We start from the raw sequence: 72,089 nt of genomic DNA, 5'->3' as shown, positions 1-72,089 counted from the left end.
TCGCTACGTGTGATTTGATCTATACATTTAGTAAACCCATATTCGGCTAAAAGGTCTTCATACAAGATCACATATCTATCCCTTGGTTTAATCAAGTTAATATTCAAGTCACCGCATATTATCACTTTAGAATTAGGAGGTAGTTTACTTAGTAAATTACGAAATTCGTGAATAAACTGTATAACTTTGTCTTGTTTGTTTATTCTTGGCGGTCTGTATACAGAAATTAAATAAATTTGTTCGTTTTTGTATTTGAAAGAGATAGAAACACACTCCGCGGATCGCATCTCGGTAGGTATCGACAGCTCGGTAGCCTGAGCCGCGAGCCCCTCCCGCGCGTACACCAGTACCCCTCCCCCGGTTCGCCCGGTGCGAGTGAAACTATTTATTGTGTACCCATCAACTTTATATAAATCTAAACAATCGAAGCTTATATTTGGTTCTGTAATTACTATTACATCAATATATTGTAAATTGTTATTTAAACTAACAAGTAATTCGTTGAAATTTTTCTTAAGGGATCTTATATTAATATGAATTAAACAGAGATCATTTTTGCTACTGAACGTTGATGTCCAGCTGGATACGTTATCAACATATACTGGGGGAACTTGACTGTCTGTTATGGTTTCAATGTTGTCTAGGAACGAGAATGTTGTAAGTAATGTTATCAGTTATACATCACATAAATATCTAACTACCTAGTTACCTATTTGTGGTTGAGCAATTCGCGAATATCACCTTCCGATCTGACCCACATCGATTTACCACCTTCTTCCTTTTTCACCAGTATTCTGCCGTTTACTACCCAGATGTACTTATAAATATCCTTTAGTTGGTTCTTGGTGTTCCATAGCAATTCTCGAGTGGTTTTAGTGAGATCTTCGTTAACATAGATCTTATTTTTCTGCGATCCTGATGTAATGTTGCTGCTGTTTATTTTAATAAGCTTACGTCGATTTGCTAGCCAAGAATTCCGATTTTCGATACCCGTACTTTTAAATCCCACAACTATCGCGGCTGGCTTGGCGTTTGTTTTGTTCCGTTGTTGGCGTCGGCTGGCCCATTCGATGTTGTCGCAGTTCACCTCGAGTGCATCTCCGAGTTTTTTAACTACCTCCATTATATTTTCATCCGGAATTTGCTCGATTCCTACTATTTCGAGATTGTGTTTACGTGTTGATTGTTCGAATTCATGCACTTTTTGTTCAAGCGCGGTGTTACATTTTTCTAAGTACACGCATTTATTATTAACACTTTCAAGGGTTTTTTCGAGTTTACAAATCTTCTTCTTCGATACCTCGTGTTCAGCCAAGATAGTGTCATACTTCTCAGAGAGGACCGCCATGCTAGCAATGATGGAATTTAGTTGCTTTTTAAATCCTGGAAGCGAATTGACTTTATTCTGTATATCTCTTAGGATTTTTTCGAACCCTTGTCCCTCAGTTTCCTGCACCTCTTCCTCCTCCGATTCTTCCCCCTCACAGTTATTACAAAAAATTCTTGTTCTGCCAGATTTCATGTCTGCTGCCAACCCTTTTACACAGCTCCTGTGAAACGTCCCTTGGCATGTTCCTTGGCACAAAAAATGAGATCCATTACTCGCCAGTTTCTTCTTGCACTTTTGACACTGCATATTCGAGTCGATAATAAGAATAGGTATTACTATTACGTTAGGACTTATTATTACGTTGACACGCGCGTCCGCAATTATTGACCACAAAATTTTAGGCCCACATTCAGGCGTAGAGCTAACTGAGATATGCTTCAATAATTTATGGCCAACCTGTTAGTAGACAAGTAAATGGTTGAGAGACAACCCTTCCCTACCACATAGTCTTCCGCTGGGCAATTCGTTGAACCAGTCATCTAGTTTTTAGTGTTTAATGAAGGTAGTGGTACGTAAACTGGCCACCCTCACCAGAAAATCCTGTAAAATATGAAATGAAACAAGAATAGAGTTCACTAACTAGTTGTTGGCAGGCGCGGGACGATCGATGCCACCTGCAGGGCCGGGGGCTGGGCGGTCCCCCCCCCGCCCGCCCCTCAGCCCACGCCGCTCGCCCTGCGCCCTTCGCTCCTGTGTTCCGAATATTTCCAAACCTTTTGGCCGTTATTTGATTTATGTAAGGCTCGTTGTGATATACACGGTGATTTTTTAGTCGTCTTACAAAAGCAGCCCAGTTCATGTATTCGACGTAAAATATCCCTAGGCGCGTTTTTTTTTATCATCAACTAATATAATAAGTACGAAAAAAAATTAAACGAGAAATCAGAAATATAATCTTAAAAATGATAAAAACGCCGCCGCCCGCGCCCCTCACCATTGTTACAAGGCCCGGACTGCGCTCGCAACAGAGCTGTTTCTAAAAAACTAAGAATTGCTTCATAATATTGAATAAAAATTGCATTTTAAATTTGTTCAAATCTCATAATACCTATTTTTTTATCATGAACGTGTTCTAGTCATTGGATACATGAACTGGGCTGCTTTTGTAAGACGACTAAAAAATCACGGTGTATAAGTTGTAGCGATTTACCTAATGCCATAATAGCTCCTGACACAAAATGTAAAATAATACCTAAATAATTAAAATGTGACACAAGAATATTGTAAAGAAATAAATTAAAAATGAAGTGGTTCTTTTTCGGGATTTCTTTCCTCCAGTTGTCATATATTTTATCCTGGGCTTTGATTCGTTTCACGATTGTCAGATTATGATCAGGAATAGGTCAGGAGTCTAAGAAGCCGCGAGCTTCAATATTAGGTATGTCATATCTCCAAGTGATCTGGAGAGAAATGATCAAGTCAGGCCGACACACAGAGACAGACAGAGACAGCACTAACTCGGACTAGACAGGCAGGACCGGAACGACCACAGCTTAGTTGTAGATGTACATATCACTAGCTAGCAGCTCCGCGCTACGCTCGGACCCTATGATCGGGATAACATCCAAGTAAAAAGGAAAGGCCTAAGCTTAACGTAGTCTCCTCCATCGTCTTTTCGTATCGCCTGCCAATCTTATACCTACCTTAGCTAGCTTGCCGTCGCCGTTACTTATTATACGACACGTATGTGTGCTTCTCTATCACAAGAGGAACCGACCCATCCATACTACATAATATTATAAATGTAAAGTACATTTAGGTCGGTTAATTTCTTTGAAAATTTAAAGACGATTGTTGTGCACTTAACAGTATATCAACTAGAAACTCTATAAGAAAACATTAAAGTGTTCTGTCAGGACTATCTGTTTAATAGATGTCTCTTTATAGTAGCAAAACCTTACCAGGTATACCTGGTGTTTGATTATTATATAGAAATAACTATGAAATATTCGCGTTACAACTTTTGGAAAGTGGCCATTTCACGAGGTTTACTTTGTCAACATATTTCCTTTATTTCTGTCATAGCAATTAAAGGTAGGGCAAAAGTAATTAATTACTTTCAGGAGCCAATTAATTTCACTTACCTATAAAAAACTGAATTTCTATAAATTTGAACGAATCGTGGTGAGATGACAAGACGCCTACTTAACCTTAAAGTCTTTAATATTTAAATAACTTTAATCCGTGACTGCATTCATCAATGAATCTTAAGACAATTTTCATTAGTAGACGCAACAAAATTTTATAAAAAATATTGTATGCGAGTTCCCCATTGTTCTTTCTGTTAGTGTCGTGTAATGATTGCACATGCTTACAATTTAGCTATGTAATATATTATGACGATTGACAGGAATGTCGGTCATTGGCAAATTGAGTTTAACAGATTTATTTAATCGGAAAGTAATAAAAATTACATGCAATGTTGCAAGATAAACCGATTTAAATTCGAAATCGATTTCAATGTTCTTGGCTGAGAAGATAGCACTAGGCCTGTCGGGTCAGCTCTTAAATACATAACAAACTGCTCGCGCCATCCACAACCAATCCGTTGTTGCCGTAACTAATATGGGTTTATATAATGTTTTGTTTTGTGATCACACTTACTACTCTCATAAAATACTGAAAAACTAATTACAAGTATATTGCGTATGGTTTTAATTAATGTCCCCAGTACACCGATTAAAGTTCGCCAGTTCTGCAGCCGAATGCAAGCGGCCTACACTATATTCACATAACGTTTACAATAGAATTGCATAGTATATTGAGTATTGTAATGTTAGAGATACTCGCTGGTGCACCATGTTGTTAGTGTTGTTACCGATAATGCTGTGTTAGTGTCGACGATCACTCAGTTTACGTACTTTTTCTAACGCTTCTTGGTCAATTTTACGACCTCTCAAGCTACTCTTCAAACATTTGAGGCGGGTAATTACTGTGTTTACTTCGGATTTAATTTCCGACTATTTGTAGGTAACAGCGTTGTTCCTAAGGACGTTCAAGAGAACTTCATCAGTCTGCGCGATCGCGACTTCGTGGGCGAGGACAAGCGGCTGCGCGCGGCGCTGAGCCGGCGCCTGGTGCTGATACAGAGCGGGGACAACAGCTCCGAGCTGCTGCGGCCCGACTCCATCGGGGACAGGTTCGAGCGCTACAGCAACGTCGAGACGGACCTACAGCTGGACCCAGATTATCTTGAGCTTATTCATACCAGGAAAATACCTAATAATCTAAGGTGAAGTTATTATATTATGCATTCCTTTTAAAGTAAATTGTATCACTTGTAATTTGAGTTAAATTTTATTGGACATCAGATTCAACGTGAGTATGGATTATGCGGAGCTGTTTAACTTCAGGCTAGACCCTGACGGCGCGTTTCTAGCCTCGTATGGCGGCGACACGACAAACCTGACCGACGTCCTCGCTGACTTAAGTAGGTTAAGCAACCTGACAGGCGCTGGGCTTATCGACTCCTACAACTTCAGCGGCCTCGGAGACCATCTGCCTGGCGCGCTCGCCGGCAACGGTTCCCACAACCTCACTGCTGGGCGCCGAGCTGAACCTAGCTACTGGACGCATTCAGAAATAGACTCGAATCTACATGTATTAGAAATTATGAAGCAAAATATTTACATGATTCAGGAACGACTGAGGGATCTCGAACCCATCATTAAAAAAAACGAGGAAGACGTTAGATTCCGAATAGCGTACGTCTTCAACACGATTGACGAGTGGTTGAAAGATATAAGAACCATTTACTATGCAATGTCCAGGGTCCGCTATTACAAGTGGCGCGTGAAGAAGCACCTTCTGTACTACGAGCACGTCCTGAGAAAGAACATAGACATCACGTACAGCGTGGAGCTCGTCATCCACATGCACGTCAACTTCATGGCCAGGATGAACGAGATCGTTCCGGCCGAGCAGCGCAAGGCCCTCAAGGAGATGAACAAACAGAAGGACGCCATGGCAAAACTCAATCAGAGCACCATAGACATGATTAAGAGGAACCAATCCGGTCAGAAACCTGGGCGACGGACACTCACCAGACTGCCGCAGTCATAGTGTTTCTCGCAGGATACTTATCTACTGTAGATTGAAATGTTGAAAAACTAGGACACTTTTTATCGATTTGTCCTCATAATTTTGCGTTATGTAAAATAAACTATCTACCGCGCTAAAAAGCCATTTTAATTTTTTGTTCAAAATTTATATTTTACAAACGGCAATACATTTTTGTACATAATATGACATATTATATATGTTATGGACCAAGTGATAAATTGAGCAGTATACATAGTGTCCGGTCATTTTGAAAAATGCCCAATATGAGAGTGCAATTTGATAAAAATTATTCAAATAATCAAATTGACCGGGCACTATACCTACTGCACATCACCTTGTAAGCAAAGAAATACAAACATATTTAATTACTATTGTTTTATGGGTAGCAATAAAACGAGTGACTGTAAATTACAATTTCAAGTGTCAAAATAAATATTAAGTGAGCGATTTACTGTAAATGACGAGAAATCAACAGAACAGTATGGAAATCGAAATACGAGTCTTTTTTTTTCGTAAGAGATCGCAGTTTTAACCTAACCTAACCTAGTATTAAAATATTATAGGTTTTAGATTACATTTTAATATTAGGTTATTTTACTTAAATAATCAGACTCATTATTTGGAATAATTACGAAGGACTTCTACCTTAAAAATCCACTAGTTATGAAGAAATTTAAATACAAAAGTATTTAAAACTTGAGGAAAGTCATATTAAAAATATAGCATAAATACAATTAAATTTAAAACAAAACTTTCACTACATGTCTTTGTTTTATAGAAATGACTTATTTTTATAAAACATAAAATAAACTACAGTTTAATATCAGACTTGAATTTTAATTATATTACATATTTTTTATGTTATTACATTGAAAATACCTACAGGTATTGTTGTCTTCAAATTAATAAATCTTAAAATTATTTAATTGTTACATATATGTTTTATTTCAAACGTTTTTAGGGTTCCGTACCTCAAAAGGAAAAAACGGAACCCTTATAGGATCACTTTGTTGTCCGTCTGTCCGTCCGTCTGTCCGTCCGTCCGTCCGTCCGTCTGTCAAGACCCTTTTTCTCGGGAACGCGTGGAGGTATGAAGCTGAAATTTATATCAATTACTCAGGTCTACTGTCCCTTGAAGCTGTGAAAAAAACAAACTTCTAAGGCAACGCAATCAAAAGATACAGCCGTTTATGCCGCAAATTTTCGACACTTGCAAGGGAATCAAAACCTACAGGGTGCTTCCCGTGAACTCAGAATCTTGAAATTTGGTACGAAGCAACGTCTTATACCATAGATAAAGGAAAAATTACAAAAACCATAAATTTTTAGTTACATCACATAATAATTTTTTTTTTAATAATTTTAAACTTACTACCTATTTCCTCATAAACGCGTAGAGGTATTAAATTGAAATTCATACCAAATACTCAGGTCTATAATACCTTTAAGCTGTAACAAAATCAAACTTCTATGTCAACGCAATCAAAAGAAACAGCAATTTAAGCTGCATATTTTGAAACTCGCAAGGTTTCGCAAGGGAATCAAAACCTAAAGGGTACTTCCAGTCGACCTAGAATCTTGAAATTTGGCACGAAGCAACGTTTTATAGCACACATAAAGGAAAAATTCCGAAAACCTTAAATTTTTAGTTACATCACATAATAAATTTTTTTTTAATAATTTTAAACTTACTACCTATTTCCTCATAAACGCGTAGAGGTATTAAATTGAAATTCATACCAAATACTCAGGTCTATAATACCTTTAAGCTGTAACAAAATCAAACTTCTATGTCAACGCAATCAAAAGAAACAGCAATTTAAGCTGCATATTTTGAAACGCGCGAGTACTCGCAAGGGAATCAAAACCTAAAGGGTACTTCCAGTCGACCTAGAATCTTGAAATTTGGCATGAAGCAACGTTTTACAATCGAGTCATATATATTTATATGACTCGATTGTCGTAATGAACGAACTTTGTAAACCTTGCAGGTTTGTACGGAACCCTCGGTGCGCGAGTCCGACTCGCACTTGGCCGGTTTTTTAAACCACTGTACCTTTTTCTTGCGGTGTGTCCAGTTGGTGAGAATATAAAAGTGATTTAATTTAACTTACACTATCTGGACACGCTAGAAAACGTGGCGTGTCCAGATGACGAAAGAATTAATTATATTAATTTTGAGTTTCACCAACTGATCACACGTGTGTCCAGCGTCGCGTGTCCAGTTGACGAATAACCCGATGGAGCTAGACACTGTTCATATGCTCGGGCAATCTAAATGATGCCCACATTAATCACCTGGTCCATAACATATACCTACATTCATATTAGACACTTACGGCTACTACCCAGAGACACATGATACAAACTGTAAATCTGTACTGTGTAAAGTCAATACCGTTTAATGTAAATAAGTTAATGTCTAGTGTAAAAACATGTTTAATCTCCGAGGCACACATTGTTCAGGAACACCAGCTGTCCGCCGGCCGCCCCGGCTGCAGAGTGCAGTGCACTACACTGTTACTTGCTTATTCGTAGTCCTTGCTGACGTCCACCTTGGACTCTGACTGCTCATTCTCCCACTCCTCTTCGACTCTTAAAAGTGTGTCTAGTACTTGTCTCTTGACGGAAGATTGATATTTGCGAGGTAAGCGCTTCGTACTTTGGCAGACGCTAGCGAAGAAAAGATCGAGCGAGTCATGGTCGGGGCCGGGCTGGTTGCCGAGCTGGTTGCCGGGCTGGTTGCCGAGCTGGTTGCCGAGCTGGTTGCCCGGGTCCCACACCTCGTGCTCCCGCTCATCGTCCGAGGCCGCTTCTGTCTCGTCTATCTTAATGTTCTCCTTAATCTGCCTTTGATTCCTGAAAACATACGTATAAAGTCAAACGAAAGTAAAACATTGTCCCAACATGTATACGTTGTACACTACCTAATGTGCGTGTATGTATGTTTGGATATTTTGTTAAGAACATATCATTAGAGCAGTTTCAGTGCCGTCATGTTAACTTCATTATAGTGCAGGCGGGATATGGGTGACCACGTTCATTAGGAGTGCGTTTTCTTGATGCATCAAGATACGTAAGGCATGTTACCTCCTGATGGTCATGTAGGGCAGCACGAAGGCCATGCGGCTCTGGAAGCGCCACTTCTTGCAGGGCAGCCCTGACTTGGTGGTGGCGCCGGTGTTGCTGCGCTTCAAGGCTTGCCGCATCGAGTCGCGCAGGATCTTCCACTCGCGCTTCAACACCTCGCCTTGGGAACAACACGAGCACAAAATCTTGAAATCCGGATATAACCGCTCAGAAACAAATATTATTTTATTATTAGTTGTTAGAACTTTTCCTATTGTCTGCATGCGACGGTAATACAACGGCCAGAAGACGGCGTGGTCTCACTAATAAGGTTCCGCCTTTATGCTGTAGATACATCAGCATAACCTCACAAATGCAATAATATTTCTGTATTTTGTGCGTCAGTGCACCTCAAACTTGCCCGGTTTTCCTCAGTCATTCAATTGAGGTCTCAAGTCTAAAACTACGAATTATTAAAGTTTAACCCTAAGATTAATTCATTTTAACGATATTTCATTCTACTATAAATAATATTTTTTTAAATTTAATTTGAAAATCCTAGTTCCACCAAATGCTATCCAATGTTTCTTTTTATATTTTTGTGTCGGAGTAGTATCTATCTACATCCAATTTGTTTACTTTTATTACTTGATTTGTACTTCATAAAAGGCTATATTTAAAACTACTGAACGAAACGTGATGAAATTGTTATTTCGCGACAAATAAATAATAATAAAAATATATTATATATATCACTACATATTATAAAACAGAAGCGCTTTCCTGTCCCTATTTCCCCTTCACTACTTAAATCTTTGAAACTACTTGACAGATTTTGATACGGTTTTTTTTAATAGATAAAGTGATTCATGAGGAGGGTTTTTAAGTATAATCTGTGCATAATTTCGGACAGGAATATAGTGAATTTTAGAGATTTTAATGTATTTACTATTTTTTACGCTTTCATTGCAAACGCTGACTTATCCGCAAGATACTTCAAAATAATGTTCTACAATATTGTACGCCATAAAAAGATCTACAAAAAAGTCCGTGAAGGCATAGCTCTATTTTTTAAGGTTCGCTCACAATAACCACTTTTTTGTTGTAATTTTATTTAATGCTTTCATTGCAAACGCTGGGTTAACCATAAAAACTACTTCAAAATAATGTTCTACAATATTGTTCACCATAAAAAGATCTACAAAAAAGTCTCCGACAGCATATGTCTAACTTTTAAGGTTGACTCACCATAACCATTTTTCGGGCTGATGATTTTATTCCAAAACAAAACTTTTGCGAAGCTGTTTTTGTTGAGATGGTACTAAAATACGACAACTACGACAAATATTCAGTTTTCGCTATCAAACGTTTATTCCAAAGTTTTTTTTATTACGATGCAGCGATGGTATGAATTCTTATAAAAATAAAGAACGTCAAAGAAATCAGTAGGTACTGCTCCCGAGCGAAGCCGGGGTGGGTCGCTAGTGCTACAACTACGAGGAGACTGCGTGTCGATATATTTATTCAAGAAGAAATAAAGAAAATTAAATCAGATATAAATAGCAGGAGTAACGTACAGTAACTGGGTGTGTATATTGTACTCGGCGAAATTGGTTAAATAAAGTTAAATTAGATAAAGCTTAACAAAAAGCTTTTAAATCGTAGACATGAATACAAATAATTTTATTTCATTTAATCAAATTACTACCGAGATTGATTGATTTTAAATATTTCAGAAGATAAATACTATCTACAATCACACCCAAGTATTAGAAAAAGAGATATAATATTAGTAAGATGGCGCCTCGAGCCCGCTCAAGGCACGGGCTCCGCTCATATCATACTTTTTTTAGATTACTAAAATTAAAAAAAAGAGACGCGTGACGAAATTTTTTTCTTTAACTCCTATATAGAAGTTTCAATTCCATAATTGGTTTAATTACTTTCAAAGATTTAATGTTTTATTTACCTATAGCAATACTTGCTACGCTACTACTACCGTGCCTTTGATACCAAAACAGGCTTGTAACACCAACGTACGGCTGAAGATGTATGACATACGTACACGATATGACAGCATCGTGTGTGTGTACGTACTGTTGGCGCCGAGGCGGTCGGAGATCTCGAGCCAGCAGCGGTCGCGCACGTCGATGTCGCGGTGGTGCTCGTGCTGCGTGTCGTACAGCACCGGGTACTTCTTCACCTCGTCGATCAGCCGCTCGCGGTAGTTCCGGGAGTTCATCGCGCGACTATTATTCACTGGCCCGAGCGATAAAGCAGCCGCGGCCACTCGAAGCGACGCCGAAGCTATACTGCGAGAGAGAAAGCGATAGGCACGCGAGTGTAGGCGACGTTGCCGCTCTGCTGCGGTTAGGCGGCGACATCGCTGATCGCGCTCGGTGTGCGCCGGCCGCGGCCCGCCTCCTACACCTCACGTCACACTGCTCGCTATGGGCGCCCACTTAACTGCGTAAATACTAAGTTTTATTATTTACCGGACTACTAAGAGTACGAGATTTACGAGAGGACGATTCTCAAAGTGATTGCTTTTTTAGAGATGGGCCGATAATTATGTTGCGATTATCAACTGTTATAGGCTACACACTATTTAATAATTATGTTAAATTTGTCAGAACTATGGACACCAGCTAAATGTATAAATAAATAGTAAAATCAAATTTTGACTGTCCTGTTGGTTTAGTCGTTAGGTCATCATAGGTCGTCGGATCGATTCCCACCCAGGACAAATGTTTGTGTTTATCAGTTATCTAGTACTCATAATACAAGCTAACATGCTTTGCTTTGTTTGAAACTAGATGGTCTTGTTTGAAAGTTGTGTAATATTAATATTATTTCCTTTATTTAAATATATACATACTGATTACATTCAAATAATAGTGTCCAACTGGCAAAGGAGACAGGGTACAAGCTGCCGGTTAAGAGAAACTTTTAAAGAAATTAATATTCTAATTCTGCCGTCGGATTATATTATGCAGAATATAAAGTTCGTTCGGAAAAACTTGCATAATTTTAGTATAAATATTGATTTCCATATTTTAAAAACGAAAATTTTAAATAAACTTGTAGTTCCAAGATTTACCAGTTGACCATTTAGCTAGTTTAAGAAGACCGTTAAATAGTATTCTGATTAATAAAGCTTCCTGTTAAATGTGTATTATCTGTGTAGCTGAGCAGTGAGCAGCTGTCATGTGCTTGGCAGTGGATGGGACCAGATTGCCCAGAATCGTTTCGGAACGCGTTTCAAATAATAGTTGAAGAATATTTTCACGTTCCGTTTGATACCATCTCTTATATACGCCTCACCAATCAATCCATATCCATCACATTCAACTGTAGGTAACTCATTAGACTGTGTAATCGAGACGTCTTGTCGGAGACATTGAGTGAATCATAACAAAACGTATTACTTGTCTTCAGTCGTGACGTTTCGCGAAAATATTGTTTATGATAATATATACTCTTTGATATGTGTTCTTTCTTTAAACCTGAGATAGGCCAATTGCGATGACAGCCATAGATATATGAAAATTTAAAAACCCCCGACCCCGACCCAAATTGAAAACATGAAGAGAACTAGTCAACACAAATTCAATGAGCCCAAACTCGATGAGTTTACTAAAAGGTAGACCAGGGTTACGTCTCCTACCTTCGAGCCCTAACAGCAGACCAGCTCAGTGGTTCCAGAAGACATTAGTATTTCAAATATCAGATCCCATTTATAAAATCGGATCACCCGTTTGGCAGCTACGATGCCACAGACAGACACATACACACCCACACATACACGTCAAACTTATAACACCCCTTCGTTTTTGCGTCGCGGGTTAAAAAGGAGAAGATTAAGTCTTTTAGTGGTTTACTATGTTTAAGTTACACACATTATGGCTAAAATCGTAAGTATTTCATAAAAACTCTCATTGGTCGTGTTTTTTTGTTCGGTCTTCTGTTAGATGATACAGCCTATATCATAACTGCCGAATCTCCTTGCACTTGGTAACATTTGATTGTTACAATAAAACTGTGGAAAGTGGATGCAGCGAAGGGTGTAAAGATGGGTAGGTAAGTGTTATTTCAGTAGGTATGTAGGCAGGTTATTTTTATTCTGTTTTCTTCTTAAAGTGTGGATTGTAAGACTTTCTGCATTTAAATAAAATAATTACTCATTTACTTTCAGCGGTTTGCGATTTTTGAAATGGCAAAATATTTGCAAGAAACTGCAAGCAAATGCAAATATGCAGTCGACGTGTAGAATGTGACAACATTATACTCCGTAAGCGGCCCAATGTTTTGTTTTCTATAACCCGAAAAACAATAATAAATGACTATATCATAGCCTGTATCGAGGATTTTTTACCGATTTTTTACTGTGGTATGGAACTATGGACCCCTTCATGCGCGGGTCCAACCTGAACTTGGTTGGTTATTATTACACAATAAGACATTATAAATTATATTATATATTTTTGCAGATAATTTTAATTATTAAGAGTCTTATTGCCTACAATTATGCAGCAAAGAATAACCAAGGCTGGGCCACTATCAAATCTTTTTCCAAGAAATCAGACTGCTCCTGCTGCATCTGTTGAGTCACTAGCTACCTCTACAATACAACCTGATAAACCCCAAGACTTTGGGGTAAGTTAACGGTGCAGGAATTCAAGTACAGTAAAAAGAAAACTATCACTTATTACCAGATAGAGGTGTGAGTTAAACCTACAGAAATACACAATACTTATTATTATTTGAATATTTGTCTAATATATTTTCGGTCAATAACCAAGAGTTGCCCAATTCTCGGGTGACATTATCATTGAAAATTCGCGATCCGCCAAACTAGACAAAGAGGCTGAGTGCAAACAAACAGCTTCACAGAGAATAAACTTTAAAAGTTGTATTTTTTATCTTATTTTTTAGAATTTTGATCTTTTAGATATTTGTGAAAAAACAAATATCTTTTGCTCGCATCAAGCTCTTGCCATTTAAGATTTAATACTAATAAAAATATATTTAGTACTTTATAGTGGTGTATATTTTGTAGCTTGCTTTACTTTAGAACTTCTCTTAAATGTTAAAAGTTAAAACTGCTAATATGGAAGAAAAAAAAACAGCATATAGTTGTTCCGCCATAACCATCTGAATCATTTTCACGGAACGTGGTATATCCGGAGATTCTGAATTTGGGACGTGATGTTAACCACGTTTCAGAAATAGCAAAACTGAACAAAGATTTAAGTTATGATTTATATATGTCCTGTTTTGTTCCACATTTTCCATCGTATCTTCGCTCCTACTAGTCGCAATGTGATGGTAGGTATATAGCCTAAAACCTTCCTCGATGAATGGTCTATTGTCAATTTGAACAAGTAGTTCCTGAGATTAGCGCATTCAAACAAACAAACAAACAAACTCTTCCACTTTATATATTATTAAGTATAGGTAGATAATTATGCAACGCGAAAGTTAAAATATATATATATGTATGGGGGAACCGAGTCGCCATTACGATAACGAGCTAGAGGGGCATGAGGTTTTGGGCGAAGGAATGTAGTAAAACAGCTTATTTTGATGATTTTATTAATCTATCCAATAAATATTTTTTTTATATTACTTTTATGTGGGTTTTCGTTTCCAAAAAGATTACAAAAAATAATATTTTGTCCATATTTTAGTTACCCTCATGTTCCTTAACGATTAAAGAAAATTTTCTTGTAAAATGCTCTAATGCCTCAAAACCGAAGAAAAATACTCTTTCGTGAAACAGGGATTCAGGAATAAAAAAAACAAAGCCATCAACAAAAATCTGTCATTTTTCGAGTATTTTGTTCAGTTTATGGTTCACTTCAATCGAACTGAAGTCAAAATGACGTCCAATTTTTCCATTCCTCTTTTTATATTCATAGTTCTGTTACACTTTATAAATAGTACCTTATTGTCAAGGTACAGAAATCCGAATGAATATTTATCACCTTCGGATACTCAATTTGTTCAGCAATTGCCTGATGACATGTTTGAAAACCTGGTTATGGAGAGACCAGACCTGAAGAGAGTTCTGACGTCTGCCCGAAGGGCCAAGGTGCGGCACCCGGTGTTGGAGCCAGAGGAGAGCCAGCCCAACTTCCGCGAGCTGTACCCCGATGAGGACGAGGAAGAGGAAGATGAGGCGCCCGCTTTCATACCCGCGCCCACGTCCAGCGCTGACTCCACCCGCCCGCCGGACTACACGGACGACATGGACGATGCGGACGATGCGGACGACGAGGACCACAACCCTGGACAGGAAGAGGGGCTCGACACTGAGCATACCGAACACAACTCTACGAGACTCTTACCTTTTATAGTGAATCCGGCGCAAAACAAGTCGCGCCGTTTTTTTACTGATTGGTTCGATACCTCAGGAGGCAAGAACAGCGCCCCGTGGAGGGCGTCTTGTTATTTATGTAATAAGTATGACCAGAATATACCTTTAGCACCTGTTTGTCATAGAATGTTCAATTCAGACGATTGGCGGTATAGAACCATGGCGAGGTTTTATCGGGCTAATTGCTACTATCACAAAACTCTTCAAGAATTTGAAATCAGTAAGTTTGAATGGCGTGGCTACAAGTACTCGGGCGACAAAGGTCTGAAGAGATGGTATTATGGTCTGTATACTGGTGGATGCTTCAAGAGGTTTCTGGATATCGGTGAGGTGTACACGGCGCGCGGGTGTCGCGCGCACTGGCCTGACTGGCAGAAGAACTTACTGAGCCACCGCTTCCGGCGGCTGGAGGTGCTGCTGTTCAAGAGGCCCGAGGGCTGCATCAGCAGCCACGCAGCCAGCCTCGTGCCCTTCTCTCGCGGCATCTCGCTGTTCTCTCGTTTTCACGTTTGTACCTGTAAAAGAAGGTGGTGTAACTCTGCGCCCCCTAACAATACTCCTACTCGTACATTAGCCGTGTTTATAGTATCTATTTTTATATGTTTTTTTTTGTAGTAAGTTTTACTTTTATATGTTTCAAGTGAAACCTTTTTACGTTTTGTAACGATGTTTGATACAAAGTTTTAATTTATAGAATCGTTTATTTATTAGGTTTTTTAATATTATTATATTATTTTTTATATTTTTCTTTATAGGCAATTTACTATATTTTCATTTTTATATATTTACTTTGCTATACAAATAAAAGCTAAAATGTTGTATTTTAATTCAAGTGTTTCGCATTGCATTTTAATATCAAGAGACTAGCTAGCTCGAAATTGGATGTCTGTTATAGCAGCCGTTCGGGCGTGTAGAGGTACCAAACGTACAAACGTGATGATGTCGTGGCGCCTGTTTTCCAAGAGATAGGAAACACTTTGAGGTACATGAATCATGCCCACTTATGTATGGTCCGTTAACTATGTGAGTCTGTTCATCGGTTGTACTCATAACACAAGATTTGCTTAGTTGAAGACTAAATAGTTTTGTGTTAAAATTGGAATATTAATATATCTTTTCATATTCATACGGGATAACTTCATGGGAAGAGACCCGGCCCAGCATGGGAAATATGATGGGATGGAATCACATGATCCATCGTTTACGCTACTGTCCGGGTGTCCAACATTTCAAAGCGGTTTTCGTGATTTTTTATTACTTAGCCCCAAAATGCGGGGTTTTATAAGTTTGACGTGTCTGTCTGCCTGTCTATGTCATAATAGCTCCCGAGCGGATTGAGCTACTTCACTTTAGTTTGTTTTGTATTAAAAGTTAATAGGGATGACGACAATTTTTTTTTCAGTGTCAGTCTTGTAACTTATTGAATTATAAAGGAAACGTAATTTTTTTTGACCCGCAAACACAAACAGCCGCGACGTCACCATCTATATATATATATATATATATATATAGATGGTGACGTCACGGCTAATTTACATTCAGTATAACTTAATCAATTTGTGTTTGCGGGTCAAAAAAAATTACGTTTCCTTTATAATTCAATAAATATATATATATATATTATATATATATATATATATATATATTATAATATATATATATGTAAATTAGCCGTGACGTCACCATCTATATATATATATATATATATATATATATAGATGGTGACGTCACGGCTAATTTACATTCACTATATAATATATATATATATTTTCATTTATATATAAAATAAATAATAATAAATAAATGCGGACAACATCACATACATTGTTCTGAACCCAAAGTAAGTTGCTGAAGCACTTGTGTTATGGAATTCAGATACAACGAAGGTACCACAAACACCCAGACCCGGGACAATGTAGAAATGTGAATTTTTACATTGACCCGACCGGGGATCGAACCCGGGACCTCAGAACTAACGACACCTTGAAACCGGTGCGTATGCCACTCGACCACGGAGTTCGTATATATACAGAAGAACAGCATTTCATTTATATATAAATGAAATGCTGTTCGTTAGTCTCACTAAAACTCGAGAACGGCTGAACCGATTTGGCTTTTTTTAGTCTTGAAATATTCGTAGAAGTCCAGGGAAGGCTTAAACGGTGAGAAAATACGAAAAAAAAATCGGAAAAGACGAAAAAAATAACAAATTTAATTTATTAAGGTAAAGGCACCATGTTCCGATGTACATATTAAGAAGAAAGGTGTTATCAAAGCAATTTACAAGTTGATTTTGTCTGCACGTTACATTATTCAATTAATGAGTTGGCTGTTCATGTTTATATGAGCAAATGATGCTTTTGTGTGAGTTTTGGTTTAGGTTGAAATATTGGAAAGTTTATATTTTTTATCGAAAATACTTAACATTTGAGTACGAATTGAGGGGAAAAAAGACTGAATTAAAATTCAAAGACAATAAATAGACTTGATTTTTGAACATTATGTATCTTTCTCCCCACCTCCTTTCCTTTATATTCTAAACACTCGAAATCGGGAACCAAATGCATCTAAATTAGAATTTTTAAATCGAATTAAGGTGCCTCAGGCTCATATTTCATTTTTTTTTATAGTCAATCTGTGTGATTATATTTCAAAATCAAAATAAATAACACTGAAATGATACTACTTTTACGGATTTTATCGCGGTTTAATTTTAGATTTTAGTTGCCGACGTTTCGACACCTTTGTAGGTATCATGGTCAAAATCTAAAATTAAACCGCGATAAAATCCGTAAAAGTAGTTTTATTTCAATGTCTAACATTCGCGTAAACCTAAGAAACCACTATAAATAACACTTCTAATAAAAATAGCCAATTCTAAAGAAAGGTACAATAAATACTTAATTTTTAATGTTCTTTTAAGTTATAATGAAAACACCGCGGAATTAGGTGCCTTTACCTTGCTCTACCTGCTTCCCTGTCAAACGTTTGACATATTTTGATGTCTGTCATGTCATTTAGTTTTAAATGTAAATTAAAAGAAGTTTTTATAGTTTCACATATAATAAAACCCACGTAGTAGCCAGCGGAGCAGTCACTTATTACCATTTTACTTGATCAGGTATCTTCACAATAAAACTATAACCTTGCCTAGAAAGAGGTCAATCTTTCCCAATGTTCCAAAAGAGCTAAAAGACTGAGGATCATAAGATCCCAAGAATCTACCGACGACCGCCAGGAGAGACTTGATGCTGTTCGAGAACATTTCGATTTCTCAGCGTATCTTCGCATGTTCTTCGAGATATCTAGAGACAAGTGCAAACGTTGATGCGCGATTGTCCGCTGATCGTGAACGTCACGCATTGTATCGGAGATGGAGTCGGAGATGTTTACTGATAGAGAATTATGCTTGAGTTCTCAGCGAATTCGCACATCTACTAACAGGTCCTTTAAAATAAGTGATGAACCTCATGCGCAACTAACTAATGACCGAGATTCAAATTGTACCAAACACTCACACAACTAAATATTCATAATCAATTAGAAAGTGGGAAAGAAAGAATTCCTGGAAAACGGCATGAAGAGACAGAAAAAAAAGCGCAACGTACGATAGAATTCTGATTGCCTTCGACATTCTTTGAATACAGTCGAAATCATCTGACTTATCGGATGTGTCTCAAAATATCGCCGTAAGCCATGGCAGCCTTCCTTAGGTTGATAAGGAACGGGGACATTTACTTATACTCCTATGATTGACTGCGCTACATATTCCGTCATGAGATTAGTTTCAAAATTGTACATATTGTGAAGCTGTTAAATGTCAAAAAGAAACAAATGGTATGTGATGCTCTGGTGGTATTAAAAATCCTTCAGAAATATAAAGATCACTGCTAACGGTCACAGTCGAAACATTTCTGGAACAACATCCGGTCTTACAATTTATCGAATTATCATGTCCAGACACAACACTAGAAAGTGACCTAAAGTGACCCGCCGTTGTATGAAGGATTGCAACACTCTACCATGCACGGATACAAAAACGCGTATAGCACATAGCACGGCGGCTTACATCCAGATGTTTATGATATTCTAACCTTTATCACAAGACTTGCTGACACGTCCCCATTTAATAGACGATGTTGTTTGTGTATATACAGTGTGTGTACAACTGAAGGTGAAAATGCGCGATAAAATGCTTCAGGATCCATCCGCTGAAACTTCCTCTAAAGAACTGTGAGATATTGGCCAGCCATACCACCACATCATTCGAATTGAAGGTTGGGTCTCCGATTATTCTACTTCGTAACACAAGCCCACTACGGTTTTGTAACGGCCACGATTAGCCCTAAAAAAATATGAATCACGTGATTGGAGCCAGCATCTTGAATGGCAAGTTTGACAAACATTGTCTGTACATGGCTTTAATTTAGCCATAAACCTAAGCCATGTTTTGGAAACCATCCAGTTTATTTTTATTGGCTTAAGACGGAATAACCAAGACTATTGTCACTTGCGCCAAAGATATTTTTTTTTTAACTGTCATAATTGATGGTAGCAATATGAATAAAGCTCTGTTGCTTAGATGGCAATCAGGATGTTTTTTTCTAGAAATAACGTAATATGTGCATGGTAAAACAACGTTTCCGGGTCAGCTAGTCTATACATACAAAAATGGATTGCTGGTCGTTGGTCTCGCTAAAACTAGAAAACGGCTGAACCGATTTTTCTTATTTTAGTCTTGAAACATTCGTATCAGTCCAGGGAAGGTTTAAACGGTGAGAAAAACTCAAATGATTGACGGCAAAACTCTAAAACAGCCCTTTTCTTTCTCTCATACAAACGTTTTCTAATAAAAATGTAGTAAATTTGAACTTTATTGCTCTTCAATAAAGTCTATTTTAAATTACAAGCACTCATTGTTGTCTAAACAACGTCCTAAGAGTCGATTTGCACTGGATTACCACTGTTCAAAATGAGGATGGTACCAGGAGAACAGATCGTAGCATTAGAATGTGAGGGGGTGCCAGGGAAGTAGGTATCAGGAGAGCACGTAGTGTACTCGAGGGTGAGTTTAGGATGTCAATCTTGCAGAGATGCAAATGATGATTATGATGTAAGAAGATAGGCGGTACGAAGCCAGCTGGGTTAGCTTAGCTGACAATATAAAAATAATAATTTTCTGTAGCAGAAGCAAGCAAGCAGTAAGTACCAGGAGAGCAATTAACAGTCGGTGTTAGGGTGGTACCAGGAAAGCGGATAGTAGTAGATCATTAGGGCGGTAGCAGGAGAGCACCTAGCAGTACGTACGTAAGGGTGGTACCAGAAGAGCAGGCAGCAGAAGACGTGAGGGGCGTCGTACCATCAAATTGAACGGGCAGACGAAGTCACAGTACTCACAGTATCAGGTAGATGTATGTGAAGGTGGATTCGATCTTGCAGAAATTACGCAATTGGCTCAAAATAACTAATTCTGGTATTTTTTTGTTTGTAAAGTTATTATCGACTCTTAGGCGCTATGAAGTTCGTCGGGAAAGCTAGTATTTAATAAGAATAACGGAGTCTCAACACACTACCTTGTGGGACTCCTGATTTGTTATGTCGATAAGTGGTTCTACAAGATACGGATACATACTAGATTACTGTTAACCAGGTTAATTTCAAAACAGTGGGTTCGGTCCAAAAAATAACTTTGTATCGAATCAAGTGAAGGTCCTCTGATAGGTACCATAACGCTGACGCGTTCACAAAATCAAACGCCTTCGAAAAAGCAAAAAAATACTGTGACTGGAATTTTAATGTCTCTGGTCCCGGTGGTCCGGTTGATTTATTTTTTAGAAAATCATTTTGCTTTACCTTGATGATTTTAAATTTATTCAAAAAGTTTTTAGTACGGATATTCATAAGCCGTATAGATATACATACATAGGTATTGGAGAAAATGGGTATTATTGTAATTAGTCTTTAATTATTTTATGTTCCGTACTTTATTCTTGATTGCAGTACAATATCCATTAACACTGACGCGTTGGAGCCATTTAGCTCGGTATATTAAAATATTCGCTTATATTTTTATTTATTAATACTTGTTGTACATACAAGAACAAAGGCGGACTTAATGCCTAAGGCATTCTCTGCCAGTCAACCAAGAGGTGGTGCAGAGAAACGGGAAGTGGGTGTACAATGAGAAAAGACAGTCGACGCATACACTTAAATAACATAACCGGGACATACTATTACATAAAATTATCTACATATATAGAGATTCTTGTACATATCGAGATTCTTGTGATGATGACTCTGCCAGTTTCGTAAGAAACAATTTGCGAACCTTAAACTTTAACTTTGTTGTTATTTTTACAGTGGGTTGGGTTCTTGAAGAAATAAATTGATTCCGAGTTGACAGGAAATTTTCATTTATTGAACATTGCTTCTAAAATACCTCTTGAATCTTACAAATTGCACATATTCTGTTCACCTTTATAATGCTATTATTGATTATAATGTTAAATATTTACAATTTAAAAAACAAAAAATTATTAAATTAAATTAAAGCATCAAAAAATTCATCGGCGTCGCTGCCGGCTGGGAGTGTGCCCAAAAGGCTGGCAGCATTGCCACGTTGAATGGCAATGCTAATCCTCTGAGCGAGGTAAAAGCCAGCCTTTGGGTCACGAGAAGTGTCAACGAGACGCTTTGCTAGGTCTTTAAAAAGCGTTTTGGCACTCGCCCCCACGGCCCAAAAGTTTCAACCCCAAACGGCTCAAAGAAGTAACTACCAACTAGATTACCATATTTGCGCCGTTTGAGGTTTTCAGCAGCCGCGGCAGCAGAGCCAGCGCAGCTCGAAGAACCGGGAAGGTGAGATGGCGCAAGAGTATCGACACAAGTGGCGTCCCACACTAAAGGCCTACCCATCTTCCAAGGGAACAAAGACATTCCGTCCGGTCTCTTGCCATCATCGCGTACCAAACCATTAGGTTCTAATACAGCAGGTACGCCGACGGCAACAAGAGCTCGACGGATAATGTCATTAATATTCGCGTGACGAGCCATGCGACCTGCACTACGGCTGCATGATAGACCGTGGTGTCCGAGGCTGTTGAGTACTTCACCACAGTGGCAGCGATGCGGAGAACAAGATGAAGCACCTAGTCTTAAGGCAGCAGCGAGACGGAAAAGTTGTGTCGTCGAACAAGGTGCCTATATTCGACGACGGTAGTGCGTAAAGCCAAAGACCTGACTCCCACTCACTCACAGCCAGGAGGCGCGCCCGCTCCGCAGGAGTGGCAGAAGTAGAAATCAGATGGTCCTGAACTACTCTGCAAAGCGGCTCGTCCCACAGCTTTTGAGATGATGGGCAACCAGGTAAATTTGCACATGGGCAGGCGAGTCTCCAGGCATCCACAGCCTCGGAGAAGCACGGCACTTCAAAATCAACCAGTATTGGAGCTAGAATTTTCCTGGTTAATTTATCAGTGCCGTGGACCGAGGATAGGTACGCTGGTAAACTAGTACTTGAAATTTTGCGGATACCGAGCCCTCCCATCCGAATGGGGAGCGTGGCTTGGGACCAAGCCCGGTCATCCATATCATCATCCATTTAAAATCATACAAAGAGTGTGTTTAATAATTTCGTCCATTTGGTCTAACAGATTAGGGTACTTCCATAGGGGAGACGCACGGAGGTATTAAGTCAATTTAGGACCGAAACAGCAAAAACGAATCAGTGTAATGGCCGAATGCATATTAATTTGGAGTAGTCTATTTGAAATATTTTTGAAATTTTGGATTTTTTCGTTAACAAAATTTTGGAATGAATCCTCATAGATTGGAGACCCAAGGAGACGGAGAGAAATTTCATCGACGATTTTAATAGAGGGAGCTATGGCATTAAATTTTGAAAGTGTCTGTTGTCTGTCTGTACCATCACATAAGAAAATTTCGCATTTGGATATATTGAGGTCAAGGCCAATGGAATTAAATTTATTTAAAAAAAAAAGGTAGTCATTTAGAACTGTATCTACATCACCTCCTAGGGTCCCATCATCCAGATACCAAAAATTTAATTTGGAATTTAGCTGCCGAATTATTGGGTGAATAGCTAAACTAAATATCACCGGCCCAAGAGGATCACCTTGCTGACACCCAACAGCGGGTTCTAATAGGTTGTCCCGATATAATAATTTTGAAGGATGTCTATAGCATTGCCAAAGGAAACTATAAATTTGGGGTAATTCATTTTTAGCTTCTGCCAGCAAGGTATCCCTGTTTACAGAATTAAATGCATTTTTGATGTCAACCTTTAAGACGACCTCTCCTTTACCAGAATTTAGGAAGGTCGGCAACGCATGTACGGCAGCCTCGCAGCCCCCTTTGGAACCGTAACCAAGTTGCAGGGGCTGAAATTTTTTCGAAATAATCTCACCATAAAATTTACAGCAAATCTTGGCTGCCATACGACGGTATGTTGTGCCTACAGCAATGGGACGAATACCGCCATCCCTCTTGCGCAGGGCACAAAGGTTGGCCCCGTACAAGACGTCGATGACGGACTCATTAACCATGCCGGAGAGCATTAGGTTGATCAGAGCCGTAAGCTCCCTCAAAAGCATCTCGCCAGACTCTCCAGCCCCCGAACTTGTAAGATCTTTCAAGTGTTGGGGGCTCAGGCCGTCGAGACCGCCAGCAGAGCCACTCCTGAAGGAACTAAGGGCTGTGATAACCTCTCGACCTGAAATGGTGAGAGAATGGATGTCCAGATCAGGTGGGTCAGGAAAGGAAAGACCGACAGCAGGTATGGGGTGTTTGCTCTCGAGAGCTACGAGAGTTTCTGGAGAGCAAGGTGCCACCTCATCACTGCTAAAGAGAATCCTGGCTGCTCCGCTAATGTCACCTTCCTCTAATTTTCCTGCGACCAGGTAGGGGACTCCTTTTGTCAAGGTGAAGTTTTGTGTCAGAAATTTGGTTTCTAAATTGTGGGCCGAAACATTACAATTATCTTTAATTTGGGCAGTTAACGTCTTTTTGGAAGCCAAATTCTTGTTGACATGTAAAATTCTGTAGGGGAAGGTGAGAAGATGTTCCCAGGCACTTAGCGAGTTCTCTCAGGCAGCACAAGCGGTCTGGCGCCACGAGGAACTCGCTTTAATACCGGAATAGAATTTTTGAATTTTGACAAAGATCGGTATAAAGGGTTGGATCCAGACGTGGTTTGTAATTGCGTAACCGGATCTGAGCGTGCACTCAGAGCTTTGTGTGCCTTTCCAATATGCACACTCAGACCCCGCTTACCTTTAAAAAACCGTGCCTGAGAGCACAGAGGACACCTCTCCAGGTCATTCGAAGAAGGTTGACTGGCACTATTTCCCACACCACTGCTTAAACTAGGCATTACACTTAATATTAATTAAAATAAATATTTTACAAAATATACAAAAACAAACAACACAAAAAGTCAAAAAATTTCAAATTGACAGCAACGGCGCAGCCGCCCGGGGCACCGCCACGCGCGCATGTCAGCGTGCGGCGCCCTAGCGACCGTTGCTGGGAGACAGCTGCTCTGGTCCGCGGCCCGACGCTGTGTCCGTTACCAGGACCACCAGTGAGAGAGACAGAAGCGGTTTTTCCAAGAATAAAATAAAATAAATGTTCCACACAGATGTCCGAGAATGTGAAATGTCACGGCATTCGATTTTAAATTGTCAGGAAAATTGGAATTACAATCTCTATATATGTAAATGCATTAATATGCTTTCTTATTGTAATAATTAATTTATAAAGGTTAGTCACATATTCTTACAAACAATACTTCCGCAAGGCAATCGCCGGATTGTTGCGCAATACTTAACAGGAATAACAATTTTATAGTCGCTTCTACTTTTATTTTATTTTTACTTTCATACGAAGAAAAAACAACATGACAACTTAAGAACAATTTTCAAATTTACAAACTTAAAACTAAACTACAATAATGAGGTTCAATATGTAATGAGGTTGGATCATGCTGTCAATTGATCAATTTCAACACTTTATGATTTCATTAAACTCTTATTTTGTCCATATTTTAGTCACGTGCATATACCGTATCGATAAAAGTAATTATTATCTTGTAGAATGTAGGAAAGCCTCAAAACCGAAGAAAAAGACCCTTTCATGAAACAGAATTCAGAATTTAAAAAAAAGCATTGTCGTTCACTAAAAACTGTCATTTTTTTCAGTTCAATCGAACTGCAGTCAAAATGACGTCCAATTTTTCTATTTCCCTTTTTATATTTATAGTTCTGTTACACTTTATAAATAGTACCTTATTGTCAAGGTACAGAAATCCGAATGAATATTTATCACCTTCGGATACTCAATTTGTTCAGCAATTACCTGATGACATGTTTGAAAGCCTGGTTATGGAGAGACCAGACCTGAGGGGAGTCCTGACGTCCGTCCGAAGGGCCAAGGAGCAGCACCCGGTGTTGGAGCCAATGGAGAGCCAGCCCGCCTTCCGCGAGCTGTACCCCGATGAGGACGAGGAAGAGGAAGATGAGGCGCCCGCTTTCATACCCGCGCCCACGTACATACCCACGTCCAGCGCTGACTCCACCCGCCCGCCGGACTACACGGACGACATGGACGATGCGGACGATGCAGACGACGAGGACCACAACCCTGGACAGGAAGAGGGGCTCGACACTGAGCATACCAAACACAACTCTACGAGACTCTTACCTTTTATATCGAGGCCGGCGCAAAACAAGTCGCGCCGTGGTTGGGATGATTGGTTTGATTTTTCTGGCAAGAAAGACGCCCCGTGGAGGGCGTCTTGTTATTATTGTAATAAATGGGAGCAGAATATACCTATAGCACCTGTTTGTCATAGAATGTTCAATTCAGACGATTGGCGGTATAGAACCATGGCGAGGTTTGCTCGCGCTAATTGCTACTATCACCCAGAACTGCAAGAATTTGAAATCAGTAAGTTTGAATGGCGTGGCTACAAGTACTCGGGAGACAAAGGTCTGAAGAGATGGTATTATGGTCTGTATACTGGTGGATGCTTCAAGAGGTTTCTGGATATCGGTGAGTTGTACACGGCGCGCGGGTGTCGCGCGCACTGGCCTGACTGGCAGAAGAACATATTGAGCCACCGTTTCCGGCGGCTGGAGGCGTTGCAGTTCAAGAGGCCCGATGGCTGCATCAGCAGCCACGCAGCCAGCCTCGTGCCCTTCTCTCGCGGTATCTCGCTGTTCTCTCGTTTTCACGTTTGTACCTGTAAAAGAAGGTGGTGTAACTCTGCGCCCCCTAACAATACTCCTACATTAGCCGTGTTTATAGTTACTCTTTTATTCATACGCGTTTTTTAGAATATTTTTACGTTTTGTTACGTATTTAATTTATATGTATACTTATATGTATCGATTTGTTAAGATTATATTATTGTTATGTTTTACATTTTTGCTCGTGGGCAATAAAAAGTATTTAAGATAAAATCTGTTATTTGACTGAGGGCCGATTTTTCAATCGCCAGATAACTTTTATCTGACGAATGTGTTTGACGTTTTGATATATTATGTATTGGGTCCCGAGTAGGTGATATCTTCCGGCGGCGTTGTTTGACGTCAGCGTTAAAGAACACATAGCTGACGTCAAACACCGCCGCTCAACGAAGTCTGCAGTCGCCGAACACACCACAGATCCTCACTAAAGAATCCAAATTCCTACCTAGGATATTTCGCGAGCCTATTAAGATTAAAAATACCCTAATTTAAGTAGAGAAGATGGCTGGAAGATATATTATCACCTACTTGGGACCCAATCCATTCTTACATACTAATAATATAAATGCGAAAGTATCTCTCTCTGTCTGTCCGTCTAGATTTCCCGCCAAAACTACGGAACCGATTGTCATCAAATTTGTTACACAGAGGGTCTAGAGCCTGGAAAAGGACATAGGCTACTTTTCAACTAAAAGAAGGGTTGTAATAGGGGAGGTTATGGTTCGAAATGAAGCGGGCGGCCCTAGGGACATCATGGTTTTAGCAAGAAATAAGCAAAAATTGTAACCATGGCAACTGTCAGAATGCTGTTGTTATTGTCATTACATTTTGAAGTTACAACTAAAAAGTTTGTGTACTAGGGGTTACTATTTATGAAATGTTCTCTGTAAGAATTGTTATCATCTACACTAACGGGCTACAGCTAATAATACATAAACTCAAGGCGAAACCCAAGCGCAGCGCTACAAGACATCTAGACACAGTGATCTCATACTGCATGGGTCGGACCACAAATAATTAGTTAAAATATGAAGGTCGGGAACTAAAATCTAAAATTAAACCGCGATATAATACGTAAAAGTAATTTTATTTCAAAAGAGATACATAAAACAACTTTCTTTTTACTGTTTTTTGATTATACTCCGGATTAAACTTTGTACTATGATATATTAAATCAAAAAAAGCTTTTGAAGGATCACTTGATATTAGTACTTCTTTACGTAACTCATCCCTCTGCCCAGTTCGATTTGCTCGATTATCATCCATATCTTTAAAAAAAATAACAAATCCTCGTCATTATGAATTATTTTATCCGTCTTCCTTTTTTTTGGAGCTGTTATCGTATCTGCTGAATTTTTACTTATATCTGTTTTAACTGTTTCTGTATATCTGTATTAATCAGGTGGTAAGGAAGGCGTTAAGCATGGATGTGGATGGATATAGGGGAAGAGGACGACCAAAGAAACGATGGATGGATTGTGTGAAAGACGATATGGCTGTAAAGAGTGTTTCTTGTGAGATGACGGCCGATAGGAAGGTGTGGAAGAAGATGACATGTTGCGTCTACCCCAAATAAAATAATTGGGATAAGGGCAGGGGAATGATTAATGATGATCTGTATTAACTGTTTCCTCGAAACTTGTCCAAATATTGGGATGTGGTGTAATATTTGTATCTCGCTACGTATTTGGCACATATGGAAGCAAAAATTCCTTGTGACTCATGTACTTTCAGGGTTTTATGTGTTTTTGTGACTGTCCACTTGCTGTCGTCTTGATTTCTTTTCATTTTTCACGGTGCGTGCCTCGTAAATTTTTCCATTTTAATTTTGCCTGTGTAATTGTAAATAAAACAAGTAATTATAACACACTACATCAAAATTAATGTTATATTATTAACTATTATAATTTGATATTTTTATTTATTATCAGATATCTTATAACCGGAACTATATACAGCATTGTCAAAAAGCTACAGAAAAGGCCGTTCTACGAAATAATACCAGTAGTATGTGAATATTTATTTATCAAGTTGCAGCCAAAAGTTATGAACCTCTCTACTGAACCTGAATGGAAAGTTATGCCAAAAGACTTCTAAATTTGTGGAATTTCAATAATTGCCTGGGTGCAATTGTTGGCATGCACGTGGTAATTTTTTCGCCTCGTCAATCGGGATCACAGTACTTTAACTACAAAAACAATTTCAATTGTACCTACTGTTATCAATTGCTGATGTTAATGGAAGATTTTTATAACGATCGATGTTGGATCAATTGGCAGATATGTTACAAAAAAATGAATTGATGTTACCCGCAGATGAACCCCTTAATGAAGGAGGTTTGTCTCAGCCTTATGTTTTCATTAGGGACTGTGCATTTCCGTTCATGACACATTTATTAAAACCATATCCTGCTCCTGAAAGGTTGGATAAAGACCAGTTAATATTTAATTATAGCCTGAGCAGAGAACGCCGAATAGAAAGGTAGAAAGTGCGTTTAGTATGTTGGTACACGAATGGCGTATCTTTTTAAGGCCATTGGATGTTAAAATAGGTACCGCCAAAAAAATTGTTACGGCTGCGTGCGATCTACATAACTCTGTATTACGCAATGAAATGGACGCTAGGCTCCTCCTCAGTCAGGTTGTTCTGATAATATGTCAAGAAATTCCGAGGTATCTGAATAAAACTCAGCAGATTTTGAAGACGGCTTTTTCTGTGAGAGAATATTTCATGGATTATTTTAATTAATTGGAACAGTTTCCTGGCGAAATGACCGTGTGCAAAATGTATGAGATTCTGATAAGATAACACATACTTACATTAGACTCTGCAAAATGAATATTGATTTAACTATAAGTATATGCTGTGTTAGATAGATTTTAATTAAGAAACTTACCACTTCATATGTTTGTTTTCTTTAAAATGCCTTTGATATTGTCGGATTAAATTCAATAAAAACTCATCCATTCTATTGGAAAATTAGGAACACGTGTATCTTTCACGTACGAGGCCGCAAGACTGACTGTACGCTTGACTGCCGAGAGGAATCGCCAGTGTGGGTGCAAAGTTCTCGTTAATATACATGATTCAAACTCAAATAGAAAGAACTACTAAAAAGCAAAATCATAAGCTTTTTCTTCTAAGGCTCAGCGCAGACAGAACGGAGCGCAGCGGAGTGGATTCTTTTTAACGCACTTGCAAAATAAACTTTAAAATTATCACAATAAAGTGCATAAATGATTGAACCTGACAAAAATGCTCGCGCGTCTTAGAAGACACGCGGGAATCCGGTCGTTCGCGTACTTTCAGTGTTATCACTTTTCTGAGATTTTAATCCAAACTGCCTAATAACGAACAGTAAAACGGACAAAGAAAACATAATATGTTTAGTATCATTTGACGAATGTTTATTTAATGTGTCATATAATTAGTGGTCTTTTTTTGAATATATTACTATTATTTTACTATTACTATTACTATGATACGTAACATATCTACAAGCATTCGACATTTTTCATAATCCATTTTATAGTAATCTTAAAACAAAACTCCTTTCGATGGCAAAGTCGTACACAGTGTACTAAAATCACCAAAACTACACCTTTCTTGCCAATATTCCTCAACCCATATTCTTCGTCTGACTTTCTGACGGCTTGTCGAACACAATGGAAGACAGAAACATGTTCTTCCATTTCTTCTTATTCCGCCAAAAGCAAATTATAATCATATCCCAGTCCACCATCGTTGCCGAACTTTCGCGACAAACTGGAATGTTTACTGTAGAGTGGTAACCCAGGGCGGTTTACTCGCGCAGGCTAGCAAGGCCGCACGCATGCTCGAGCATACACTCCGTAAAGAATATGCCCGAGACCGCGCGGAGATTATTCTTCTCTGTTTGCGCTGACCCTTAGGCCGTTTTCCAGGCACTTCATATTTTCAACATAACTTTGATCACGTGTTTATTCCTCATCGATATTGTTTTGTAAAATGTTTTTATGCCGCAAAATTGAAAAAAGACTTTTTCGTGAAACAGGATTCAGGAATTAAAAAAACAAAAATCTGTCATTCTTGAAGAATTAACTTACTTCACTTCAATCGAACTGCAGTCAAAATGACGTCCAATTTTTCTATTTCCCTTTTTATATTTATAGTTCTGTTACACTTTATAAATAGTACCTTATTGTCAAGGTACAGAAATCCGAATGAATATTTATCACCTTCGGATACTCAATTTGTTCAGCAATTACCTGATGACATGTTTGAAAGCCTGGTTATGGAGAGACCAGACCTGAGGGGAGTCCTGACGTCCGTCCGAAGGGCCAAGGAGCAGCACCCGGTGTTGGAGCCAATGGAGAGCCAGCCCGCCTTCCGCGAGCTGTACCCCGATGAGGACGAGGAAGAGGAAGATGAGGCGCCCGCTTTCATACCCGCGCCCACGTACATACCCACGCCCAGCGCTGACTCCACTCGGCCGCCGGACTACACGGACGACATGGACGATGCGGACGATGCGGACGATGCGGACGATGCGGACGACGAGGATCACAACCCTGGACAGGAAGAGGGGCTCGACACTCAGCATACCAAACACAACTCCACGAGACTCTTGCCTTTCATAGTGAGGCCGGCGCAAAACAAGTCGCGGCGTGGTTGGGATGATGTATTTGATTTTTCTGGCAAGAAAGACGCCCCGTGGAAGGCTTCTTGTTATTATTGTAATAAATGGGAGCAGAATATACCTATAGCACCTGTTTGTCATAGAATGTTCAATTCAGACGATTGGCGGTATAGAACCATGGCGAGGTTTGCTCGCGCTAATTGCTACTATCACCCAGAACTGCAAGAATTTGAAATCAGTAAGTTTGAATGGCGTGGCTACAAGTACTCGGGCGACAAAGGTCTGAAGAGATGGTATTATGGTCTGTACACTGGTGGATGCTTCAAGAGGTTTCTGGATATCGGTGAGTTGTACACGGCGCGCGGGTGTCGCGCGCACTGGCCTGACTGGCAGAAGAACATATTGAGCCACCGTTTCCGGCGGCTGGAGGCGTTGCAGTTCAAGAAGCCCGAGGGCTGCATCAGCAGCCACGCAGCCAGCCTCGTGCCCTTCTCTCGCGGTATCTCGCTGTTCTCTCGTTTTCACGTTTGTACCTGTAAAAAAAGGTGGTGTAACTCTGCACCCCCTAACAATTCTCCTACATTAGCCATATTTATGGTTACTCTTTTATTCATACGCTTTTTTTAGAATATATTTAAGTTTCTTACATTTTTAATTTAGAATACTTGTATGTTCAATTTATAATAATGTATCGGTTTGTTAAGTAATATTATTATGTTGTTTTTGTCATTCTTACTTGTGGACAATAAAAAGTATTTAAGATAAAATCTATTATTTGACTAAGAGCCGATTTTCCAATCGCCAGATAACTGTTATCTGACGAATGTTTTTTTTTATTTCTTTTCTAGCAAAATGTTGGACAAACCAATGGCTCATACCGTCTTTTTGTTATTTTTTTGAGTTTTTGCGCAAATATTTAAGCAAAAAGAAGTATGCCGTTGCCACGGCAATTCGACGCCGCCGCTGTACCTGTGCCCCCATCTCCAGTAAGTGTTCGATTGAATCACGAATCGCCTATGGATCGTTGGAGTATAGTTTAGGATAGCAGTTCCAACAAACTGGATCGGCCTTGTGCGGCCCCCGCTCCACGTATCACGATTTTGCATCGATGACATTTATTCATGAGTAGCTGTTGCCCGCGACTTTTATCGCGTGATTTTCAAGATGTGAAAACCAAGGAAGTTTAATAATAACGATTATCGCAAAAATGTAACTCAGTACTGAAAATCATTCATTGCGTACATCATCAAATAAAGAAAAATATTATTATACATATTTTTTAAACACTATCATAATATATGTATTATGTTTGAATCAAACACGTTTAATAATTAACGATTCTATCCTGGTGTCAATTATTTCACAGCTTTTTAATGATGTTTTCTTATTTAAAACCCCAAAAAGAGGGGTTTATAACTTTGACAAATCTGCCTGTCTGTCTGTGACATCATAGCAATAGAGCTATTTAAATTTAGTTTGTTTTCAAAGTGAATTGAGTGCGAGTGTTCTTAGTCATGTTTGAAAAATGGAGTCGTTTAAAAATTTGGAGGGGCAGGCTGCAAGTAGGAAAGAATAATAGAAATAGGATATTGAAGACTTGGTAAAATTGGTGGTAGAATTTTTTTTGTAAAACGTATCCCGCATTAAGTAATTTAATGCCTTGTGTCGCGGGGTTTTTCACAAACCCGAAGACTTTTATAATAATAATAAATCATTTATTTGTTTGAAATATGGTGGTACAAAAGACGTTATGTTATTGTAGGTATAGCACATATTATACAAATTTCACCCTAATGAAGGGTATACAAAATAATATTAACTTAAAAACTAGTTACAAACATATGTATTAGGAGAAAGGAAAAAAAAGAAAAACACATTGACGAGTTAGAAATTTAGTACAGATTTAGCACCAAATCGACATGTGCTCTTATTTAAGAACTCTTTGAGACTATAGAAGCTCTCCTCAATTAACCATTTTTGCAAGGTAAAACAAAACTTTTTATATGGCAGATCAGTCATTCCTTTTGGAAGAGAATTATATATTAAAGGTGCCATATAAGCACAGCTTTTTCTAAATAGTTCAAGCTTAGGCACAGGCATTTTTAAAGGAAGGTGGTTTGTTTTACGCTTAAATGTATTATCGTTAAAAGTGAAAAGATAACTGTGGTATTTAACAAACTTAGCTACTTCGTAAATATAAATGCAGGGTACAGTAAGTAGATTTTTAGATTTAAATATTGGTTTACATGAATCTGACCACTCCATGCCAAATAGTGCTCGAATACATTTCTTCTGAGCTATGAAAACCCTCATGATGTCACAAGAATTCCCCCAGATAACTATGCCATACCGTATAATGGAGCATATGTAGGCATGGTACACCATTAAAGAAGTATGCCTACTCGTTACGTCTTTTACCTTTCTTAGGGCAAAGACAAACTTGTTTATTTTTGTACATAAATTGTTAATGTGTTCTTTCCACGTTAAATGAGTATCGAGAGTGATGCCTAAAAATTTAGCGCTGTGTATTTGCTTTATGACTGAATTGTTGTAGACTATATTCAGATCAAAGTTTTGACTTTTAAATGTTTTGAAGTTAATTAATTTGGTTTTCTCGATATTTATTTTTAATTTATTTAAATCTAACCATTGTACTACGTCTTCTAATGTTTTATGTATTTCCGTTTTAAATGAATCCATATTTTTACAATCCAGAATTATAGTTGTGACATCAGCGAACAAAACACAATCATGCTTTAAAGCGCGTGGAAGGTCATTGACATAGATGAGAAAAAGCAAGGGGCCAAGAATGCTACCCTGCGGCACCCCAGAATTGTTAATTCTATGGTCTGAATCACAAATTACTACATTATTAGTTTCAGTGGTAAATTTTGATAGTCTGGTAAATTGTTTTCTGTTTTGTAAATAGGACTGAAACCATGACAAAGAAGATCCCCTAATTCCATATTACCTGATGACATGTTTGAAAGCCTGGTTATGGAGAGACCAGACCTGAGGGGAGTCCCGACGTCCGTCCGAAGGGCCAAGGAGCAGCACCCGGTGTTGGAGCCAGAGGAGAGCCAGCCCGCCTTCCGCGAGCTGTACCCCGATGAGGACGAGGAAGAGAAAGATGAGGCGCCCGCTTTCATACCCGCACCCAGCGCTGGTTTCACCCCCCCGCCGGACAAGGACGACATCGACGATGCGGACGACGAGGACCACAACCCTGGACAGGAAGAGGGGCTCGACACTGAGCATACCAAACACAACTCTACGAGACTCTTACCTTTTATATCGAGGCCGGCGCAAAACAAGTCGCGGCGTGGTTGGGATGATTGGTTTGATTTTTCTGGCAAGAAAGACGCCCCGTGGAGGGCGTCTTGTTATTTATGTAATAAGTGGGATCAGAATATACCTGTGGCTCCTGTTTGTCACAGAATGTTCAATTCAGACGATTGGCGGTATAGAACCATGGCGAGGTTTTATCGTGCTAATTGCTACTATCACCCAGAACTGCAAGAATTTGAAATCAGTAAGTTTGAATGGCGTGGCTACAAGTACTCGGGAGACAAAGGTTTGAAGAGATGGTATTATGGTCTGTACACTGGTGGATGCTTCAAGAGGTTTCTGGATATCGGTGAGTTGTACACGGCGCGCGGGTGTCGCGCGCCCTGGCCTGACTGGCAGAAGAACTTACTGAGCCACCGTTTCCGGCGTCTGGAGGTGCTGCTGTTCAAGAGGCCCGAGGGCTGCATCAGCAGCCACGCAGCCAGCCTCGTGCCCTTCTCTCGCGGTATCTCGCTGTTCTCTCGTTTTCACGTTTGTACCTGTAAAAGAAGGCGGTGTAACTCTGCGCCCCCTAACAATACTCCTACATTAGCCGTGTTTATAGTTACTCTTTTATTCATACGCGTTTTTTAGAATATTTATACGTTTTGTCACGTATTTAATTTATATGTATACTTATATGTATCGATTTGTTAAGATTATATTATTGTTATGTTTTACATTTTTGCTCGTGGGCAATAAAAAATATTAAAGATAAAATCTGTTATTTGACTGAGGGCCGATTTTTCAATCGCCAGATAACTTTTATCTGACGAATATGTTTGACGTTTTGATAGCTTTTGTATATTTTATAGATAATATGACAAACGGCCATATTAATTCCTCAGCTAGAAGTTAACTGATCATAAGGCGGGTCCATGCTGGACGACCCGTCGCGCGCCGATCGCACGCGGCAGGAGCTCGAACCCAATTTGCAGGCGGTGTGGACGGGCCGCTCGCAATCACTGCTCTCGTATTGGAGCGCGCGCTCCCCGCTGCGCCCGATCCGTACGTTGTTGGTTTTTTGCCAGGCTCAATGGTCAGTAGCATGCGCGTACGGTGTGGACGACCACCACACCATTTACATCTCCACAAAGTCCCGTCTAATATCGCTTTATAAAGCCATGTATTCATTACCAAACATTTGGTAATAAATTCTGTTTATTAACTGGTCATAAACAATGTTTCATCATCTCTGTAAATAGCTCATAAACATTGGTGATGAAACATTGTTTATGATAAGTGTAGCCGTGCTCCCCAAACAAAATCCTTTAAACAAAATACTATAAAACCGTATGCGGTATGACACCTACTTATAATTAATTAACTACAACACTGACAAACTGGCTGGGTGTGTGCCCAAAAGGCTGGCAGCATTGCCACTTTGAAATGCAATGCTAATCCTCTGACCGAGGTAGAAGCCAGCCTTTAGGTCAGGTGCATTCATGTTTATGATGGCCAATTTAACAGACATGATTTCGTCCGCGGATGATTCCTCTCTCATTTTTATAGTTGACTGGAAAGCTCTAGACGTCTCTAACATAAATTATACTCTCAATTTATTTGATATGGACCCCGTGCCTACCACCCAGACCCTAATTAGGGCGGCAAGTTGCACTCGAGCGCAGCTCGTTGCCGCCCCACAGGATGTCAGCATATGGCGGGCGCGCCGGGATCTTCCTCCCGAGCGCGCTCCGCCACCTACTTCGCTGACATGACTGTCTCTGCGAATGAGGCAAGTACGTTCCACGCTGCACGACTGCAGATGCAGCAGCGACGACAGCCGGCAGCGCGGAAAGATCTATTCGATCGATCTCTAGACCAAGTGCCGTCAGGAGTTCGGAGCGTGCCTACCACCCAGACCCTAATTAGGGCGGCAAGTTGCACTCGAGCGCAGCTCGTTGCCGCCCCACAGGATGTCAGCATATGGCGGGCGCGCCGGGATCTTCCTCCCGAGCGCGCTCCGCCACCTACTTCGCTGACATGACTGTCTCTGCGAATGAGGCAAGTACGTTCCACGCTGCACGACTGCAGATGCAGCAGCGACGACAGCCGGCAGCGCGGAAAGATCTATTCGATCGATCTCTAGACCAAGTGCCGTCAGGAGTTCGGAGCGTGAAAGAGTGACCCCTTGGGGCATTCAGGTTCCGTTGTGTCGCTCTTCACAAGCAGCTGCCCTGCGGACATACAGACACATTTTTAATTTATATCTAAAGGTTTGAAAAAGCATACGTATTAGTATTAGAATAGATTAGGTATTTTATCATTTTTATTTAACTTAATGATTAGCTTTTTTATGTGCGAAGCAAAATTATTTTTTGCTCTTTACTTCACTTTTTGAAGTTGTTTTTTTATATTTTTTTTGCTATTTTAAGTGATGGCTAGGTCTCCTGCATACCTTTATTTATTACCCGTGGGGTGCGAAATTCTCAGTAATAAAAGCGAAAACAGAAGAAAAGTACTGTAAACCTTTGAGGTAAACCCTGAACTATCCGTCGTCTAAAAATCAAAATCAAAAGTTATCATTTCTAATAGGCGGTTTTCTAGGCACTTCATTATTATTTCCTCCATAATTTTAGTCACGTGCATATTCCCTAGCGATAAAAGTAAAGTATCCTGTAAAATGCTCTAATGCCTCAAAACCGAAGAAAAAGACTCTTTCGTGAAACAGGGATTCAGGATTAAAAAAAACAAAGTCTTCAACAAAATGTGTCATTCTTAAAGAATTTACTTCAGTTCAATCCTTAGTTCAATCAAAGTGAAGTCAAAATGACGTCTTACTTTTCTATTTCCCTTTTTATATTTATAGTCATGTTATACTTTATAAATAGTACCTTATTGTCAAGGTACAGAAATCCGAATGAATATTTATCACCTTCGGATACTCAATTTGTTCAGCAAATACCTGATGACATGTTTGAAAGCCTGGTTATGGAGAGACCAGAACTGAGGGGAGTCCTGACGTCCGTCCGAAGGGCCAAGGTGCGGCACCCGGTGTTGGAGCCAGTGGAGAGCCAGCCCGCCTTCCGCGTGCTGTACCTCGATGAGGACGAGGAAGAGGAAGATGAGGCGCCCGCTTTCATACCCGCGCCCACGTACATACCCAAGTCCATCGCTGACTCCACCCGCCCGCCAGACTACACGGACGACATGGACGATGCGGACGATGCGGACGACGAGGACCACAACCCTGGACAGGAAGAGGGGCTCGACACTGAGCATTCCAAACACAAATCCACGAGACTCTTACCTTTTATTGTAAGGCCAGTGCAAAATAAGTCGCGCCGTTTTTTTTTTGATTGGTTTGATTTCGATTTTTCAGGAAAGAAAGACGCCCCGTGGAAGGCGTCTTGCTTTTTGTGCAATAAGTGGGATCAGAATATACCTTTGGGAGCTGCTTGTTATAAAGCTTTCCATTCAGCTGATCAGCGATATATCAGCATGAAGAGGTTTTTTCGGGCCAATTGCTACTATCACCCAGAAGTGCAGGGTTTTGAAATCAGTACATTTGAATGGGGTGGCCAGAAGTACTCGGGAGACAAAGGCCTGAAGAGACGGTATTATGGTCTGTATACTGGTGGATGCTTCAAGAGGTTTCTGGATATCGGTGAGGTGTACACGGCGCGCGGGTGTCGCGCGCACTGGCCTGACTTCCAGAAAAACTTACTGAGCCACCGTTTCCGGCGGCTGGAGGCGTTGCTGTTCAAGAAGCCCGAGGGCTGCATCAGCAGCCACGCAGCCAGCCTCGTGCCCTTCTCTCGCGGTATCTCGCTGTTCTCTCGTTTTCACGTTTGTACCTGTAAAAGAAGGTGGTGTAACTCTGCGCCCCCTAACAATACTCCTACATTAGCCGTGTTTATAGTTACTCTTTTATTCATACGTTTCATTTAGAATATTTTAACGTTTTGTTACCTATTTAATTTTTAATGCTTATATGTGTAGATTTGGTAAGATAATATTATTCATCGTTTATATATTTACTGGCTTGTGGGCAATAAAAAGTATTTAAGGTAAAATCTATTATTTAACTAAGTGGAATTCATTCTTCATGTTTTATTTTTTGAACCATCCTTTTTTGTAGATCCTAATTTTTATAATGGTGCAAAAAGATGGCGGACATCCAGTAGTCATAATGGTGCTCCCACATTGTAATGTTTTAACGTTAGTAAACATAACAAATCAATGCTCAAATCCTTGATATTGTCTGTGGCACTTGTTTACTACGTTCTTAAGTTTATTAAACTAACACGGGTAAACTGCAAAATGCCTTTATTATATGCCTTATGTTACATTTTATTTTATGTGACGCGTGAATATTTACTTTTAGCTTGAGCGTTTAGCACATCCAGTAAGGAGGGCTTTTCCTTCTGTTTAAAACAAAAAAATTAAAACCATTCCAATGAGCAAAAACTCGTCTCTCATTTTAGTGTAGGGCTGAATATCCTGGAACCAAAAATTGGGTGGCATCGATGAAATCGGTACTAAAAACATTGTTATAGTGTTCTAAATTTTTTTTCTAGGTAGGTGAAATAGAAAGCTATATGTAGCACTAAATATTTTATTAATAAGATCAGTAGGTTTTCCAAAAAAAAAATAGTTAAGCCTCATAATCTTTAATTGCCGTGTAAATAAAAATAATATCCGATGCGCAGGGCAGCTTATGGCGAGCTGTTTGTGAGTAACGGAACCTGAATACCCCAGGGGGTCACTCTTTACGGGGACTCCCAGCTCTTTCTTGCCTTAACTGGCTGGCTAGAGAGGGATCGCTAGAGCTATATGCTAATGAAGTGCCTAATGGCGTAATAACGAGGAAACCAGCTCCGGGTCTGTGACCCGCGTTGGTGAAATCGGTGTCGCAGCTGTCTACACCCCTAGCTTATCTCACTGATGTTGCCTCTCGCTGCCTATCGTGGCAGTATAATGGGGGCCCATTTTTGAGCTGGCGTGTCAACGCCTTCCGATTATTCCATTTTATGTTTTGAAAGGCAGGTGCTATAGTTTTCCATAACTTGTGAAGGAAACCATTTCATTTAACATTATTAATACCAATACCCCTTATTAGTTATACACAATACAATTTTCAATAGCTTTGTAGCTACCTTGGGCCGTCCATGTTTGTTCTTTAATAGAGCAGGGGTGGATGGCCCCTGGTAGATACCTAATCACATTTTAGATTGAAGTTCTCAACAAGGCCTCTACATGTTGGACCTGTGTCCCCGTGCATGCCTTTAAAAGGACCGGGTCTCTTCACATGAAGTGATCACGTGATTAAAAAGAGGTAAAAATAGTCCCTATTGGAGCATATCAGACTTGTCTTGCAGTATGTCATAAACACAGAGATGTTGTCAGGGTGCGACTATCAGGTGCGACCGGAGTGGGCTAGACCAGCATCGTGTCGACCCGACACACACACGTGCGACTGTCTCTTCCAATACATATGCAATAGAAGCTTCCGTGCTCATAAAAGAGGTGTATGTCGGCATCAAAACAGCTCACCAGGGCTGACTCTTGACCCACTCATGACTCTAAAAAAAGGAATACTGACCACACTGGAAAGTAGGCATCAATTTCACTAGACTATTATTTAGTCAAGCGAATGTTTAACCGATGCGCTTTATGAGTGCATAGCCAAGCTTCAACTCGAATATAATAATCGGATGAACGTTACTGCCTCCTTATTTGTTATTTTGATTTTCGGGGTGAAACGCTAATGAATTCAACCCAGGGCGCGGGCAAGGCTTGACGATATGTCGGTCTTCCACCGACTGAGCCCACCTCGGGCCCCTTCTACTGCTTAAACCCGAGCCACGGGACCACTCGCGCATGCTCTGCGTGACTCTGGGTGGCTTTAGACCTTTAGGCTCCTGCTCAGGGAATGGGTAAAAAAATCCCACCCCTCACTCCTCATAAGAACGGAATAGACCTCTGATAAACTTAGTTCCTACTTAGTAGAGACTAGGTAGGAACTAAGTAGGCGACGCTTACAGCTGGGCAGCCCGTTGTGAACGAGTGTCTCCTCGCTGCAGCAGCAGGGGATGGAGTTGAACGCATTAGCTAAGCCTGCGGACACCGCTAACCTCCCCTCGTGCAACTGCATGTTGTGCCATGCTCTTCAGTCAGGAGCAGGGACCGGCCGGATACTCATTGAAAGGGTTTTTGAAGGGGTTTTTTTAAGCGCTTCAAGAAAAAACCCTATGACATATGTTACACCTTCGAACGGATTACTGTAACCCTGTTCCGAACAGGTTACCCTTTACTACCCTGTAACACTGTAACAGGGTAACCCACTCCAACCTAAGACAATGCAATATGCACTCTTTATCATGGACATTAGTTTGAAAATAGTATAACCACGAGCGCACGTGACATCTTACCGCCCAGCGGCGCCATTGTTGCATTTACCGAGCGACTTGTAAACATGGAATAAAAATCATTGTGGATATGATCTTACAGTTTAATTTTGCTTGTCGCACTTTTCAAACGTTGTGATATATATTTTTCGTGTCTATACTTGTAGACCAGGGTCGATAATTTTTAAAACCAAAAAAAAAATAGTAGGATGAAACCCATTAGAAAAGGAGGGGAATATTATAAAAATGAAAGGAAAAATAATTTACGGGTGATCTGAGGTCCACCCCCTTCGGGTGGGAGTGACGTTTGAAGAGTAAAAAACGGTTTTTATCGATTTCCGGCAAAACTAAAATTCGTATCGAAAAAAGTCAAATGGCAAAGTTCTAAAAGAAAAAGATCTAAAACTTTTGTGTTTACATTTTTTTCACATAACCTCAAAATTTATGTGAAAAATGTAAAAAGCCAAGATTGTGGTTTTTTATTTTTATCTTTTACAAAAATTTATTTTTGTAACGAAATTTGGTGAAAACTTACTTTTTTGTGTCCCAAATACGCTGTAATTTATTTGATTATTTATTTTTTCACCTTATTTTGAATTAATATAAAAAAACACTCTAATTTTCAATCGAAAATTCACCCGTCAAATCTTCTCAGAAAATGCAAAAAATGAAAAAAAACTTGTATTCGATTTTTTTTTAAATTATTATAAATAATTTCACCTAAAATTTTGATCTCATTTTGTGTTCAATAGACCAATAATCGAGGAAGGTTTTAGGCTAGGTATATAAAATTACGCTGCAACTAATAGGAGCGAAGATTTAATGGAAAATGTGGCAAATACGGGGAAAAATATTAATCTTCGAGGGCTTTCGTTCAAAAATTCCTAACTTATATCTTCTAACCACGCGGACGAAGTCGCGGGCAACAGCTAGTTACCTAGTAGTTTGTCCGAGAGGCGCGAGTCGCGGCGCGACGCGTCGGCGATACAAGAAAATCAGCTGTAGTCTTAGTAAAGCAATAAGGGGCCGCTAGGGTGCAAGTATGCAGCTCAAGTTTAGTGGGTAATTCAGGGTAACACGAATAAAAGCCTTTCGTGAAGGTAACCACTTCAAAGGGTTAAGTTATTGAAGGGGTTAACCCCTTCACGTGGTTACCATAATGAAGGTGTTAACCATTTCGCTGGGTTTCGAGGATGTAACTCGAACAAAAGGTAACACTGCGATATGAGTTACCCCGTGTACGGGTTACCCTGTCAAACGGCTTAACTCTAAAGTGGGGTTGTCCGGTCCCTGGTCAGGAGACTACGTATATAGTAGAGCACTCACGCCGAAAACTGATAGTCCGGGATCCGGGCTTTCTAGAAGATTTCAGCCACCTCGTCCAGCAACTGGATCCAGCAATTTGATGCCGTTTCTTCGAGTGTGCGGTTCGGTAAAGGTGGAGGAGAGAAGCCAGCGTCGGTTTCGGGGAACTGCGCAGATATAACCTCTTGGACTAGTTGTGGCCTCATGACCTGCGTCAATTGAGAAGACCAAGCTCTAAGTTGACCTCTTCACATGACATCCGTGGGGAAACCCATCGAAAATAGCCGGTATTTCGTCGGACTTTTGCAGCTTTTATTGTGAACGGAAGGTCTTTTTTCGCGATTGTATACAAAGCATACAATATGGCTTGACGCGTGCGTCCTCAAGGCGGCTACGAGACGTCGCCGCCCTACGGGTACGTTGGACCCTTCCGCCTGATCTACCGGCGGCTGGCTAGATAAACCCCGTCGCCTCGGACAGCAATTGCTGTCACATATAGTCATCGTAGGATCATACAAATTGTAATGCGCTATATGCTAAAAGAAATATTAATGTTTTCGTTGATAACCCTAGAGCAAGAGACAAGCCTTCAAACAAGACCGGTTTTTCAAGTTTCTTGGCGCTAAAGGCAAAACTTTGACGTTGCATATTCACGAAGCTGGTAATGTAATGTCAACTCTAGGTACTTGATGTAGCATTTAATATTGCTTGTAAAACCTTTCATATGCTGCCTTTTGCCATCTACATATCTCTTTCTTTCTCTAACCTACGAGGTCGTGTATCTCCGTCGCAGTCATGTCAGATGTCAGAGCCAGTTTTCACTATAGAAAAGTTGTTGGAAGTTAAACGCGCATTGAACGAGTCCGAGTGTGTGGGCTCCGTGAGGATTCTAAATGTATGAGTGTTTTGTAGAGCCCCTTGTTAACACTATTGTATCATATAGTTAGACATGTTTTAACATTAATTAAATACGACACTCATTCGCGCCTGCGTCTCTATGCCCGACGTGGTGGACCGGCTCGAGATGAGCTCAAACTACCTTACTGCTTGGCAAACAAGCTTTAAATAGGTAATACTTGTATTATAAGTACTAGACAATTGATAAACTTCTTAAATTTTTTTATACATACATATCATATATACTTCTTTTTCTTTTTTTATATATATAAAAATAAATTTCTGTTTGTTAGTTTCACTAAAACTCGAGAACGGCTGAACAGATTTGGGTTATTTTAGTCTCGAAATACTCGTGAAAGTCCAGGAAGGGTTTAAACGGTGAGAAAATATGGAACCGACTGGTAGGCGGTACGTATTTCGCCAGAACAGCTAGTTATAGATAAATAATTATGTTTTTAATGAGATGCTTTGCCTGGCAATGGCGATTGCTGTTACAGGGAACAACTCTAGACCGGTAACAGTTGATTTATCATCATCTATAAGCTCAAGTTCAGGCTTAAGTGGCTTCGATAGCGAGAGCGAGCGACCAGTCTCCGGGTTTGCTAAGAAATACTTTATCAACAACATGACCGTCAACGTCATGTCACGTCTTAAACGATTCAACCGATTTACATTAAAATAAACATTTCTTTGTTTTTTTAGAAAAGTTCTTGCATAAAGCTACTTCAGTATCCTATACGCCAAAACGTAAAAATATCTTTCACGCTAAAACAACTGAGCGGATTAAGACGAAACTTGGTATACAGATAGTTTACAACCAGGATTACCACATAGGATATAGGAGAGCACGTTTTTATCATTTTAAGTGGAATCATTTTCGATTTGTAGTCTGCGGTATAACATCAGGAAATGCCTGTGCGTCTGTTATCCGTTATTATGAAAGTCTGATTTGTCTTAACGTTGGCTTGTTCGGTGATAGCTGTTTGTGTATCTTAATTAAACTATTAGAATAGGAGTTAAAGTATGAAGTGACCGAATTGAACTAAATTAAATTCAGTTCTATTCATCATCATCATCTTCATCATCAGCCTATCGCAGTCCACTGCTGGACATAGGCCTCTCCAAGTGCACGCCACTGAGATCGATCTCAGTTCTATTAATGTTATTAATTTATGTAATATTTACCATTATTTGTATGGAATACATGGCTGCCAAATAAGAATGTTATTTATGCATTTGAGATTAAACTGGTGATCTTGATCCGACACACTGTGTGAAGGTATATTGTGCTGTCTCCGGTTTAGGAAACATATTACTGAGTAGAAAATTGTCCTTATTATGGACAAGAAGGGTATTCCTTTATAGCAAGGTCTGGCGAATACGGGGGTGAGAATAGGTGTTTATTTGCAGTTCCTGTAGAGTTAACCGTTTCTCGCGCTGTTTGTGGACAGTAAGTGCTGCTCTGCAAGTTTTGCTATCATTGTTCGGCGTTCGGTTCTTGCGTTATTGCTTGACCATGCTGACACCACCAAAAAGATACCAGTCCCTATTTAAATATTGGTTAAGTAGCTTCGTTTTACGACACTGTTGTGGTGTTTGACCGTTCAGTCTTTGCATTTTCACTTAGGGTTATCGTAAAGAATCCACTTTTCATGACATGTAACAATTCGAAACAATGTTTCTTCTTTACTGTATTGGCATAAGGGCAGCACAATTTAAAGCACGCGTTCCTATTTGCAGATCGGTCGGAATCGTGGTCTGGTACAATTTTTTATTCAATTTATTGCTTTCCAAACCTGTGATATTCAACTGTCTGAGCTGGCTTCCACCCAGTTGGTTCTTCCAACCAAAGCTATACGAAAGCTTTTAAAAAAATCGCGCGGTACCTTCACGGCCAGTCACCTTTTCAAACACAACATTGATACTTCGCTTGTATTGTTTGCTGTGTAATAAGATTGTATTGTGAGCTCGTCTCGTGCCGGTTACTGTGTACAACTTACACCTTTGTTTTGAATCACCATAGTGTATGATGTGATGATAACTGTACGATCTTAGCAGATAGAGGGCATTATCAACTGTCCTATAATACTAAACACTCAATAAACAATAATATTATTTATCTTGATCTAAACTTTTTGCTGTTAGTGATACTACTATTATACTTAAAAATTATGACTCCTTATAACAAAGGTACCGTACACACGTACATTAATAATTAGTTGTAATGCCACTCATTATGGTATACGCTAAATTTAATACTCTCTGTCACTAACTTGTTGCTAAGCAACCTATCAAACAAATGCGAAAACAAAACACAAGCTAAACTCCACCTTACCGTATGGACACAGAGCTCAAGTACTAGTTTAGAGGCTGTAGTGATATTGTTGCGTAAACTAATGACTCTTTGCCACCGTAATGCGAGTTGATATTTTTTGCGCTGACATAGAATGACCAGCGACTGCCGGCCGAGGTCACACAACTTGAGCTCGCGGTCACTCAGTGCTGAACTAGTAGTAGTAGACTAGGAGTCAGACAGTGACATTAAAATAACATTTGTCTCAAAACCTTTTTATTGTGAGTGTGTACGATAAGCGGCACATTTAGAGACCCAGCGACGTGAGGTGTGACGCGTCACGAACTTGAAGTTCTATTGAAACGGTTCTATTGAGCAGCCGGAGCCTGTGAGCAGCACTCGTTTTACGGCACAGTCGCCTCGAGCGGCCATAACCATAAACTAAGAGACATCCGATGTTCATTCCATGTAAATTTATTGGTTGCCTCTCAACTCTCTAAGTGGCTGCGGAAGTGGGCGGTGGGTCGGGCGAGCCGCTCGCGCCAGTAACTCTCCTTCGCGCCGCCTTTTACGACTCTCCAGTGCTTCTTCGAAGGATTAGTAAACGTAAGAGGAAACGTCAAGCTGTGAGTTTCACGCGAGTTAACTTTAACTGCCACATGTTTAGTTTGTCCGCGTTAAACTTAGTTCCCGAGTACGATCACTGTTCATGTTTTATAGCGCGGATATCCAGTGCTACACAGGACGTTGTCCCCGTGCAAGTGCATCTCGAAACATCTCTTCGTGTGCATTGTGTGTTGTGCCTAACACACTTGACATTGTGTCCGTCTAGTTAGTTGTGTTCTGGGTCACCAGCGCCTCCTGCCGCGCCACGAGTGGACGTACCTGTTTAATGATCTACTATTTATTATTTCAGTACTTTTGAGGCTGGCAACACCGCCTGGAATCACTTTTTCTATTATTTATAAAATAGGTAATTTAATCATAGTTTGAAATATTAAACTGAAAATATTAAACAAATAAGATATTTAAGAAACCAGATTATTCGATCTTGTGAGGTTCTAAGGGCAGGAGGAAGTGTTAAATTGTGTGAACATTTTTGTAATCTATTAATGTTAGTGCGTGTTTCGTATTTAAGAACGCATTCATTATTGACCGGACACTGTATACATTGAGCCGCGGGATCTGATAAAGCTAATTCAATGATCTTGGAAGCAATTTTGTAAAATCATGGGCTATGTCATAGTTTCACTTTTTAGACTTATTGTTTTATCTAACTTTAAGTTAAACTTGAATGATGAGCTTTGCCACAGCTCAAGCGTAAAAAATAATCTATTTTGTTGGTAATTGTTTATCCTGAAAGTAATATTTTAATATATCGTGTATTACGAGCTTAGCAAGCGGTGCTGATGCCGGGCGGGCGTTATAGGGAAACTGTCCAGATTGATGATTCGGTTAGGAATAAACTATAATGAACCTTGAATTTGTGTTTTACTGAATACCGTATTCCGATGTCGGCTATCCTGACACCCAAGCTGTCGTTGAAAAATATTGAAAAATATGCGCGTCCCGGGACTGCGGGGAGGCTTGAGTGTGGGACCCCGCGACTGGGAGAACAGTTAGTGTTTCACGAGAAATTACTAGTCTATTACATAAGTTTGTTAGACGGAATGACGGTTATTATTTCAAAAGTTTTAAGAACTTGATCTTTGTAAACAGATACTCAGTTTTAATGATTGTATTAAGTTTTGGTCACTTATTTACAATTTAACACTGTTTAGGTTGCTAATTGTTAATTTACATGTTTCACAATATTCTCTTGATTGGTACGGTAAGATGACAGTTCTACATGATTCTTATACTATTATTGTTATATTTGATTACTTTTTTGTAAATTGTCTTTAATATGATGTTGAATGCACGGCACTTATGTTTCACTAGCGCCCCCTGTTGCTACCGTGCCTGTATCTGAGACGACGCCTTTGCCTGCATTACGTGAAGTCTCTTTAGAAAATAATCGAGCATTAACACTCGTTTGTATTTCTGTATAAATACTAAAATATGTTTAAAGCATGGAATGAAGGCGGTCCATCAGTGTCAAACGTCTACTGCGGTGCGCTGCTATACAAACAATGAGTTCGGGCAGACGACCCGTGCTGCCTGATGTGCATCACAACAGCCGGGAGTCTGGTCTAGCCGCGACACGCGCAGGCGCAGGGTGGGGGAGGCGTGTTTAGTGTGTCGTATGATCGTATGGTCGTTTGATAATAATCGATGTTCCTTTTATTATATTTGTGAAATAGTCACGCTAGACCTATATTAGTCTTAACAGACTGTATGCTGTCTCAAGTCGTCATTTATAGTCAAACAATTGAACCAAACATATTAAGTAGTTAATGAAGTGATTCGATATTTGTTGATAGAAATAAATACGTGGTTATTGCTCACCCTCTGCAGCGACTAGCGTGACAATAAATAAAAGTTAAAAGTATGTTGACGCTTTTTAATATACTTTGAAAATTTGAAACAAATCTATGCAGTGCTAACCGAGTTATATCCGGACATACATACAGACAAACAGACAAAAATTCTAAATATCATATTTAGCCTCGAAGAAATCATGCTCTACGCTTCAATTATTCTAGCCGGTGGCAGACCGTGGTGTGTGAAGGATTGCAACGCATTGCCGACATACGCCGACACAAAAACGCGAATGATGTAGCAAGGCGTTTCATTTTTAGTAAGTAAGAAACACTGTCCGATTCCGGGAGCAGGTGTCCATGGGAATTGGAGATTCCCCAGCTTAAGCAAGCCATAGTCCGTAGTCTTAAAATTAAAGCAGTTGGTAGTGAAAGCGATGAGTCTCGCCGCGTGTCAGGACTAGTTAAGTAAGGACACACGCCCGTTGACAACATTATGATGGCTGTGCAAATATCGGCGACATCGCCGTCCTTTCCTTGTTGGCTCAGCCAGATAACAGCAAGGACATCTTATGTACACAGGCTGTTGCCGACTGCAGCCGTCTGCAGACCACACATATACGGACACTTATGTAGCACAGTATCCCAGTATACCGAGCCATGTCTCGATACTCTCATTTCCTCTAAGCCCACATAGATTAAAAACTCGTCGGTTTTTTTATCTTTTTTATTAAAATCACACACAATGAAAGATATCGAGCGATACTTCAAGAATTCCACCTCAATACTCGTGTGCCTATCCGATTTGTTCTGGAAAGAACTAGTAATGCCGCAGTAACAGATTGAGTTGCAGATTAGATAGAGCTGAGCCGGTGTGTCGACAAGTCGCCAAACATATCGGTAATGTCAATAGCTGGTGACCGCTATCGATAGCCGCAGATACGTGTTGCTGGGCGCCCAGGCGAGCTCGACACGCCTCGTACACCAGAAATCCCGAAGAATACCTATTATCGTTGACACACCACCCGGGCCCCAATTCTGCTATTTACGATGTCCGATGAATGAATGAAATTTCGGTTAAAATTACAATTTTCGTATTCTTTTAAACATTTTTCTATAAAATAATTGGAAATTCAGTGCAGCACGGTACAGTCAAGGCCAATGCAATTAACTTCAAATTATTGTGATGGCAAAATGATTAAAAGAATAGGAATAATTTCAAATTTAATCCAATTGCCATTCATTCATCGGCCAATGTTAATAGCAGAATTGGGGCCGTAACGTTTAGACAGTACCAAAGTTAGGCGAGCTTGCAGAAAAAATATATATAAATAACCAATGCTCGTTACATTCCCATAGCACTTTTTGTTTTGACTCAACAAAAAATATGGATAGCGTTTCTCTCTTCTAACTGAGAGCAATGATGTCATTCCATTGTGGTGTGACCGTTGATCTTCAGCCATTGGGGCACAGCTCCGAGCTAGCTCAACATCGACACTCATATTCATAAACGGGTTAATTATAATTTGTTGTACGACTTCAATTGCACCAACAGCCTAAGCTAATGGTATGCCTATTTAGATTTATTTGTTAATTTCTTGATACATTCAAAATGCGTTTCTGATAGGTCAGATAATATCATTAGAATATATAAGTAAACAGAAGCATATTTACCTAATATTGATTTAATTTGGAAGTAATGTAACAGGTGCAGGTAGGTTTAGTTACAACTAAATACCATAAATAATAAGATTCCGCGATACAAGCGTCACGTATTGTGCTAGGTTGTGTGCAGTTGCTATATTAATAAAGAGCTGATAAGACAATTACAGTGTGTAATCAGTTGTTAGTCGTCGTAATCACATTTAATCAGGGTTTTCACACTTATCACTTGTCATACGATTGTAGCCGCTGAGCGCCGAGCGCGGACAAGCGGTGGCCCGCACTTGCGACACTTGGTACCAGGGTTATTCAAAAATAATAATGGCATTTTAAATCACATTGGTAACAAGCAAGTTAGTTATTTGGTTTAGGCACAAATAATGTACCATTTCAGTAGTGGTACAGCAACGGTATGTTATTCTTACAAAATAATGATATAAATCGATTCAGTAAGAGATAAACAACAGGATGTGTTAAGTTACATGTTGTAGATATGCTGTTTACTATATATTTGAAGCAAAACTTTTGATGGTAAGTTTGGTGATGCGTCCTCATCATGTGTGGGTAATTACCACGAGTGTGACTCGCGTGAAGTATATGTGTTGCTTAATAAGAACCATGCATCATGAAAACAGTCGGAATTGTTTCGAGTTTCAAGTTTTTTGGAATCACTTTGTGTTGGTTTGTGTTTTGGTTAAAAATATAGTAAAGTTAAATTAGCCCACACAGGTGTAAAATAGCTCGCCGGCAGCGCGCGGGGGCGGCGCGGCGGCGCGCGGCGCGGCGGCGTGGTGGGGCACGCGGAGACGGCGTGGCGCGGCCATGCTCGTGCGCACCCACACTCCCGCCACCGCGCTGTAGTAAACACCGACCTCAAACGGTGCTCAATGAAAAAATACTCTGACATACGAATCTACTAGCAAATATATTGAGCACGAGAGTATTGTTATCCAACACCGATATCTGGAAGCCTGGTGTACTCGTATGCGGGAGTTACGGGTTCGAAACCGGACTTGTACCCTCGTCACTCGCAAATTCATACATACGTACATGTATGATCACTCAAAAATAATAAACTAAAGACATCGTAGGAAACTAGCATTTACAAGAAATATCTAAAACTACTTAAAATCGAATAAGCTTGTAGTAAGTCAATGTGCATTTTTTATTAGTCTGTATAAGACAAAATAGCCTATTTAAGGCAATAGTATGACGACTTAACAATTAACTTACACCTTAAAACTGAAATCGTTTTGAAAGGGATTGACAATAGCGTATAACCATTATGAGTAGATTGGTTTTGTTCCATAGCGCTCTGTAAGCGAACACAAATTACCGGTTACAGTATGGCAGACCTGGATGAAAATGGAGCCCTAAAATATAATTTTCTTACGATACATGTTGCTAGTGCCTCAAAAAAGAGTGTAGTATGGTGCGTGTGTCAAGTGTCATAGTAACGTCAGCTCCGTGACAAGTGAGCGTTGTGTGTTTGTTGTTGAGTCAGAGACGTCCTGACTGCGGCGAGTCAATATTGTGTGAGCAGTTAGATACCGGCAGACACTCGGCGGGCGAGTGATCACGACGGGCGCTCACGTCACGCGCTATCACACGAGGATCTATCTCGAGCGCGAGAGATTAACGTAATTAATCGGTGGTAGGTGCTGGTGTATGTAAATATATCATCAAATGTGTAAAACTATAACAGTATACTATATGTAGAGTTTTTTGTACTGTATACACACAGTAACCCCCCCGGTTACTGTGTATCTACAGTATAAAAAACTCATGAAAACGATTGACTACGATGTGTTCAGTAAATCGGTTTCGTGACGTCAGCCCCGGTAGGTCCACTCCAGGGTCTGTCGTGACGTCAGCGGGCCAACACAATCTACTGCAATTAACACAAAGTGAAAATTTTCAATTTTCCACCCGAAGGATCTCCAAATCGGAAATCTGTATTCCGCTACAAAATTGAGGATCACGATTTTATTAAAATCAAGGGGAAAAAGTGATATTCTTATTTTTGACAGCGACTTTTTTAAATTGCATCGCCCCGGGGGCAGACGGGCCCTGAAGACATTTGCATTTTTATGCGATAATTAAGCTTTACAGAGGGTCTCGCTCTGAAGGCGCACAATAGACGAAAGGTGGATTCATTTTATATATTTTTGCGCTATTAATTTAGTCTCCTAAGGCCGTTAGTTGCGGTATATTTTTATTTAGTCTGGCCTTAATTAACGATAATGGCGCTTAATGATTGCTTGTTAAACACATTTCCGTGATATTTTTGTAAAATTATAATTTTGCCATTATTTAGATCGTTTGAAGTTTCCTTTGTACCCAAAATGGGCGTTGAATAAATGTTAATGAGGAAATTCCCGAAATATTGAGTTCATTAATTGTGTAAATAGCGACGCTGCGGTATAAATATACGAAGACTGTGATCAGAGGTCCGCAGCTCTGTCCCTCGAAACTGGATAATATTCACTGCACGGATAACCGAGTCGTCGGGGTCGATCCCCGCGTAGAACAAGCATTTGTGTGATCCACGAATGCTTGTTCTGAGTCTGGGTTTCTTTGTGCATGTGATTCGTATGTTTGTGAACCCCCCGCGACTCAAGGATTAAATTCCTTACTGCGGGAGTCGTTTTTTAAAAAAGAGATAAAAGAGAAAGAGACATCCAACATAAGAAGAGACCGCCAAGCGATAACGATTGCCGTGCTAAGTGGTGAAGTGTTACAACATCACTATTTATACATCTAATGACGGTTTGTTCTGAACGTCGATCAATGAACACTTGTTTAATTATATGTATTTTAAAATATATGATATGTGATGGTGTGTAAGACCGGTCGCTCCCGATCTCTTTGATTCACCGTTTTATTGGTCCCTGTGATGTAAACAAACTTATGTATGTTGTGGTTCAGCCTGGCTCTACTCATGGGTAGTCAATACAGAAGGTACATTATAGAGGTATTTATTGTAATCTACTGCTTTTTAACATCGAAAGTAAGGAAAGTAGTACAAGAACAGTATTATAAAGAGTAATATGTATAAATGCCATCGTCTACTTGCAGTTGTTCGTAAGTTCCAGGGGAGGTGTGCAGTGGCACTTCTGCTGTGCCTGGCTGTGTCCCGCCTGGTAACAGATGTTCAGTAATTACGAGGTTTACGAGTCATGCGCGCAGTAAACCCGCCGCGCCTCACAATGCTGGATTTTATTAAACAGCTGTAAAATACCTATATGTAATCATGTACCGGTTTATGGCTTCTAAAGGTTTTCGGTAACACATCAATCTGGTTGCTGTTGTTTAAGCTTACATAAACATTCTCAACCTTATCCCTTGAGCCATTGAGTTGTATTTCAAGTGTAGGCTTGTGAGCCAGAGTTATATTTTCTGAAATCGTCACCTTTCCTTTGTGAAGTTGGTTTTATTAGTTTTTTTTTTGTGTTAAGTACGGTTTGTATTTTATGATATTAGTCGATTGTTAGTTTTACGACTATTGTTGCTATGCTATATAAGAAAGTCGATTTTGCAATAAAATGTGTCGGTTACTTGAAATACGTCCCACACTGGGGGTACCTGCGGTATACTTCATAACCGATTTATTTTTTCGTATAGACAACTGTTCTATAAATTATATAAGGTATCCTAAATCATTTAAGCAGACATTTCACACATAAGATTATGTTGAAGTGTCACCCAGGAGGCATGAAGAGGCCTCGGTTGCCATAGCAACGCTGTTGCCAGCCCGCTCAGGTTTACGATGACGACTCCCGCAGGAGAGCTGGCAGCTTGTTAGGATTGGACGATGATTTTTATAGTCGCGGGACTTAACGAGGTCACTTGCCACTTGATATATATTATTGATGACTTTGGACCTTTATATTTAGGGGAAGAAAAATAAAGAACTCACGCTCACGAGGGCAGACGGTACATGTTGAACTAGACTACTAGAGTGATGGCTGCTTGTTTTGGCCAACTTTAACTTAATTATGTAATAATAAAAAAAAACAGTTCTATAGCTTAAGAAATCACTTAGAGCTGCTGGTCCTTCCGAAACCACGAGTAATGAGGCTCTTTATTTTTCAAATTTATTTATTTTATCATACTTTAAGGTAGCGAGCAGCGAAGCGAATTTTAACATAGCGAAGAATCAATCATTGTCTATGACTCCCGTCGCCATGGCAACCTGATGAAAACGAAAAGAAGTTGGTCTGTATCGGGCGCGACACGTTTTACGGAAAACGAATAAATATGTGATTTAAAAAGATTAAAGAACGAGTGGATACATAAATGAATGATAATAACTATGTAAATGTCACGCAAGCGAGTAAGTACTGGCCTGAACCAAATATACCTATTTAGCAAGTTCTACAAGTACGTGCACACAAAGCGGTCATAATCAAAATCGTCGATATTGCGCAAGGAAATTAAGGAACAATGTAAAATTCCTACTCCAAGCAAAAAGGGCGGTATTCCCGTAAACTGTCAGCAGAGTAAAATGCGCGCTCGCCAACAATTACTGGTAACGTCCACAAACGAAATTGGACCTTAAATTCTCGGCTTTGTTCTCCGCAAAAAATACTAATGAAATTATGTTCCACTATGTCCCGTGGAATTGTTCCCATTTGGTCGTGACACCTGGTGCGGGTTCGTTACTAGTACTGCGCTACACCGTATAAAAAGGCTTTTAGCGACCAGCCTAATGTAAGCGGAAATGCAATTTTAAAGGCTTTTTGAGTGAGAACATTAGTGTACTTGTTTGAAGTGGCATTTAAACAAAAAAAAAACTCAAATTAAAAACTCATCGCTTCATTTTTCAGGCCAGGTCTTGGAAGCTATAACTGCTTTCGCTACTTAATAATATAAGGCAAGTATTAACCCATTAAATGATTGATTATTTAATTAACAAGTAACACAGAGAGATCCAACCGATTCCAGTGGTTCATTTAAGTATCAGAAAACAAGAATTTAACAAGAATATTTTCGTGACAACTTATTTCCATTATTTAGAACTTGACATTGTTATTGATCGATCTATTTCATCATCACGTGGTACATCCGTAGTACCAACTGACATCTATAAAACAAATATTAACTAACTCTCTTTCTTTGCTGCGAGGCTGTAATATAATTAAATGTTCCCTTTTTTTGCATACGCTCTGGCAGCCGGGACGAGATGGATGGATTGTGTGAACGATGATATGCGGGAAAAGGAGCGAGTCACGATGCGATAAACAAGATAAATAGATATTAAATGTACCTTGAGTAACCCAGAGCTGAGGAGACCGCCACACTACATGAAACATGTGGGAGAACTGGTAGGACCGCGGTAAGCCGGGTACAGGCACATAATGATAGCGTCACAATCATAGCCCGACACTTTACAGGATGAACCCCAAACTTGGCTAAATCCCTGATATATTACAGACAATTTATAATCCCTCTAAATAATGGTGCGATTACTCCAAGCCCTCACTAACTAACACGGAATAGGAATCGTCTCTTAAATATGCTCAGAATTTGCATACACATGTTATTCATGCAGATGCCAGCGTTTAGAATAGATATGGTCTGATTAGTCGGAGGCAGCGACGAGAAGAAACCATGGGAGCTGGTAACGAGACTATCTGAAACACTCGCAGCCGAGGAATAGGAATACTTCGTGCAGGCTGTACTACAGATGGCTAGTTACGAGAACCTTCATAATGCGATATCTTCGTAGTTTCCATGTAAAGTTGATCTGCAAGCAGGTGGCATCACGTCAGAACGATCGATACTCTTAACTTGGGATTACTGTGCCAGAAAAAGGTAATTAAAAGATAAAACTTTAGTTATGCAGTTTTATTTACAACATTATAGGCTTTTTGAAAACTAGCGGTTTCCTGATATTCCGTGCAAGCGGGCGGACCTCCGAAGGTCCTGAGGGGGGGGGGGTGCGCGGCGGTGGTTTTACCAGCTTAATGTTCTCTGAGGGAGTGCTCCGCCCGCGGCGAGCTCCATCATGCCGGATCAGCGGCTTAGCTGCTCCAACACGGTGTAGGGATACAGAAACATATGTACTATATTCCGTGCTAATAGTGTAAGGGCCAATTAATTGTTGTACCCTTTAACACAAAACCGCTAACGATTTGTGTGAATTTCTGTATACAGGTAGTTTACAATGTACAGTTACGTGAAAAGTTCTGTAAATGAACGTCAGTGCATATAAATAAAATGTTCTCGTTTTACGGAGTTATAATTGTTCGGTGTGTTGTGTCTCATTAGCTCATAAAGCGATCGTAGTAGATGCAGGCGCAGCATCATGAGCGGGCCTCGCAACACATGTCACAACACGACATCGTCTCCTCACTCTACGTAATAATAACCACTGAACCCGATCTTTTTTTATCCTTAAAGCATTCGAATTTCTACCCTAAACTTATGTAACTTAAAGATCACACTCAATTGTTTGAACAACACAAGCTCTAATTTCATTTTAATTAATGCCTTGCACTTTGATAATAAAACCGTCCACTTGTCGCTCGATCTAAAAATAGGTTTCATTATTTTGTTGATCTTGTGTCTTATGTCAATTAGTGTAGGGTTGTCTCTCGCGTGGCAGGTGTCTGGCAGCAGTTGTCAAGGGAGGTCCGCAGTGGTCACACGTGTGCAGTATGCGCGCTGAGAGGGCCCTCTCCAGCCACTCCACGAACCTCCTACGTGTATCTTCGCTTAATTACCCTCTCGACAGTTATATCATGACACTGATATAACTGATAACGTGTGATTGATTACAGTTTTATGGGAACTAAGTTGTTGAAACCATTTTCCATTAATTTGCTTTCGACTCATGTTTATGTATTCGTAAGTAATCCATTTTGATCATCAAGTACGGAGGACTATATTCAAGGTTTTCACATAATACTCAGAGATATAAACAGAGTAACAGACCAATATAATCAACCACCCGCTCAGTTTCATCCTCCTATAGTTTGTTTCTATACTTATGCAGTCATCAAAGCATATTTACTAAGCACATACTAAGAATTTTCGGTAAAAAATCTGTGACGAGGTAAAACACATCACGTTATTTAGAAGACATTTACATGTCAGGCGTGTTCTGAAATAAACTAAAAGCAAAGCATACCCCACAGATTAGGCTAACGGAACATCATGATACTACAACTAGCACGTTTGTATTTTTCTGCAACATTTATTCAGGCTTAGCCTCGTCGCATTCTTTACCAAACGATCCGGTATTCGCAAAACATTCCGCAGCTATTTTGGCACCGTTTTTGGTATTTCAAACGCGGCACCGATTCACAAAATTAATTGTGTAAAAATATTCTAGAATTCTTGATATTTTGTAGGGAATATTTTTGTAAATTCTTCTTTTGTACTTTGAGATAAGGTTTCATAAAAGGTATGACTTATTTACTCATTTTAAAATGATAGTGATTATTGCTTGAATACATAACAAAACGGCCGGTAAGTCTCGCATCAATCAGTAAATATTATCAGATTGGTAAAACGATTGGCAGTCTACTGAAATATGGTTGAACACCGATATGATAGATGTCGCAGGAAAATTATGTTATTATTATTTGTATCTCTTTTCATTCCCAGGCTAACTTCATTTGAAATGACTATTACATTATATTAGAAATTATCGAAATAAGAGATATATTACTAGAGATCATTATTACGTCATAAGTCACTTCCCACCCGAGCTTAGAGCTCTTGCAATCCGTTTCTAGCAAGCCAGTTCAGGCAGTTCAAAGAGTGAGGCACCCCCTGGAGTATTCAGGTTCCTTTGCCTCGCTACTTACAATCAGCTCGCCACAAGCTGATCTGCCTCCATATAGACACCATTTCTTATTTATTTATTGATTTAATCCCATGTTGTCCTCCTGCTGGATAAGTGCCTCCCTCTCCTCTTTCCATATTTTTCAGCAAAAACAGGAACAGTTTAGATTGTTTGTAACTTTTAATTCATCGAATTTTCTTTCGTTCTAAGTTACTTTCAAAATTAAGGTGCGTTCCTTCACACACTTTAAATGTATCATCATTATCAAGTTACAAAATGTGTTAATACAAAGTACATCGCAAAAAACTTCGCGGTCTTATGAAAGTAGTCTGTGCTCCACACCGCGCCGCCGCGCCGCGCGCCGCAGCGATACAGCGTCGTCGCCATTACACCTGATGCCTTCACCACTTAAGACTTCCCAGAAAAGTACAAAAACACATTAAGATGAAACTCCTTCGTATCAAAGTTTCTTTATTAAATCTCGCAACCCTTTACTTACCGTCAAGCCGAATTACTTAATGAGACACGGGATGTGACGTCACGCGGCAAACTGACAGCCTGTCAAATTTGTCTCCTAATGCGTTTACGCTGTTGGCTTTCGTTGGCTTTCAGGAAACCATTGTGAGCTTCACGATAATTAATAAAGTATTAAAAATTTTGTGTAATGATGATAAATTATGGCCCGTTTTGGGGAAAATGCGTTTTCTCCTTTCACTGAATTCGTGAAGTTAGTTTTATTAATGAACGTTGTGTAGCTATAGACTACATACGTAGTACATGTTTCGTGCGGTTGTTTATGCGTCAGTGTCAGTGACCACTGCTGGCCACTGCCCACTGTCCACGCATTCGATACAAAACAGACACAAATAACACGATTCATGTAAATTTTATTATTTTAATGTGTCCATTAATTTAATTTTATAACTGAAAACTGCAGCGACCGGTTTCCACCATATTTTTTATACCATGCGGTTTTAAACTTTATTTCTATTGGGTAGGGTGCTTTTTTATCGCACATGAGTTGGTGATATGAGCTGATGGATCAACTTGTTTTTAAAGATAAAATTATTGTATTTTTTATGATGCTTCACGTGCTTGCTTACAATACCTATCAGCCACAGTAGTACTAGTTCATACAAATATAATCTTATAACTAGATGCTTTGTTACTATATTTTTGTTTTACAAATAAATTGTTAATTACTGAACAAAACATGTTGAGAGCACGGATAGCCGGGTGGTTGAGGTCATGACGCCAAACCCACTGTGAGCGACGTGTCGCGGGTTCGATCCCCACGTAGGACAAGCATTTGTGTGATCCACGAATGCTTGTTCTGAGTCTGGGTATTTTTGTGCATGTAAATTTTATGTTTGTGAAGCCCCCGCGTCAAAAGGCTTAAATTCCTTAAACTTTTTTTTATGAATATGAAAGATATGCAGAAATAAATGCTTCTATACATTTAAAAATACCTAGGGTTAGACGATTTGACAATTACAATCTTGTTCTAGTAAAGTTGGGGTATATCTATTGTAACATAACCGAGTGAGCCTTCTGCTTCTCACCTGCATGTGTTCATCATGCGGGCTGATCATCCGGTAAACAAACTATACACGCGTTGTCATGATGTGTATGGTATATCAGTGTATTTTATAACAGCGATCATTGTAATGTGTGCTTCTGTATTGCTGGTTCCCCTTCGAACATGGATCGTCAAGGAACCTCGGGTAAAACTAATGGTAAAGAATTTTAAAAAGACTTAGTGAGTAGAATTGTGCATAAAGAAATTGTAATTATTAATCACATAGCACAACCAACGGTATAACAATAATAATTTTATAATATTCTACAACTTTCACACAACGCCATCTAGTATCAAACTGAACAAGTAGCTTGTATTACGAGTATTTACGAGTACTAGAGAACTGATCGTTACATAAATGTTTGTCCTGGGTGGGAATCGAACCCACAACCTAACGTATAGCAGTCAGGGTCATTAACCTCTAGACCAACAGATACGCGACATTGAGGTACATTACTAATATTTAACGGTAATAACTAACTAACGGTAATGTTTTATAGCTAAAATGTTTTGAAGCCTCTCTGTTCGTCCAACACGGGAGAGGTCGTGAAGGCACCCACAAGGTCCAAAGTGATTGTTGAGGACTGTCGCGAGACCTTGTACTAGCATCATATTAAATTAAACGATAGTAACATGAGTCCGCGATGTATCGCCCACTGAACAATTATTTATGTTAATTGATGAATACATTTGTACCATCACACCTGATACCCACACCTAGGGTTGCCATCTCTTAGACTCGGGAATTTCTCGTTATCATGGGACTTTAAAGCCAAAAAACCCAGACTACAAATTAAGCTCTTCCATAACCTTACCGGATGCCCTAAACTAAGATAAATCTGCGGAAACCCGGACGTAGGGAGACCCACAGCAAATACTAATGTTATGAGTATTACTATTGTAAAGGAGGAATGTTATTTTGCTCGGACTATTTCTTGCCAGGATTACACGGGATAGCTTTACGAAACTACAGCGATTTCAGTCAAAAAAACTTTGTATGAAAACTACATATTTACCTAGCTGACGTATTGCTCAGTGGTAATCGATGATGATCATTGATGGACCGAAAGATCTGTGTACACACCTATAGGTTTAGTTTCAGCTAACCTAACAATCAATCAAATGGTAATCTATAAATTAAAGTAACCGATGTAACATCTTAATGTTCTCAAAAGAGTCCACTTCAAACGTAAAGTTAAAACGGATGGGAATTCTTCCGCGAAATTGTTATCTGGTCTGACTCGGCAGAACCAATGACGACTGACCTCCTTTACCCTCACAAAATGGTGGGAAGTGGAAATAATGTGGGAGATCGGTTGATTGTCTGGGGTCTGGGTGGAGTGGTCGGTGGTTTCCCCGCGTTCAGTATGATGGATGGTGGGCGCGCGGCCGTGCCACTGTGAACACCATTTAGTAATTTGATAAGCTCGGGCTCCGGCGCCCGGCTCTCGGCTGAACGTAAATTTTTAGTCACATATTATTTTATGAAGTGTCGGAAACTGATGAAGTTATATTTTTTGGCATTTTCTTAATGAGCAGCTTCAGTTCATAAAAACAGAAATTAAACATGCAAGTTATTGCTACCGTTCGAGGAAAACTAGTTTATTTAAACATATGAAAATGATGTACACCCACATCTTATATAAATAGTAAAATAAACAACATAAGACTTCGAGAAACATCCGACTAGTCCATAGATAAGTTAGTTCTAGACTGCTATCGTAAAACAAACACATAATATTATTGTTTACCAGTCGTTTGAGAGCCTAGTGATGTGTCACACATATCTAGACATAATTTATTAGCTAACGACATCATTATGAATCATTAGAACACCTCTTCATAAACAAAGTCACGCGAATACTGAGGAGTGAGCAGGGAGAGGGGGGGAGGGGTATTTTTACCTTACTCAAAATAAATAAGGTTTTGTTGTCGTGATGGCCTTGAGCCTCTATGTGTGGCCAGGATCGATCCAGAGACAACATGTTCTGGTGTGACTTCCTTAAAATTATAAGGCAAGGGATAAATCGTCAGTAAACTGGATTGTACATACAGATAACAGTGATGTAGCGTGATGATGATCCTCAAACCTTTCCTATATAGGAAGACAAGACCGATACAACACAAGAATAGTCCGGTCGGTCGGTTTTATTACGAGTTTCGCTGTATATTTCATTTGTATTTCTTCCAGTATTCATCTTTGTAAAACCATTGTATGTTCACCGATGTCCACACCATCTCTGGACCGACTATCATTTATTTTTCCGCAGGGTAATCATCCAAGTTAGTTACATAGACTTAATAGTCAGGATCTAATGCCATTATGCCAGCCTCTCAGGGAAACCAAGGATAACCTCAAATTTAAGGCTGTTATACAACCTTGGTTTAAAAAAAGCTAACACTTTTCCTAGCCAGAAAATCATAGAAAAGCTATAATAAGCTTAATATATAATATTATAACCGTTTTACCAAATATACAATATATTTCATCGGTTTGTCTTTATGGCGTATCTTTATTGTCTGCTGAATATGCGCGCGTGTTCGTCGCCCGCTCCTGCCTACGCTCAGTACCGTTACTGTCGTGAAGATACAAGACACCGTTATTCTCTTACATATTGATGAACATATGTGTTGCCAGATAAAATTATTATTATTATTTATTGATATGAAATGCCAGATAGAATTGTTTTGTGTTGTTAAATGCTTTGAAGGTTCCTTTTATTAAAACTTATGTCAGTACTTCCTAAAAATAGCTATGGGGACTCTTTTAATAGTTTTCACGTTCATAATAAATATTTTCTGATTTCTTTGGAAATAGAAACTGCCCTTGATGTAAGCAATTTTTTCGATAGCTGCTCAAAAACCAAATAAATTAAATACAATTATATGTAACTATATGTATCTTATAAGTAAAAATAAAACACTATAAACATATGTAGTTCACCTATGAATGGCTTTAGTAGATTAAGGTTAATTCCATTATAAGCGAGGTCGGCGTTTAGGCTATTTGAATAAAATATTAATAAAATGTGTGTTTACATCCACGCTACGAACATATTCTTCTAGTTAAGCATTTATTTGTGACACTCTCGTCGTTTTATATCTCGTAAAATTGTTCAATTCTCAAACTTAACAGATTTTAAAACTCTTTAAACGGAAAAGAGTCTTTTAATTACACCCATAATGGTGCCATGTAACTATTAATTCTTGTTAACTCCTGTTGTTCTGTGGTGTACAATCAAGAATAGTCCATCTATCCCCCTATTCCTCCTGTTAACAAGACGGCATGTTGCAGAACAATATCTTTGTTTAATCGGATCAAGGGTGTTTTTGTATATCAAGAACAACATGCGGAAGCAATTACGTAGTACAGACATGTATGTTGCGGTCGTACCGCTGAAGACAATGTGGTCATTACGACATCTCCACCACTACGCCTGTAAGTGCCAGGCTGTGGATGGGGCCATCCATTTACATCCAGAGTCCCCACAAGCCGACCCTAATACAGTTAGGGAAAGATGCAGACATCGTGGTGTGTGAGTCGTATATAAAGGCGAATATTTGGGATAGTGTTGCATGCAAGTTTATTTAGAGATAGCTGACATCGTTGAATAACACGTAGATACCACTTCACGGTTGACGTTACGTGGTCTAGTAGATGTATCAGTTGACTGAAGGAAACGAAAACTACAAAACTTAAAATCTTCTAAAGCTTCCATATAAAATAAATAAGAAAAAATATTAAAACAAAAATCGGAGAAGATTTTCAAATTGTCCAAAACGTAATGTCCGAGGTGTCGTGTGCAGTTGTTACATAATTCATAATACAGTAATATCGTAAATGGCACAGTTACACGAGCCTGTAAGACCTGCCATAAATCATGAGGTGCTATTGTGAGGCTCGGTCCTGCGCCCTCCGCCCGCCGCACATAATCCCGTGCTCGCCATTAAGGATACTCTCCAAGTATGTCCTGTTTCCTTTATGTTTGAGGGTACGTCCAGGAAACAGACGCTGTGAACGGTTAAGAAAGGACTTCATTTTTTTCCTCTGGAAATCTCTTTGCGCTTGATACTGACCTACACGGAACAAACAGAGCTTCAAAAGCACCCTTATATTTTGGTCGTTTCATTCCACCAGAGTCCACCTCAACGATACGATGTAATATGTAGTATTTAATATTACACACACTGTAGTGTCAACTGTTTAGTAAAAAAACTTTAAATCGTTTCTGTCGTACTTATTTAAAACAAAAGCAATTTAATTAAATTACTTAATTCGCTTTGATTTAAATAAAATATTAATGAACGCATCAGGAGTAATTAATTCGCGCTTCATTAGAGTAGTATTGTTTAATTGTGTATTGTACGCGACTTTCTGGGAGTGGTGACGCGTGGTGTCGCGTGGTGATGTGTGGTGACGTGTGGTGACACGCTGCCACCAAATCATTGTGAGTTAATGTGTTTTTTATGAGCTCGAAACAATTAGGTGATGGCACGTGGGCTCAGCGCGGACGCCCGTGGTTTTTGAGCTGATTAGATAATTTGCTTCTTGAATTAATTAAGCTTAGTATAGTATCCTTTTTTCAGGTGTATCATGGTTCAACATCTACGTAGTTGAGATTTTTTCAGCCTTCTCTTCTGTTCAGTTAGATAAATTCCTGAAACTTTTTTAAATGAATTAATAAAATGCTATTTTCGGGTCAACCTCAACTAAACAAAATGAATATTTAGTGAAACAGCAGTGTAGCATGATACCGATATGATTCCCACCGCATTTGAATATGAACAAACTTACCAAGAGTAGCAGACACTCGGTATTCCTGTGTAAATATTGCGAGGTACGTGGTGACAACAGGGGGCGCCTTTGTCCACTCGGCTGATCCCTCCGCGCCATTTCACAATACATTTGAATAAAATACTGTTATTATAAAGAATTTAATGATGCATTCAGTGCGCACGTTGCATAATAACCACTCTTTCTTTTATAAAGCTAAAGAGAAATGTGAATCAAAATGTGTTGCTTTCATTACAAATGGACCGTACCTTTGGTTGAATTGAAACGTTATAAGGAGCGCGAATGTATTTTTTTATTTCATATTTTAATAAAAAATGTGACGAGTTAAAAAGTAGTTATTGTGATTTAACTTATGTAAGGTACATACCTATGTAAATGGATATAGAAGCTAAATAGTATTTGCTCTTAAGTTGCCACATTCTATAAATTCTTAGCCATAGGAAGAGTGCCCTTAATGAGACTAGTTACCGATACGGATATGGAGAATTAGGATTTATTTCCTATTTCATACTCATGTCAACATTTATAGCATAGCTATTGCTCACACTGTATAGTCAGATTGATTCTGTGCAACATGAGACAATGATGCCTTTGCTTTTGTCTTAAATTTCAAGCTAATTCATGCAACCCTAAAAACTGACATTTTAGTCTTAAAACATTGAATCCAAGAAATGCACAATGTGCTTGTCCGTTTTATTGACTACACTCGTGGCTATGCTAAAATTGCACACGATGATCGAACACGTGACCATCCGTGTCATTATGTTGTTTATTCGTCTTTGACAATCGTTAAGGGTAGTAGCTAGAAAGATGCTATAAGAGGCTAGGATGATGATATACCTACATCTACCTATTTAGAGTTTCCTAACACATGATGCGTGCTCCAAACATGTTAGGTTGTTGTTGCAGTGTTGTTGACCTGCTATCAGTGACGTCACGCTATCAGTGTTTACCTGCTGACAAGACGCCGTTATCTAAGTCACGCAGGAGCGATATACATGTGATTGTCACGCTTTGATTGTGGAAGCATTTCGGAGATTGTCTCGTCACGAGATTAACCTTTGAAGTTTGGTCTTTAGGGTTCCTTGAGTGGACAACTGTACCCGTAACATATAACTTAGAGTCTTGTAGAGCTTTGTTTTAATAGATAGGTACTTACCTATATTTCTTGTATTTTCATATATCAGAACTAAAACATAGTCTTAATGTAATGATAACATCAGCCCTCGCTTCGTCCTGCAACGTTATAAATGCCTCAATAAATTAGCGAGTGCTGTAAATACGCGCGGTAAGCGATGCGCACGCGCACGCAAGTTGGCTGAGCGACGAAAACAATATGGCCGACTTAATGTTGGTTTTCAAAATATTTTGATCCTTTTTTGTTATGTTTTTTGCATCGCGTGTTGGTTCTGGGCTTTTGTGTAAAACACAGCACTTACTGTTTTTGTGTTGTGGGTCGGTGTCCTGTAATACGAGAAGGTGGAATCATTATGTTATGAAGAACCTTTCTGTATCGCGGTTCGACAATATTGCATAGAAATAACAAAAAATATTTTTGTGTCTTGTCAAATACTTACAATATTTTATTCCCAAACTTCGTATTACTTTTCATTTATAATTAACTAGCTGTTGCCTGCGACTCCGTCCGCGGGGTTAGAAGATATAAGTTATGATTTATACCTACCCTATTTTTTCCACATTTTCCATTGTATTTTCGCTCCTATTAGTCGCAGCGTGATGGTATATAGCCTATATCCTTCCTCGATAAATGGTCTATTCAACACAAAAATAATTTTTCTATTTGGACCAGTAGTTCCTGAGATTTGCGCGTTCAAACAAATAAACAAACAAACTCTTCAGCTTTATATATTAAAGTATAGAGTATAAATTAATAAGTCAGTCGCGACCACTGAGGACGGATATATGAATAATCGTAGGAATAGGAAACTGTATTTTTTGCTCTCCGCTGATATTTGTGAGCGGCATCTTAATTAGTTCACTTAAGGAAAGGTGCCGACGACAAAATTAATTCGGTTATCTATCTCGGTTGCTCTTGTTTGAGATACTGCCTTTTGTCTCTGTCTAGCAGAGTGTTATTCGCAACAAGAAACTGCGTGTGCGCATCGTAAGTCAGTCGCAAGCTACGGTTATTTGTTAGGATAGAGGTGCTATTGATACTCGTACTATTACGACAATTCAAATACTATTATTATTTAATTACTTATAAAGCTTAAATTAAAACAGTACTAATTACTAACGCTTAGAATACGTCTGTTTCTCTATTAACAGAACAATAATTACTTAAAACCCTTTATCACTGCGTATGATATGTAATTACATTGGATACGGATAATATCGGATGGATTAAAATATCTTCCTCGTACAATAACGTCGAAACAATATTTATAATGATATTAATAGTAATATTTTTAATTATAGTAAATATCACCGAAGGGTCAACCGGCCATCGGGTCGGCGGCTCGCTTTGATTTGTAATTATAAACTTAATTATTTGAAGTAATTGTTTCGAGCTATCCCAGATACAATTTAAAAAATAAAAATAAACATGTAATGTTGAATTTATGAGCAGTGGTTATGTTGGCGGCCTTCCGTGCGCGGGGAACAGGTTCCGAACAAGATGCGATGGTTTCTATTTGTTTAGTAAAAAAAAACTGAACTCGTAGGATTCGAAATGTGAGCACCGGTACACATACTTCATGCCAAGAGCTTATGTTAGGTGTTCTTCTTGTCGCGTCTAGTGCTTCGAAAAGATTGTGATAAAACGTAGCAGAAAAATCTGAATAAATAAATATCAGTGACCAACATTGTTTATTTGCAAATCAGTATAAATAGTCGTAGAAGAGTTAGCGTAGCGAGTAGCCCCGCTCGGCCAGTCCGGGGCGCGGGGGCCCGGGGCCCGGGGGTTCGGGTCCAACCCATACGTAACCCGATCCTAACTACCCACTGACAAAGGAATCCTTTTTAATATTTTTTTATTATTTTCTTCGCTCACATACGGGCTCTCTCAACTTTAGGATCCACGGGTCTTTGTGACCCTTGCGGTGTGAATGTCGATTGTATACGGCTGTCATTCGAAGGGTTTAAATAAAAACTATTGAATGTTATGCGTTAAGATGCTATCTCTGTGTTTAGAGAGTGGAACACAATAATATGTAGTACATAGACTAGTGTTATTCGCGCGTACTGAGAGACGATTCGTAGTAGTTCAAATCTAGTTCTGATAATAGTTTTGTTACGATAAGTAGCTATGTTTAAAGCTATGATATAATGCTATGACGAGGACGCGTAGAGTGAGGTTTGCACATTGTACAGAAGGGGTGAAAGTATTTATATATCTTTTTGTTGTATACTTTTGTCACAATTTTTTGGATACTTTGTTAAGACATCTATGTTCTCTGGTATTTTCTCTTATTCCGCATTCCTATTCAATTAAAAACCATTGCTTTTTAAAACTTCAAATAAAACAGGTCTGTGAGCCAGAAGTAATTTAACAATAAAATCATTAAGAAGGTACAGTTTTTTTCTATTCATGCTATTTTACCTTTTTAAAATTATACATATATTATTATCCTAGCCTAGGTAGTAAATAAGTTTTTTTGGACAGAGCTTAGTGTAAATTGCGACACATAGCCGGGGTTTACGACTGAACTATGATAAGTGACGGACTCGCCTCGTCCTCGGCTTGTGTAGTGCCCCTGCGCCGGACATCTCCCGAATGTTTTGCTCTGCTTCACTGGTTGGGGAACGATGCTTTATGCTTCCGTTTACTGTGCCGATGCTTCCCTACTAACTTTGTGGCGTTTGTCATTATGTGTGACTCTTTCAAGCAATAAATAAAGAGTTTATTACGATTGGCTTTGGATGGATTGGTTCCGTAGGAACAAGAATCGCGAGGTTGGTTATTAGAGAAATATGCCAACCTTAGTAAAAATATAAACGAACAAAATGTTTCTTAAACAAAATATCCCGGGGGTTTTTGTAACAGATTCGGTCGATTTGGTGATTTTCTTGACCCTGTGAGCGGCAGCACAATGTAGAGCGGTACAGGGCCGGCTCCGGGGCGGGGCTCACCCCCATCAACAAAATATTCTTGTAACTTGGCTGACTTCATGAATTTCATCAAGACTCGCGTCCCCTCACACGCATATCGGCGTCCCGCTCGCACTCAATCTCCATTATAACGATAAAGCGACATTGAGCGTGAGATTGCCTGTGCAAGGATCTCTTCATATTTTCAGTGGAAGAAAATTTTTGTCATGCCAATTTGCGTCTTATTCCTGTGAAGTTAGGGAAAATTTTGGGAATAGTTATTCGCAGAGTGATGTTGGCGGTTGAATAAGGAAGTGTTTTCCTTGGAGAGTGAGTCTGTATCTTAAGGGCTGTCAGCTGGAGCATCAAGCCGCATGTAACTCATAGAATATGTGGCGGAGATGTGTGACGTCACCGTCCCGCCCCCCGCCGCGCCCGGGGGAGCACAGGGTGTTCTAAATCACGGAATAATTGTGAATATGTTTTAAATGTTCCGCACGATAAGGTTTATGTGAAGCGCGTTCGTTTAGACGACGCTTTTTATATGTTTGTAGCTGCAAATGTGAGCTCGTTGTGCTGGTATCAACTTCCTTATAACAAAACATTGAGTTTACAGTGTTCCTTGAGGTAATGTTTTGTTTTCAGGTTTACTTTGATTCATGTATAAGATTATAAATCGAACCAGAATTACTATGGGAAAAGATTCAGTATAATGCCGATATGAATATGTACAACCTGTATCATTAAATAACTGTTATTAGTTGATGGTGTACGTTTAATAGACAGGTGTAACAGGTACACGCTGTATATACTCGTGGAGTAAGCCGCTGGAAGCTCACACCACTTTCAATAAGCACCAGTAATGTGTGTCGATTAGACATCAATACATGTATAATGTGTATATTATATACATTTGAGTTCGAGCACGAGCCCTTGCCCGCGATATGACGAACAAATCCATTGATCCCTACGTGGTGGGGGCGGGGAGGTACACTCAGCCCCGCGCTGCGAGCAGGCATCTGTGCGCGATGTGTTGAGTACACTCGGCGCCCGCTCGTTATGTGATTCTTGAATTAGGTTTTCACTCGATTGAATTGTGATGATTTCTGACACGTCACTTACGTTCGCTTCGATCCGGAAATATAAATGTTCGTATAATCTGTATTTTAAAGATGGCTGACTACGAAAATGGGTGGTATGAGGTGAGATTTCATATACACATTGACACTGTGAAGTATATAAAATGTATTTATTGTAACAAAACAACAAAAAAAGATATGTCTATTTTCAATAAAAATCTGATTATTTTAGACTGTCCACACGGTAGTACTTCTAAATAAAAGCTTAACACAAAATAAAAACATCGTCTATAATTAATCTATTCACAGGGAAACGTGAAGGTTGTGCGTGGGTCGCGGGTTCGGTGCGAGGGTCGTGAAGGAATGCCATCAGCCTTCTTGTGTTATTACAGCAAACTATCAAATACTATTCACAAATAAAGCTATCATCAGTGGGATTGTACAGCGAGGTACTGTTCTAGTTCTACTCTTTTTAAATTTACTTTAAAACAAGTATTTGGGTTCTTTACAAAGGTTTCTAAAGCATCTCAAGTCTACGATAACGGTGTAGTCAGTGTGTGTAACTCCCATACAAGTGTGTAACACAAAGTCTCCGACACCCATAAACATCAATATGAGGAGGTCTGGAAGGCAATTCCTTAAATTATAACATTCTGAGGTGAACCAAAAACCTCTTGAAGTTCACACCATCAATCTTGTGAAGGCAATTTTCCTTAAAACTGTACGGTAAGGTCCCGGATTGCTCACGAGCGGCGTTATAAACTACCCCTTAATATTGATGCGAGCCGGGACGCTCGAGAGGGATCCCGACCGCTCCAAATGTCAATTAATGTCACAACCTACCCGTGTTCCACTAAATATTCCACACAAAATCGAGGGTCTCATACACCGATATACGCAGATTTAGGAGGTATAATGGCCTATTTATAAAACGTCAAACCTATTTTTGGATTAAACAAAGGCAGTTAATGTAAGCCTAGTAATTGGGGTTGGCTAACGAACTGCTGTCCCAATTCGTAACGATATTATATTGTTGTTGTTTCAGACTTTTATGATATTTGATAATGATTAACAGCGGTAAATATACTCTTTTCAAATGTAAATCTGCAATCCCTAGAGCTAATTGTAAATATATCAACTTACTATTTTTCTTCTCTGCAATCTTCGGCGTGTAATTTGTTTAGCTGTCTCAAACAAAACTGTTTTTTTTTTCTCAACTACAGATCACAGAGTTCAGATATCTGAACAGAGTTCAGATATTATTCGCATCCCTCATTATAGTCGACACAACATAAACTAACACAACGCAGCAGAATATTAATTGCTTTTGAGTCGTAAATGTCACTCAAAGTAATTTTATACTCTCCTGCTTGCACTTAACAAGTGTGGGAATCAGAGGGGTTAGTTAACACAATGAAACTCAAGGACTATTGCATAATACATAAGGAACCTAGGTAAACAGCAAAATTATATATATATTAGACAATATGTACATCGTGTTTAGTTTTACAAATACACCATCTGTTCCACCATCGATAACTTCACAGAAGGTTCCGTCCCAGCTCGCACCTCCGTCCAAAATTATTTATAATTCAAATTATTGTTAAAACGAAAGCTTCTAAAAGGTATTCGAAGTACGGCCATAAAATTATAATACTTAGCTAGATCAACAACTTTCGTCTGGCGGCGAGTCGCGCGTTCCTTCACAAATTTTTGTTTCTAATAACATCTGAGCGATGCAGTCAGCTGACTTCCTGCCACCCTATCATTACGGAGACTCAAAGCAATGACAATCCTGCCTCATTCACATAAGGTTCGCTTTTCCTTGATGCGGCCCCAACTCAAGGGTGTACCCGGAACAATAACGGAATCAGCTGTTCGCCACGCAAGGACTGAGGGAGAGTGGATTTTGAAATAATTAATTACGTCCGTAATTTGTTTTTGACGACAAAAGCGATATTAACGATAAGATTTCAATGTATTCTAATATGTTAGTTATTGAGAGAACAATTACACAGCCTTATGGAGATAACAAATTAATTTTTAAAATTCGCAACGACTTTTTTCAGTATTTATGTATTTCGATTTCAAAATGATACTTATCACGGTCAGTTTATTAAGTAATAAATCTTCCGAAATGGCGACCAAGCCCAAATAAAAATATTATGAGAATTCAAATAATCCCATAAAATATTGTATTGATATAAAAAAGGGTTTGATTACACATTCTTGCACGAAATAAACGCCGAAAAAAATATTGTAAACGATGAGCGGCGCTCGTCCCCGGCATGCTAAGCATATGCTGATAAAACAATAAAGAGAGCGCCGTAAAGCGAAGCCTTCACGTCGACGCGTTAACAAACACTAGCGGGTACCGGGTAGAGGGTACCGGGTAGCGGGTGCGCTGGGAGTAGTGTACGCGTTTTATGACACTTACGCAGTCTTAATATCGAGGACGATAAAGCGTGCTCCCTTCGTTATTTTTGGGGCCCTTGCGCCCGCAGAAACTCGTAAACTTGCACAATTTTTATGTGGCGAGCATAAAACGCTGCCAGTTAAAGTGCGGGCTTAAAAAATTGCAGCTGTCAACCGTCACAGTGCCGAATGTTATTTATCGCGTATCGCAGACTCCCGGTAATGGAATATGTGACAGATACAATCTGCGAATACTCCACAAAGTTAGCGCGAGTATCTGGCCGAGATGTATGATGCGTGGCGTGATGGATGGACGCTGCTGGTGTTTATACCTCCGTGGAGGACGCACGTATATCTTCAGCACCTGATATTGACAATGCCGTATAAGTAGCTGAGACTGTACGGGAATCGATTCTAGTTGAACATTAAGCTGTTTATTGTATAATCAAAAAGCGAAACTCAGGGAAGTCAGCAAAAAACAGGTCGAGAGTTTATTTTCTCGAAGGCCCTTTTTGTACAAAAAGCGGAACGGTTTCTGTACCTAATTTAACGACACTTTTTACGATACAGTTATAAAAATATAGTTTTTATCAAGAATACACTCATATTAGAAACGCGTTAAGTTTAATAGTCCATTATGAGAATTTATTTTATTAACTCTACATAAAACGTTGTCTACCCCTGATCGGCGCTCTATAACTCTACTTTATAGTTCTACACAGATTATTGCCATTCGCCCGACACTTTAAAAGCTATAATTTCCACCAAAGTCGTGATAAAATCAAAAAACTTTCTGGAAATAAAAAAGTTATTTTATATTTTTACGAGGTATGGTAATGGTGGAGAAACGAGATCCACTGTTTCAGTAAATTACGACTGTAATTCGATTTGTGGATGACAGGAGCAGTATGCATCAGCTGCGACCCCCCCCCCCGGGCACCCCTGCGGTGCGGGTTCGGGGGTGAGTTATTGGTACTTGTGAAAAGCAATATAGCGACATTTAAAGTTGGCACTCCATGCAAACATCGGTGACAGTGTCGCGAGCACATCAGCCATGTTGTGTGGAGTGTGGATCACTTCTGGAGACGTTGTATCATTCCCGAGTCAGAAGCGATGTAATACCTACGAAATTAATTCATTTGGGTACAGAAAAATCTTATACTTTATGAATACTGAAAGCTGACCAAACCTGACCAAATTAGTCCATCTTTTTATTTAAATTTCAATATAACTATTCATTCTAAAAAAAACTATTTCACGAGCTCATCCACAGGCAATTTAACTTTTCCCGGCCGGTCTCTGGGACAGCTCGCGACACTAAATATGCATATTACCAT

General features: G+C 39.4%; 5 protein-coding genes and 1 long non-coding RNA gene across 7 annotated transcripts; 4 read left to right on the top strand and 2 right to left on the bottom strand.

Annotated features, from left to right (window-relative positions):
* The first annotated feature begins 3,308 nt into the window (after nucleotides 1–3,308).
* Nucleotides 3,309–6,162, top strand: LOC113503869. Its single transcript, XM_026886003.1, has 2 exons — nucleotides 3,309–4,622; nucleotides 4,702–6,162. The coding sequence occupies exon 2, from the start codon at nucleotides 4,715–4,717 to the stop codon at nucleotides 5,450–5,452; it is 738 nt and encodes a 245-aa protein (XP_026741804.1). The 5' UTR covers nucleotides 3,309–4,622; nucleotides 4,702–4,714; the 3' UTR covers nucleotides 5,453–6,162.
* A 1,667-nt stretch (nucleotides 6,163–7,829) lies between these two features.
* Nucleotides 7,830–15,351, bottom strand: LOC113503737 (transcription factor Adf-1-like). 2 transcript variants are annotated; one of them, XM_026885819.1, is made up of 5 exons: nucleotides 15,286–15,351; nucleotides 14,580–14,811; nucleotides 10,619–10,833; nucleotides 8,543–8,702; nucleotides 7,830–8,311 (listed from the first exon to the last, which is right to left on the bottom strand). In XM_026885819.1, the coding sequence occupies exons 2-5, from the start codon at nucleotides 14,714–14,716 to the stop codon at nucleotides 7,981–7,983; spliced, it is 843 nt and encodes a 280-aa protein (XP_026741620.1). In that variant the 5' UTR covers nucleotides 14,717–14,811; nucleotides 15,286–15,351; the 3' UTR covers nucleotides 7,830–7,980. The 2 variants fall into 2 exon arrangements, with proteins under 2 accessions (XP_026741620.1, XP_026741621.1); XM_026885820.1 differs by lacking the exon at nucleotides 15,286–15,351 and having other exon boundaries at nucleotides 10,619–10,828; nucleotides 14,580–14,629.
* A 6,515-nt stretch (nucleotides 15,352–21,866) lies between these two features.
* On the bottom strand, nucleotides 21,867–24,683 carry LOC113503735. Its single transcript, XM_026885817.1, has 2 exons — nucleotides 24,192–24,683; nucleotides 21,867–23,631 (listed from the first exon to the last, which is right to left on the bottom strand). Exons 1-2 carry the CDS (start codon nucleotides 24,289–24,291, stop codon nucleotides 22,589–22,591), a joined length of 1,143 nt encoding a protein of 380 aa, XP_026741618.1. The 5' UTR covers nucleotides 24,292–24,683; the 3' UTR covers nucleotides 21,867–22,588.
* Nucleotides 24,684–24,832: 149 nt separating this feature from the next.
* LOC113503736 lies at nucleotides 24,833–34,707 on the top strand. Its single transcript, XM_026885818.1, has 2 exons — nucleotides 24,833–25,549; nucleotides 34,002–34,707. The coding sequence occupies exons 1-2, from the start codon at nucleotides 25,139–25,141 to the stop codon at nucleotides 34,704–34,706; spliced, it is 1,116 nt and encodes a 371-aa protein (XP_026741619.1). The 5' UTR covers nucleotides 24,833–25,138; the 3' UTR covers nucleotide 34,707.
* A 1,727-nt stretch (nucleotides 34,708–36,434) lies between these two features.
* On the top strand, nucleotides 36,435–38,107 carry LOC113503812. The gene has a single exon (XM_026885909.1). It carries the CDS (start codon nucleotides 36,882–36,884, stop codon nucleotides 38,001–38,003), a length of 1,122 nt encoding a protein of 373 aa, XP_026741710.1. The 5' UTR covers nucleotides 36,435–36,881; the 3' UTR covers nucleotides 38,004–38,107.
* A 13,555-nt stretch (nucleotides 38,108–51,662) lies between these two features.
* LOC113503850 lies at nucleotides 51,663–54,876 on the top strand. The gene is made up of 2 exons (XR_003401518.1): nucleotides 51,663–53,375; nucleotides 53,869–54,876. It is a non-coding gene; the product is annotated as an uncharacterized LOC113503850 (long non-coding RNA).
* Nucleotides 54,877–72,089: the final 17,213 nt, after the last annotated feature.

The sequence above is a fragment of the Trichoplusia ni genome, chromosome 20, assembly GCF_003590095.1.
Source record: "Trichoplusia ni isolate ovarian cell line Hi5 chromosome 20, tn1, whole genome shotgun sequence".
NCBI lineage: Eukaryota > Metazoa > Arthropoda > Insecta > Lepidoptera > Noctuidae > Trichoplusia > Trichoplusia ni.
The sequence above is the reverse complement of the archived record's forward strand: the minus strand, read 5'-3'. Positions and strand labels throughout refer to the sequence as shown.

Coding starts and splice junctions, on each gene's coding strand:
- LOC113503735 (XM_026885817.1), bottom strand. CDS start 24,291: ATGCCTAGTTTAAGCAGTGGTGTGGGAAATAGTGCCAGTCAACCTTCT. Junction 23,632..24,191: donor TCAGGCACGGTTTTTTAAAG/GTAAGCGGGGTC, acceptor TCACCATTTCAG/GTCGAGAGGTTATCACAGCC.
- LOC113503736 (XM_026885818.1), top strand. CDS start 25,139: ATGACGTCCAATTTTTCTATTTCCCTTTTTATATTTATAGTTCTGTTA. Junction 25,550..34,001: donor CGGACGATGCAGACGACGAG/GACCACAACCCT, acceptor GCGGACGACGAG/GACCACAACCCTGGACAGGA.
- LOC113503737 (XM_026885819.1), bottom strand. CDS start 14,716: ATGAAAGCGGGCGCCTCATCTTCCTCTTCCTCGTCCTCATCGGGGTAC. Junction 8,703..10,618: donor CGACCGCCTCGGCGCCAACA/GTACGTACACAC, acceptor GTTGTTCCCAAG/GCGAGGTGTTGAAGCGCGAG. Junction 8,312..8,542: donor CCCTACATGACCATCAGGAG/GTAACATGCCTT, acceptor GTATGTTTTCAG/GAATCAAAGGCAGATTAAGG.
- LOC113503812 (XM_026885909.1), top strand. CDS start 36,882: ATGACGTCTTACTTTTCTATTTCCCTTTTTATATTTATAGTCATGTTA.
- LOC113503869 (XM_026886003.1), top strand. CDS start 4,715: ATGGATTATGCGGAGCTGTTTAACTTCAGGCTAGACCCTGACGGCGCG.